This window comes from Taudactylus pleione, unplaced genomic scaffold (assembly GCF_031769625.1).
Source record: "Taudactylus pleione unplaced genomic scaffold, aTauple2 ptg000021l, whole genome shotgun sequence".
Lineage (NCBI taxonomy): Eukaryota > Metazoa > Chordata > Amphibia > Anura > Myobatrachidae > Taudactylus > Taudactylus pleione.
In genome coordinates, this window is record NW_028284423.1 from 6,027,589 (window position 1) to 6,099,677 (window position 72,089).

The 72,089-nt window shown below is 42.2% G+C and overlaps 1 protein-coding gene across 1 annotated transcript; it reads right to left on the bottom strand.

The window, feature by feature from the left end:
- Window positions 1-7,378: 7,378 nt before the first annotated feature.
- TMEM184C (transmembrane protein 184C) lies at window positions 7,379-48,998 on the bottom strand. The gene is made up of 10 exons (XM_088447927.1): window positions 48,407-48,998; window positions 44,235-44,365; window positions 44,105-44,141; window positions 43,519-43,724; window positions 41,242-41,316; window positions 40,236-40,329; window positions 31,525-31,637; window positions 23,674-23,773; window positions 11,734-11,905; window positions 7,379-8,457 (listed from the first exon to the last, which is right to left on the bottom strand). The coding sequence occupies exons 1-10, from the start codon at window positions 48,521-48,523 to the stop codon at window positions 8,159-8,161; spliced, it is 1,344 nt and encodes a 447-aa protein (XP_088304053.1). The 5' UTR covers window positions 48,524-48,998; the 3' UTR covers window positions 7,379-8,158.
- Between the last annotated feature and the right edge of the window lie 23,091 nt (window positions 48,999-72,089).

The window sequence follows — 72,089 nt, forward strand, 5'->3', positions numbered from 1 at the left end:
CCAGGTTTGCTCCTGTGTTGTATCCCTTTTACACCAGAGTTAAAACCTGGGTTATTGCAGGGTTAACCCATGTAGCTCCTTGGTGTAAAAGGGGACTGGGTTGGATTGCCGGGTCAAGTGACCCGGCAATCCAACCCAGGTAATTTGCAGGGCTTAAGACGGGAATAACCTGTGAAACCTTGCAGTGTAAACGGCGCTACCCGGGTCACGATGACCTGGATCGTGCCACATGCCTGCCGATTGGACGGCTTCAGTGGCGCTTGGAGATGACGTCAACTCCAAGCGTCCACTTCAACGCCGGAAAAGCCGGGTCTCTGCAGAGCCGGCTCCGTTGTGAACGGCGCTGACTCTGGAATATCCTGGGTCGGCGCCGTGGAAATTCTGTGTCTGATCCGGGTTGGAACCCTGTTTCAACCTCTGGGTCAGACCCGGAATATCGGTATAAAAGTGGTATTAGATGCAAAAAGCAAACCCCAGCATTTTTGTTAGAATCTAATTAGTGCACACATTTTAATTTCTTATAAGCTACATACTAATGAAGTAGAGGAGACATTTTTATTAAAATGTAAATGATAAAGCATAAGTGATTGCAACAAGCCAGCTAATTGTTTTGATCCCTTTATTGGAATTAGATTAATAAAGATAATACTGATTTGCCTGCACCACAGAGGTGTTAGTCAATCCAGGTTATTAAAGAAACAAACTAGGGATCACTGATCCCAATATAAAATGCAGACCCATTTACATAGACGACAGGTCAGGTCTTACCCCCAGGTCACCACAGTGCCCAACTTCTAAGGAAGTTGTGACCTTCATGAATCATGACATTGGCTGTTCTCCTTAGAGAGCTACTGTGTCGCACTATGCTCTCTGAAGGAACAGTGTACAGGGTAATAGGCAATCTCTGCTGAGACCCTGGCACCAACATCTAATTGATACCACAAAATGCAATGTGCAATGCTTGACATTCTGTAGCACAAATCTAAGATCACTATGGTTCAGCTCTGTAGTGGCATGGAAGTTAGGCATGATCCATTCCCCTCTCAGCAAATGCAGCAGAGCAGTGATGGAGGAATTATTAAGGATGGCAGATTACTAAATTATGATTGATGCAAGGGTTAATGATGAAGAATTGGGTATAATGATACAGGAAGGAATGGGTTAATGATGACTGGCTAACTACTATGAAGGAGAGAATAGATGGGCAGTGTAATAAGAAGAGAGACAGGATAGTGATTGTGATGAAAGGAGTCATGTTAATAGGGGGATTATGAAAGATGATGGAGAAGGGAATTGAGGGTGCAATTATCATGTGGATGGGGGCGGGGTAAATAATACAAGCAAGCCTGGATAACCTGCACCAGCTCTTCAGGTCCCAGCATACCCTGCTATCTATTACCTTTCAGCTATCTGTCAGAGTATGCTCGGGATTGTAGATTTAAAACTCCTGGTGAGCGGCAGGTATCCAGACCTGACTGAACTGACTCTCTCTTGCTTTAACTCACCTCCAATTGCCTCTCAAGAAACTTAGGGCCTGATTAAGTGTTGGGAATAGAGTAAGATAGAGCAAGTAATGCTGGCCATACACGGCACGATATACGAGCCGATCCGACGGCACGTATATCGTGACATCTGATCTGGGATGCGATGTACAATCCCATTCAGATGGAGGAGCCGGCGTATCGTGCGGTCAGCGGGGACTGCACGATTGCCAGCGGTGACCACATGTTCTGTCTGCCAACAGATCGGCAGTCGCCCTACATGGTGCACTAATTTTGTTCAAACTATGACAGGAGTGAATTTCATACACCCTTGTATGCGTTTGATATGTAAATGTTCATGTCCACTTCTGTTCTAAAATGCATGTAAATGTACCATACATACTGCCATTTTTACTTGCGTTGGGTTTGTTTTGTTTAACAATACTTTTTCATTTAGTAAATGTAAATGGCATCACAAAGGCTACACTGAGGGCTCATAGTTGTGGTACAAATCATCCCTATGTGATATAGAAGAACAGGGCTTACATCATCTGAATGCTGCTGCATGTATCTAGTCTCTAGTTACAAGGTGCTTCACAAGATCTGCCCAGCTCTGGAACTCGTCACACGGCAGAAATGCCGACTTCCCATGCAGCACATTGCTGGCAAACCACGTAGGCCAGAAATAGCTGTTGAGAAAATGTTAAGCCTCCGGTCCCTGAACAGATTAACTCCTTAAAGGCAACACTGCATCTTGCATGGTATATTTTCTAGTATTATTTATTATTACCAGTTATTTATATAGCACACACATATTTACAGAGCTATTTGGCCACTCACATCAGTCCCTGCCCCAGTGGAGCTTACAATCTATATTCACACACACAGGTTAATTTTGTTGGGAGCCAAATTAACCTATCAGTATATTTTTAGAGTGTGGGAGAAAACCGGAGTACCCGGAGGAAACCCACGCAAGCATAGGGAGAGAAACGCTAACCATTACACCGTCTGAGCTGCATAAATCATGATTAAACATTTATATTTAAAAGGCATATAAATTCCTTCAGATGACTTTAATAAACTGTACATATCCAAACTAATATAAAGAATAATTCTGAAAATATGGAAGGAATCTGGAAAGAAGCAATGCATTTAATAAAACTCTGCAGGAGGGCAGGTACAAGCCAATATTGTAGTAATAGTAAGGGTGCGACCTCTCTAGATTTCAGTAATAAACAAGACAGAGCCAAAAAGGGAGAAGTGTGGCTGGAAAAGGCCAGATTAGCAGCTCCACAAATGTACTGGTGAAAGTCAAACCTACTTAAGAATGGACGTAGCCATCATATCGACACAATGTTGACAGTCAAAAGGTCGGAACCATGTTGAATGTGATAATATTGACAGGATTAAAATGTCGAAACCTGCAAAACTTCAACAATAATAATTCATATGCAGCTGTGACCATATTACTGACAAAAGACATGGAGCATTACAATTACTACAAGTAATGACTAATTCCTCCCCGGTTTATAGAGCTAAATGACAGAAGTTTTACAAGCTGTAGGAGGGGTGGCAGGCTTGGGGTGCCTGGCAGAAGTATGATCTACAATAAGCAATTCCCTCATTCTGTGTTGACCCATCCCATTTATTCATTAAAGTCACGTTATATTTGAATCCATTCACGCCCTTTATTTACATTACACAACGGACATGTTACTTGGGAGTATTGGTTCTATCTCAAATGGGAATGTATTTTCCAACAGATGCTCATATTTAACTTAAATATAGTGTTGTAGATAAAATGAAGCGCTGTCTATGAACGTAAATAGTTAAATGCATGTCATTTAATAACATAAAAAAACCAAATCAACCTGGTGATGTCAGTGGAACCTAAAACACTTTTACTTATTGTGCTTTTATTTAAAAGTATAAGTGTACAGTCAAATCCACTGTTTCCTAAAAAATATGTGGGTATAACCCGGTAGTTTGAATCAAAGGAGGGTCAAGTACAATATTTTGTGCTTATTCTACCTACGGGGGAGGACGGATTGCAAGAGCATATTCCCACTAAATCTGACATTGGAGTCTATGTTTATGCTATCTTTTATGTTCCCAAATGATAATTTTGTTTCAGTAATGCTCGGCTGAACAACAGCGTCTGGATACATTTGTACTTGACACTACTTTGATTCAATCTACAGGGTTATACCCACATTATTTAGGAAACAGTGGATCTGACAGGTATACTTATTGTGCTTTTATTTAAAAGTATAAAGGTGCATACACACGTAACGATTTATTGAATGATTTGTCGTTAACGACATCGTTATCGTTCAAAAAATCATTCAGTTTCTGAGTTATAACGATGAATGATAATCGTTCAAGCGCGCTCCCATTTGTAGTTATCGTTCATTTCAGACTGTCCAACATACGATTTTCATTAAAGGAAGGAACATTTTTTTTGTTCATAGTTCGTTACACGTCAAAAAATCGTTCACTTTTTCAAGGGAAAATCTGACAGATATTCTGACAGAAAATAGTTTGTTACAAAATCGTTACGTGTGTACGTACCTTAAGTGTTTTAGGTTCCACTGGCATCACCAGGTTGATCTGGTTTTTAGTTTTTTATGTTATTAAATTACATGCATTTAACTATTTACGTTCATAGACATCGCTTCATTTTTTCTACAACACTATATTTGGGGCATTATTGGTAGGAAGGACAACTCCTATCCTAAGTTTGAATGCGGCAGTCTTACGTTTTAATACAGCAGTGCTTATATTTAGCGTCAGACTAATTTTTTCTTCAAATTTAACTTGTATTTACTAACATTTTATTCTTAAAATGCAGCTTTGACACTTATAAATAACAATCAAGTCCATAATCTATAGTGTGTATAAGACACTTCATTATATTATATTGTGAACAGCTAGTTAATTAGATCTCATATATATCAACTGTAAAGCTGCATTTCTACACCATCATGGGGTATAAGTATAGACACTTGTGACGCTGGACATACACTTTTCCCAATTGCTATTTTTTCTTCACTACGCACTTTCTGAGCTGCGCTCGACTTGAGACGCTCTATCTTTTGGGCTTGATAGACTGATCTGTAGCAAACTCCTCTTTAGTATCCAAAATTTTCCTTGGCTCTTAAATGTGACTACCACTTGTCCTCTAATCTATGACATTTTAGTGCTTTGCATATTTAATTATCTGCCATTTATCCTGGAGGCTGGTCACACATGATACAATATGGTTAGTGATATGTGGCCTAATTCAAGCCAGATAAAAATCTATAGTGTGTGTGTGTGGTATCATCATCTGACCGCACTAAGGGCCATATCCTATTAGCCCCAATAACACATTTTTCCCTGATAAGCTTTTATTTGTGAAATTAGCTGCGGTTTTCTCGGGTGCATAATCTGCATTGGAGTTATCGTAATTCTGTTTTCGGGACGCTGGAGCAGGTGATAAGTTGTGCAAAATCTCTATTTTTGGCTAAACATGTTGAAACTTGGTCAGTGGCGTCCTTCCCCACGGTGACACCCGGTGCGGAGAGGGATGCCATGCGCGCAGCACAGCCGCGTGACCTCAGGACGTTGTGTGGTATCAGGGAAAGGGGGCGTGGCCTCACGGTCCAAACCCCGGCCCGTGATTATTAATGGGGTGGTGAGGGGTGCCGGAGGTGCGGGCGGCAGTGCTGGCTCCCTCACTGTGACAGGGGCCAAATGCTGCACTTAATGCTACAGTGCATCACCCGGTTCCTGTCACTGAGGGGGAGCCTGCACCTTAGTGTCACCCACCGGCGGCCCACACCCCCCTTGTGACGCCACTGGACTTGCTGTAGAACCACGGGGACACCCTGCTTAATTACCAATTTAGTGAAAATTATTTTTAATTAGCTTATTTTGGCCAATAATGACATGTCTTTTTTGGGGTGTAACAGTAAAAAATTTTGGAAAATGGGTTTAAAGTAGTGGAACAGGTATGGATGGGGCAGGTGTTTTTAGGATTGCAGGTGCAAGTGACAAGTGTAAAATGCCCCATCATGACACAAAAATATACTTTCACCCATTTTAATGTACACCTAATTTAAACTACAGCATTCGTATGGCCATTAATATTTATTTCTATAATTTTTTCACTGTTTGAGTCAAACTGCTGTTATGAATTTTTTCTCTATTTAAGAGCCCCAAAACCTTTGATTACGGCCACTATCGATTCTTATAATGTTACCTATACCTTTTTTTGGGGTACAAGCTGATTTCCCCATTTTCACCTATACTTAAATCCTGTCATCCGTGCAAGTATTATCAGGCAAATGCGTTAACGTCAGTTTTGTAATAGGATTGCCCGATAAACGGTAGTGCGCATGCATGCGATAAGTGACACATTTGGCCGATCAGTACAATAAGTTTAAACCAGCAAACTTACAGTTATCGCGGCTAATAGAATATGGCCCTAAGACCTTAACATGTTTCACAACTGACCCAGCCACTCAGTCCATGAGCAAACAGGTCCAATCTTATTCAATGTGGCCAATTATGTGTGGTGTAAGCAAACCCGCCCAAAATGTATTATTTGTAATTATAAACAGTGCTACATAAATATATAATCCCCTTTGACATTGGATACATGTATTTAAAAAGATATACTGTACATTGAACATGAACTTTTCAACAGAATTACATTCAAATAGCACTGGGAAAAACAAAGACTATCTTAGAATTGAACTCCACCACTGTAGGTGATCTTTCTGACCAACAATACCTCAAAGCAGGTTATATGTACGTTATTATAACAGAAAGGGGATAAGTGGTTTTTACTTCACACAAAGCTGTTAGGAGCTCAGAGGAGATTCAGCCGCCCCAGGGAACACAGGTATGTACCCTTCAATAAACATGATTTCCACAAGAGAAGACATCTGCTGAGGTACCAATGCACCATAATCTCCATATATCTAAACTAGCTTATGTGACTTACAGTGTTGCCCATTATGCAGATGAGTTGGCTGTGTATGCCTCTATACTAGTTCTGTCTGCTCCGGTGTTATACAGACAATATATAGAATAAAGTTCTGTGGTATTAGGAGCATGGCAGGAGTTGATGGAAGATGAACAGGAGTAGTTTCTGGTAATGGAGTAAAAGATGTGCCATATAATTTTCCAGCAATGACTTTAACAAATGATTTGTTAAAACAGACCCATATCCTCAATGAAAGCAAAACTAAATGTAAACCGTAATTTATAGCTAAATGAGTGCATTTTTATTAATAAGATTCCCTTAAATAAATTTGATATTACACTAATAATTAATTTATGCCGCATACACACTACATGATATGTGTATGCGGCGATATCGTACTAGGCGTGGGTGCCGGCATCGGCGAGTGTGTACACACCTGCCAATGCCGACCAGCGACGGACTGTATTCAGCAGCATGGCATTGCTCACTATAACCCCAGATTGGGCTGCATGTACAGCCGACTGGGGTTATCGTAAACGACCAGCGGGAGCGCGCATGCCTGGTCGTTTTTAGCCTAACACTAGCGGATATACAGAATTGAATGATTGAACGATATCGTTATCGCTCAAAATATTGGCTAGTGTGTTCGCAGCATAAGTTTAAATGCTAGCCAGTTAGTTTGTTTTTTTATAAAATTATCTTTTGTTCCTTACTTGCACAATGCTGCAGACAGAAAGGCTTTATACATTACTGGTGTCTTTATTTAAAACCACCTTGTAGAAAAATCCTTTACGACTTTTGCTTCACTGCTGATCTCAGAAGTACTAAATAAATTCCTCGCAATCATATTTAACTTTAGTTCTATAATACAACTTGGCTATTAGGATTTGACCAATTTATTGTGTTGTATGTTTATATATATATATATATATATATATATATATATTTTACACATACACACACGAACACAAACACTTTAAAAGGCTAGGGGGAAAAGAAAAAAAAAAAAAAAAAGAGTGGCAGCTACCCTCCAGTTTATGCTTTACCACTGTGCACCATTTTTTTTTTGTGTCAAATTAAGTATTCAACCGTCAGACGATGTTGCTTTATCTTTCTGCATTTTTCACATCAGCCTTTATATCATCTAGGTAGAGTTACTTATTTTCATTTGTCTTGGATATTACACAAAAAGAAAAAAATCTGCTTTATTGATGAAATTTCACCCAATACACTGACAACAGGTTCACTAGATTATAAATAGGCATTCTATCTTAATGATATAAAGACTTTAGTGAGTCCCCACCCGAATACAAATATGTAAATAAATAAATAAATGGAAGCCAGAAAGATAAAGCAAGGTTTTTAATGAAAATGTCAAGACACCATGTAGAAACCAATAAAAGTCATCTGAAGGTATATAATTCCCTTTGAGATTGGTTTTACCTTCATGGTATTAGACATCAAATATATTACATGGGCCACCGATTATGAAACTCAGCTTGCTTTCCTTCTGTGGCAGTACACAACAAGAACCATTACACAAACCTTTACATACAAAATAAAAAAGTAAAAATCTGAAAATAGCGCCAAAGTGGGCGTCATCCAGATCTAAATTTCTCTCAGCAGCAGATGCCCTTGTCGGCATCCTAGAGGCGATTCAAGTCAAAAATTTGGCACGGTTTCCAGTGCCACAGAATTAGGAGTACTAGCGCTTGCTGATCTCGTGTGATACCTCCACCTCATCGAGTTCAGGTGCTGGCACATGTAGCTCTTGCTCAGGAGAGTCTGTGCTGTAGAGCTCCTCAGGAACGGTTGCAGATGTGGGAGTAGTTTGGGGTGTTATTGTCTGACCAAACCCTTGATAGTGTCCGGATGGAGATGGGGGCATAGAAGATACGGCAGATATAGGATCCTGAGTGGAGGAAGACAACAAACTCGTGTGTTCATTCTGCTCCGGGTCATCAGAGAAAAACATCTTTCTGGGCCGGCCCAATACGGTCCTTCCTGTAAAACAGAAAACATGCGCCATTCTTCAGATGAACTGAGACGTCACCATCCTCATTACTGCATTGAAAAAGAGGCCAATCTGAATAAGATTTACAAGGCAAATGTTTTGCGCAAGCAGATTATATTTAATACACCTATATACCATACTAGTAATGCTAAAAGTGGATTGTTTCTTACAATTTACAACTTACAAATATGGACCCTACAATTTGAGAAAATTTCCTCCACTCCTCATGTTTTAAGTAAGTAACCCCCCACACAAAGACCTGTATTGAAATAAGTCCATTTGCAACCTAAATATCAATGGTACTTTCAAACATATATGTCACAATGGGAAACCTTTGTACACACACATGAAATGGGCATGGAAACCGGTCTATATTAACTATTTTACATTGTCATTATTGATTCAACAACAACTAAGCCAACATGAATAAGCCACGTGTGAAAAGTAAATACAGGCTCAGTTTCCAAATCAATAAAGATGATAAATAAGGCTGATAATTTACTACACTATTGTATCATCAGGAAGTGCTGCTACCACCATCATATACTGTACAATCAGAACCTGTGAGATCTGTCTGGTGCATTCAGGTAAGAAATAACATTTCAAAGTCCAAATCTCAACCCCACTGAGATAAGATGGGTACACACTAAGTCGACCCACCATCCTATCTGATAACTGGTAAGTGTATACACACTTAATTTGTCTGCCCGATGTGCCAAGCAGCATGACAGCTCAAATGGGTGGACTTTTAAATCGCCCGACCAGTTGAGCTGTCAATCACCGACGGGTCCCACAGCATGTGTATGGGCGATCGGCTGGTTGCCCATACACACCAGCACAGCAGATCAGATATGTCTGTGAACGACATTTTTCACAGACATATCCACTGTACACACCCGGCGACGCACTATAAATATATCACCTGTTTAAACGAACAGGCAAATATATATATCAGTGTGTACCCGGCTATACTGTGGTGGGACCCTGAAAGAGCCATGCATAAACAAAAGTCCTCAAACATCAATGAGTGGGAGCAGTGTTATAAGGGGAGGCTAGCCAAATTAATCATATACTGAAAATTATGACTTCACACTATAGCTGCTATTGGTGGTTCTACAAGCTACAGAATGACAGACTGTAAATACATTACACTCATGGCTTCACTACGTTGGCTTATTTTTCAGTAAAATGTTTAGAAATAGATATACTATATATATCTATATATACACACACACACAAAGTAAAATAGGTTATTACTCAAATGTGCTTAGATTTTTAAATAGGGTATTTGAGAGAATAAGACCTTTGTTAGGTAAGTCCTTATATGTAAAAGATTTGAGAGTGGCTATTAATTTATAAATTTTTGCCAATGTACACTTCTCCTAAAAAATGCCCTAATAGTTACAACTATGGCTGGGCATGCTGGGATGTGTAGTACGGTTATATAATTTTGGTTGTGGATAATGTGATGTTGTTATTGGGTGATTTTCAGTAGTGTCTATTTTCATCATGAGGTGGTATGTAATGAGAAAGTAAGGGAAATATCATAAGTGTTTGGAGACTATAGATGTGTGTTATGCTGAAACTCCCTGGAATATTAAATTTCCAATGTGATTAAATAATTTTTATAAAAAGAGAGATTTATTTTTCAAGGAGAACACCTTTTACATAAAAGATAAAGTAATTACTTATTAATAAATGGATTTAAGAATGCAGTCAAATTTCTACGTTTCCATGGTGCAAATATAAATGTAGCAATGGAAACTGGTGCAACATACATTTACTTTTAATCCAAATTCTCACATTGCTTTATAACTTTTGGTCGCATTTTTTGATAAAATATTGCAACAAATTTGCATTAATTACCAAAAAGATTATAAGAACAAATATCTCAAAAGTAAATGACAATATCTATTATTAGCTAGGCCTATGGGTGGACGGGGGGGCAATTTCTCTACATTATAAAATTATTCAGATTCCCTTACATCATTCTAAAATTTCTACAGGGTTGTCTACTTTGTGCATTGCATTCCCCCATATTACCATTGAAAGTCTGTTACGCTCAATCAGTGCTCCCATCCAGCAAGTATAGAGAAATGTTCTATAACATATCAGAATGGGTATCTTTCCCCCCACCGCAGGTTCCTGATGGGATTGTCCGATACTAGTGTTTGTGCCAAGCGCTGGGTTTCTGATGCAACCTTTATACATTGTATGTGGGATTGCCCCCTTATCCGTAGATTTTGGTCATCGGTCAATAGATTTGCATCTAGGTATCTAGTTAATTATCTTCTGCTATCGGAGGAGTGGGCGACCGTCTGCCACCGTCTGTTTCAGATTTGGGAGATAGAAAAATTATTATTAGTTATATCAGCGGTGGCCCGTCCGTGTATACTACAGATGTGGACCCATGCAGATCCCCCATAGTTTCTTTATTCCGGGCTAAACTATTTTTTGCCTTCCAAATGGATTGGCTAGAGACCACTCTGCATAAGAGGACTTACGGGGCATACACACCAGACGATAAAAGTGAACGACATGAACGATAACAATATCGTTCAACGCTATAATGTTCATATCGTCCAGTGTGTATACACCAAACGACCAACGATGCGCGCTCCCACAGGTCGATAACAATATTTGCTGTTGTGCAAACTTGCAGGCCATCTGACAATATCGTCAGACAGTGCCTGTTCAGAGATGTGGCAGGAAGACTTCACTGAACGATATCGTTCAGTGTATGCACCCAATATCTTTCACATTATTGCTCATACAGCACATCGTCTAGTGTGTATGAGCTTTAAGACGGCTTCTTTCTTCCAGCTGTCGGAGGGTTTTATAGACTCATTTACGCTGGCCCTAAAACGCCAAATACATTTGTGTATCCTTAGTATTTCCTGGTATGAAACCCGGATTTTACTGGATGATCCGCCCATTTCTTTGTCTGTTACAGGCTGAGGTGAGATCCCTTTCCTTCCCCTATTTTATTGGTGAATTTTTGTTTAGGAGGGTGTGCCTGCCACGTTTAGACTGTTCTGGATACTCTGTGCCATTTTTTGTTTTTGCCTTTTGATGGTAATATTTTTCTGTTAATACACTATTATTTATATATCTATACCTTTAATGTTTTTTTGTTCTGTTTGTTATTTATTTTGTTTTATGATATATCATGTGTAATGTATTATTGCTCTGATGAATAAAAGAAATGTTAAAAAAAGTAAATTACAGTATCTTTACCTATTGCACACTAAGGAATTTGCACTTACCAACATTGCGTACTTGTTCGGATATATCTGCACGGATATCAGATATATCCCACATAGCAAGAAAAGAATCAAAACATGAGCCTTCCTCAGCCTCTTGCACATAGGGCTTGTAGGAAAAGCTAAAATGATGAGCGATGGCTGCCAGGAACATTTCTACACATATAATGAAATCCTGATGAAAAAGAAAAGCGAGAACTTAGCGTGACCACAAAGATGAACAAATATTACAAGCTTTAAAAGTCATTTATTGCAAAGAGCAAAAACAAAATTTCTAACAGTTAAATACACAAATGTTTTCATGTGAAAACGGAATGCATAAATTGAGAATGATAAATTTATGTGAGAGAAAGAAAAACAAATTATAGTGTTGTGTAAAAATTAAGAACATTTCTATTTCACAACATTCTTTAAAACGAAATTTATATATAAACATCACTTTTTTACTACATTTGCCACACTAATATTATTAATATAATTAATAATAATACAATTATTTAACTGTACTATGCTTATTGTGATCCAGTATAAAATAATGCTTTACTATAGTGAAATTGGGGATGAGGGCAAGAAAATGAGAGTTATGTTTATGGAAGAATAAGTGTGGTGCAGGTAATGGAGAAAACAAAAATAATATCTGAAAGGGCAAAACACGGTTTATGAAGGTAATAAAAACGTGTGTAAATATATATTATAAAGGGAACAGTTGTGTCCTTATATTAAGGCTGCATCTAAAAAAAAGGATTTCTCCATAGAGAATTCTGGAGGGGGGGGCAGGGTGTTCAAGGGGCTACACCTCAAAAGCTATTAGAGGTACGGATCTGAAACTTGGCATGGCCGGGTAGAACGGTCACTGGGTGCTGCATGCCAAATTTCAGGGCAAAAACATAAAAAAAAAATGAGGATTTGGGAGTAATCTAAAGCACCAACTGTCACTTTATTCTGACAATCTCAATTAGGAACCCTTTTCTGCTATAGTCTATGGGGGATTTTTGGGAAGGCATAACTCAGGGTAGGGGTGAAATTTAGACTTGGGGTTTGTTTTATTAGGTAGCTATTGTGCCAGGGTACGTGCTTTTGGGATTCAGGTAAATTAGAAAGTTACAGTTTTTAAACTATTACCTCAAGAATGCGCCATTATAAAGATAGGACTTTTCAACTTGTTGCGTAGCCTCAGTAGGAGCCTCCAGCAGGTGTACTCACTGTGGCTTCACTTAGGTGCACAAAGATAGGCGTCGTTTGCGGGCGATAACGGCGCTGGAAAACACCAATGGTAGCAGTGGCGGGAACACGGAGGTGGCGGTGGGGACATCAGTGGCTGCGGTGGCACAGGTGTGTCGGCGGTGGCGCGGGTGTCGGCGGCGCGGGTGTCAGCGGGACCCAGCGGCGGCAGAGGTGCGGGCGTTGGCTGCGGGCCTGGATCCGATAGGATCCAGTCCCCGCCAGCCATTCTGCCGAGTACGGCAGTGGCGCACATTTAAAAAATGGCACCTCAGTGCCAATTTTGAAATTCAAAGATGGCCGCCACGAGCCAATCACAGCGGCCATCTTTGAATTTCAAAAATGGCGCTTAGGTGCCATTTCTGAAATGGGCGCTGCTGCCGTACACGGCAGAATGGCTGGCAGGGATTGGATTCTCTCGGATCCAGGCACTCCGCCGACACCCGAACAGGCACCGGTCCCGCAGCTGCTGAGTGCCGCCGATGACGTCGCGACCAGTGATTGGCTCGCGGCGGCCATCTTTGATTTTCAAAGACGGCCGCCGCAAGCCAATCACGACTCGCGACGTCATTGGAGGCGGCGGCACCTGAAGAGGACCGCAGAAGCCCTGGGGAGGTGGCAGCCACCTCCCAGGTGAAGACGCCAGAAACCCTGGCGGGTGGGTGGCCGCTAGGCGAAGATGCCGAAGCCCTGGCGGATTGGCGCCCGCCAGGGGAAGCTGCCGAAGCCCTCGCGGGTTGGTGCCCGCCAGGTGAAAACACCAGAAGCCCTAGTGGGCGATGGCCACATAAAAGAGCCAACACAGGCTGCCGCCCACTAGGCAAAGATGCTGAAGGCCTGACGGGCTTGGCGCTCCCCTGGCGAAGATGCCAGAAGTCCTAGTGGGAGGCAGCCACAAAAAAGAGCTGACACAGGCCGCCGCCCGCTAGGCGAAGACGTCAAAGCCCTGGCGGGTTGGCGCCTGCCAGGTGAAGACGCTGATGCCCTGGCGGGTGGGCGTCCGCCCGGTGAAGACACTAGAAGCCCTAGTGGGAGGCAGCCACGAAAAAGAGCTAACACAGGCTGCCTCCCACTAGGTGGGGACACCGAAGCCCTGCCGGGTTGGTGCCTGCCAGGCGAAGACGTCGGAAGTCCTAGTGGGAGCAGCCACGAAAAAGAACTGACACAGGGTGCCGCCCACTAGGTGAAGACGTCAAAGCCCTGGCAGGACACCGAAGCCCAGGCGGGTTGGCACTCGCCAGGCGAACATGCCGAAGCCCGGGTGGGTTGGCGCCCGCCAGGCAAAGATGCTATAAGTCTTAGTGGGCAGCAGCCATGAAAAAGAGCTGACACAGGCTGTCACCCACTAGGCGAAGACACCGAAGCGCTGGCGGGTTGGCACCCACCAGGCGAAGACACCAGAAGCCCTAGTGGGAGGCAGCCACGAAAAAGAGCTGACACAGGCTGCCGCCCACTAGGTGAAGACATCGAAGCCCTGGCGGGTTAGCGCCCACCAGGCACTACTCCCCCCACCCGCACTACTCTGTCTTCCTCAATCCCTACTGTTGTGTGTTCTCCTATTTGTGCTAGTCTGTATTCCCTTATCCGCACCAATCTGTCTTTACCCATCTGCACTGCTCGGTCTTCCCATGTCCATGCCACTCTCTTCCCCATCCACGTTGCTGTCCCCCCCAAACTGTGCCACTATGTTTCCCCCCATCCGCATTACATTGGCTACCCCCCCTCTGTACTGCATAACCTTCCCTCCTCTACCCACCTTTGTGTCTCACCTATCCATGCTGCTGTCTCCTCCACCCATTCACACCACTTTTATCCCATCTGCACAGCTCTATTTTCGGCTCTGACCTCAGTTGCATAGACTGCGTGTGTGTATTCCAATGAGCACACAATTCTGTGAATTAGCAGCTCCACCATTTTGTGAGTGATAGCAATCTCATTCTGTGAGAGTGCTGAATCTGCAGTTAACCACAGGTTGTGATGGCATACCATATCTGTATTGTGCAAGGAACATGTCCATTAAGGAGTCAGCCTTAATGATCTTAATTTCATTGCTTTTTGAAGTTTGAGTGGCAGAAAATCAATAGGTTTTGTAAATTTTAAGATCATGTCTAAGCAGCCGTAATGGGACATGTGAAACCATAAGGTTTTTTGTCTATATAATATATATATATCTGAGGAAGGTGTCTTTGGGTGAAACGTGTATGGTGGATTCTGCAGCATTTTATACATCATCTGTGAAAAAAGGACTTGGCGATCCCACTCTCTGAGGGTAGTCTGTGATGCGGTTACCATAGTTTTCCTTGTATTAGTGAGGTGATAGGCACACTTCTTTTATTATGTACAGAGCTATTTAATTTCAGTGACTTGGACATCTGTTGATTACTTTCAACCCACTGACGTTGAAGGATAACAGATAAGCCGGAGTGTCTTTAGTCATGTATGCATATATTGTAGAATTTTGAATCGTCTTTTGAATCATTTGGTGCGAGTTGCCGTGGCGTTAAAACGCTGGCAGTAGCACCTCATCTCTCTGAGCCACAATTTGCCCAATTTTGCTCAGAGCCCTATGGGGGCAAGTACTTTTATACCTTTTTACCTCTGAGGAAACAGCCGGTTCCATTAGGCTGAGAAACTAGTCAGGAAGTCACCTTTCACTTTGATGTAAGAGACTCTATACAGCAGAGCCTGTTGTTATCACGCAGACTTAGTGTCTTACAGCTGACTTTTCTGTACACTGAACTGTCCGTACTTCACTGCGACGCCACTCGTGCACAACCAACGGCATTTGTCAGACTCACAGATCCCATCGGAGGTAAACGAAGGAGAGGCCTCTCCACTTTCAGTGCTGGTTTAGAACAATCACGACAGGATTGTGTTGCATTTTCTCACAAGAGACTTCTGAGAAACGGACACACTTGGGAGATCACAGGTACCAATTAATAATCCACCTATGTGGATTATTAATTGTGTTACCTACTAATTGTTCCCCGCTTGCAGGATATTTACTATACATTAATTTGTCATACTAAAAATGTATGCTAATTAAGTTACAAGTACTACAATCTGTATCCATCCCTGCACTGCTGGATCATTACTCCAATTGGATTTTACCTGTGCTCCTTATTACGTGACTTTTGCTGTTGTACTAAAGGAGCTATATTCTCAGTCCTCAACAGTTCTGTGTGGGCTATTTTTCATATATATTTTTTAATTTTTATTTTTTTATGGTTATTTTTATGTGGCCACATTGTTGCTTACTTATTTAGTTATTCCAGTGCCATCAGCTACTCATGTTCACCTAGGTCCATTAGGTCAGACATTTGCTGTTATTATATTGTACCTATAGGATTTGTTTTTCATTTCTGTGCTCACATTGATATTTTATATTTTGTATTGTAGTCATTAAATACATTCATACTGGTACCACAGCACTCCCAATATTTGTTTTCTTTGTTCACTTTTATACGAGTTCAGGTTGCCGTAAAGTGTGGCTGCTGCTGCGATGACTCGCACCCGCAAATTTATTGCGGCTAATTGGATCGACCCCTATGAGTGTCTTCTTGCTTTATTTTTCTTTATTACTATTCCAGGTCCACAACTGGCAAAGACCTCACAGGAGGAGCTGCTATCCAAATTGTATATTTAGTTCAATTTATTTTAACGCATCAAGGATTGATTACACTGGCGAACAATCAATTTGTCAGGGATTTAAGAGTCAATTTCCATTAATTTTGTGCTCCTGATCATGAATATGCCATGTTTTTTTTTCAATTGGCTCTAGTTTTTGAGATATGCACAGGTCTTTAATATTTATGAAAAATTAAACAAGTTAAAAAGATTTGGTTTTTATTCTGATTACATTTGATTCATAAAAATGTTATAAAAAGACACAGGAGAATTACATACATAAGTGTTAGGAAGCTATGAGAACCGTTTTTTGTAGGATTTTCTTTTGTATTCTTGTTGCGTGCAGTCCCTCTGCAGACTCCAACAGTAATCGGCCATCATGTGATGATCCCACCTTCCTTGATATCTTTCTTCCATTACCTGAATATCCCGGTGAAACCGTTCACCCTGTTCTTCGCTTAAATCTCCTAGATTGGATGGGAAGTGATTTAAATGGCTGTACAAAAAATGTACTTTAATACTCATGTTGGCACCTACTTTCTTGAAACATTTTAGCATGTTGTGGACTACTTCATGATAGTTGTCTGCCTTATGATTGCCTAAATAATTTTGAATGACAGACACATAACTCAGCCATGCTTCAGATTCGGTTTCAGTCATAGATGTGGTAAAATTTGGATCCTTCACCAGTTTCCGTATCTGTGGGTCATCAAAAATTCCTGCCTTTAATTTTTCAATACTAAGAGATGGAAATGTTCAACAAAATATACGAGAAACAATTGCCTGATTGTCCAATGCTTTTACAAATTGTTTTATTAAACCCAGTTTGATATGGAGAGGCGGTAGTATGATTTTTTTTCCTGTCAATTAAGGGCTCATGAATGATGTTGGCTTCTCCTAGTTATAACTTCTCTTGGAGGCCATACGGTTTGCTGTCAGTGCTTTCATTTTGTACGACTATCCCATAAGCATACGTGACGAGGATACTTAGTATATCCACTTTGCTGCCCAAGAGGAAAGTGTACCATTTTTAAATCGACACAAACAGACCACGGATGCTGAGAATAAGCAATTTTTTCTAAGACTAACTTGATATTTTCATACTGTTCTTTAAGTTTTGTTGAATGACAGATAGGAATCGACGCAAATTTATTCCCATTGTGCATTAATACGTATTTTAAGAACTATCCTTTTAGAACTATCCAAAGAGAGCCTCTAGTCTTCTGCTCGATATTCTGGTAAACCCATCATCTGGAGAAGTTCCGGAATATTGTTGCAATACACAAGATTGTTATCTTGGCTAAAGAACGGCAATATGGCTTGCGCTCTATTTCGATACGACTTTATAGTAACATCTGGCTGTAGACAGTGCTTTTCTTGAAGTCTGGATGCTGAAAGCTCAGCTCCTTTTTTCGATAAATTCAAGTCACAAATTAAATCATTTAGTTTTGGAGTAGAGGAACTTTCTTCAAACTCACTTTCATCTGTGTTGTCACTTGCACTGGATGAAATTAACATTTCCACATCATCACATTCAACTTCACACAAAGAACTGAATGATGGTACAGGTAAATCTTCGCTATGTGTTATCGGTTGTTTTGCCGAATTCATACTTGGGTATTCCCATTTGCGTTTTTTTAATTGATTCATACCCTTCACATTTACAGCACAAAAATAGCAGTCACTCAAGTGATCTTTTGGCTCACACCACATCTTATGGGGGGCATCCACTAGACGATTTTATCCCTGTCCAACCTCAACGATTTTCCCTTGAAGTTTCCCTTGAAATATGATCTTCCACTCTGAACAATTCGCAAAGGATTTGCAAAAGATGTTTTAATCTGTGATTGAGAGCTTTCAGCTATAGTGGGCAGACAGTGGTTCATCGTTTGATCGTTCAGCGTGAACGATGTGTAAACGATGTGTAAACGATCAAGTGAAACTGACCTGCATGTTCAGTCGATGGAGGAGACGATCAAACGACCAGCGGGAGCGCGCATCGTACATCGTTAGAAACAATTACTGCACGATTTGCAAACGATGATCGAACGATTTTATCATTATCGTTCAACTTTATCGTCTAGTGGATACCCCCCTATAGGTATGCTGAAATTAAGTCCTTTTCGATAACCTTTAGTCCAATTGCGGAGTGATTCCACGTAGGTTCTACAAACTTTGTGAGGCACCAGATCTTGTCTTGCTAGCTTATGTGACGTCCAAAATAAGCCCGATACGCTTGTTTTACGAATACAGTTAGATTTTTTCTCTCTTTTGTAACACTATATTTGCCACAAATATAACAAAAAACATCAGGGTTGTTAGTACACCGTCTCTGAGAAGAACTAATTTTTACTGGAAAAAACGTTTTGTTTCACACATTCAGAGCTAACTCCCAACAAAAGCCGAGAATGTACTGAACAAAACAAGCCCAACCGGCGGGAAATTGGCTGTGGTGGGACAGAGAGAGGGCTGAACAAAGGAACAGGAGGTGTGCTAACTGCGTCACTCAGTTCTCTCTATTGCTCCTCTCTGTATGCTGGGAGGAGGCGTGGCTATGGTCTGAGGATGTCCCAGCAGGCTCAGCAGTGCACTGCCACGCCTCCTCCCAGCGTTAGTGAGGAGATATGAATGTGTTATGTGTTGCTCCTCTCTGTATGCTGGGAGGAGGCGTGGCTGTGGTGTGAGGATGTCCCAGCAGGCTCAGCAGTGCACTGCCACGCCTCCTCCCAGCGTTAGTGAGGAGATATGAATGTGTTATGTGTTACTCCTCTCTGTATGCTGGAGGAGGCGTGGCTGTGGTCTGAGGATGTCCCAGCAGTGCATGGCCACGCCTCCTCCCAGCGTTAGTAAGGTGATATGAATGTGTTATGTGTAGCTCCTCTCTGTATGCTGGGGAGGAGGCGTGGCTATGGTCTGAGGATGTCCCAGCAGGCTCAGCAGTGCACTGCCACGCCTCCTCCCAGCGTTAGTGAGGAGATATGAATGTGTTATGTGTCTCAAACGTGACTACCAGCTACGTCATCACAAATGAAACAAAATTCTTGTTATTGTTGAAAGGGAGTAGTTGTTACAAAAAAGGAAAACTAAGTCGATTCTGTTAAGTAAATCAGGCCTAGACTAGTAAGGTACTTTAAAATGGAGAAAATAATTGAATTTTATAAATTTTAATTAATTTGAAAACTGGAGCCAATTCAGCTATAGCAAAGATCTAATGCAAAAATAGGACCTGCGAGTACTCTCAAACCGATCTTAAATCCTTGGCAAGAAAATTTTTTTATTCCCCAGTGTTATATATACACAGATATACTGTACACACACACGTAGTACCGTTGTTGAGTATTAAACTAGCCACAAATGGAAAGCAGAGAAATTATGTGCTCTGTGCCTAGGAAGCATTTTCTTCCAGCTGTCTCTTCTGCTACTTTCTAGTTTCAGTCCTGAACGTAACAAGTCATCAATATAAAAAGTAGATTATCTATTATTTTTTATTTTCCAGTGATAGGAGCATACACATTTTGATAAATCTTGGGTGTAACGTCTCTCTGTGAGGTTACTAAAACAGAGGAACTCTGAGTGAAGTCGGGTCTCTATTTGTATGTGCTATGTGGAATGAAGATGATAGTAGGGATTGCTAAACTGCCTATTTCCACTACGGCCACTACAGTGCAATGTGATTAACTTTGTTGTTACTGGACAGTTTTTCGCAGACAATTTTATATATACTTGATGTACCCATTTCAAAAGGAAATTACTTTTATTTCTTAATCAATGCACCTAAGTTTTAGATTGGTTTCCTATTTTCATGCATTAAAATAATGTCATGTTATTTGAAGGTGGAAAGAACTTTAAAAGCTAGAAAAAGCTAAAGTCTAAACTATAGCCATGCTTATGGCGCTAAAACATTGTAAGATTAGAAGGAAGGAAAATAGTTAAAACAAAGATTAAGGGCTCTATTTATTAACATTATTTTTACTAAAATAAAGTGAAAAAGGGCGTTTTCACACCCGTTTCATATTATTTTAGTTTCACCTGTAGTTATTACAGGGCAATTGGAGTAGAATTAGTAAAATTCTACTCCAACCCCTAAGTATCACTTATTTTTAGTAAAGCAGATCGCATTTCCCATAATTGTAATGGGAAATGTGATCCGACCAGAGTTACTAAAAATAAATTGTAAAAAAAACACCGGGGGAAGCCCTGTGATAATAACGCCACCTGGAGGTGGCGTTATCCAGGGTCTCCCCCGGTTACCGGGCTCCCACTCTGCTCTAACGGGGAGAGCAGAGGCGGGAGCCGGTACCAGTAATCAGCTATGTGTTCTAAACAGACCGCAAGCTGATTGCTGTAAAAAGAAGAAAAAAAAAAATTGAAACCTTTTTTTTTTTTTTTTTACTTACCTGAATCCAGGGACCGGTGATCAGGCCTCCGGTGATGGCTCCTCTCCGGTCAGCTGGTCTCCCATAGTGCCCTGCTGCCCGGTCATCAGGTGATCGGGCCCCAGTGCAGTATGGGAGATCACCTGATCGGGAATCCTGAAAAGATCACCGGAGGCCAGGAGGATGCAGGTAAGTGTAATGAAGGAAGGAAGGGATGGAGGGAGAGGCGGTGTACGCGGGGTGGGGGGATGGGGGGGGGGGGTCGCGGGGGTCCGGGCTTAGCGTCGGTGGGGGGTAGCAGCGGCGGCCGGTCGGCGCATGCGCGGGCTCTTATGCGAATTGTAGTAAATAGAGCCCTAAGACATAAGAGTATAAGGAAGAAAAGTATAAAGAATGAGAGAATTCCCGCTCTGATTAAATGGCTAAAAAATTTATGTATTTATTCTACAGCAAAGTATTAATAAAATTGTTTCACAAATAACAATAAAAACCAGGTACCTGGAGAAGTATAAACAACAATTTATAATAAAAAGCACAATTGCAATCAGTTATAAAAATAGTATATAGTGTGTCTGTGTGTATATATTCACACAACACACAAGGTGCATCTGCTTGTGATGCAAAGAATTAAGCCTAACCAGCTTAATGTCCAGGGACCTGTAATCCTTTTAAAACAGAAAATAGCATATATAAAATCTTCTGTCTCCTGCTACAATGTTAACCATTAGCCAAATGGCTGAAGTATGTTCCATCAATAATAGGATTGGTTATTCCATTTAAACGTGATGTTGGTCCATCTCCTGTAATATGGAGTGAGGTGGAAAGACCTTAACACTGACTGGCGTTACCTGGTCTTTTCTTTTTCTAGCGGAGGTCAGATTCCCCGTTTCTTCGTCGCCACCTGTGCTCTGGTGTGTAACACCTCGGCGTCCTTATGCTGCACTCTCTGCACCTGGTGTCTCCGCACTCTCCCGACTGCTTAGATATCCGTGGAGCAAATAGAGGCAGCTTCTGGTCTGGCTTGTGCAGCCAATTTAAATGCAGGGGTTCTCTGCTTTCTCCTTAGTGAGCATACAGTATCACAGTATCCAACCGCTTTCACCCATCTGGGCTTCGTCAGGGATCCTCATGTGCTTAAATGTAGCCCTTATGTAGGCTTGTCCATAACCTTAATTGATTTCTTAAACAGTTTCCTTGCAGTGAAGGAGGAATGGTATTGCATATATATTCCTTCACATGCAGAGATAATTAGTCTCCAACTGTATGTATGTATGTATGTATATATATATATATATATATATATATATATATATATATATATATATATATATATACACACACACACACATACATACAGTTGGAGACTAATTATCTCTGCATGTGAAGGATTATATATGCAATACCATACTGTATGTATGTAATTTATATATATACACATACATACACACATACAGTTGGAGACTAATTATCTCTGCATGTGAAGGATTATATATGCAATACCATACTGTATGTATGTAATTTATATATATACACATACATACATACATACAGTTGGAGACTAATTATCTCTGCATGTGAAGGAATATATATGCAATACCATTCCTCCTTCACTGCAAGGAAACTGTTTAAGAAATCAATTAATCAATTAAGGTTATGGACAAGCCTACATAAGGGCTACATTTAAGCACATGAGGATCCCTGATGAAGCCCAGATGGGTGAAAGCGGTTGGATACTGTGATACTGTATGCTCACTAAGGAGAAAGCAGAGAACCCCTGCATTTAAATTGGCTGCAATAGCCAGACCAGAAGCTGCCTCTATTTGCTCCACGGATATCTAAGCAGTCGGGAGAGTGCGGAGACACCAGGTGCAGAGAGTGCAGCATAAGGACGCCGAGGTGTTACACACCAGAGCACAGGTGGCGACGAAGAAACGGGGAATCTGACCTCCGCTAGAAAAAGAAAAGACCAGGTAACGCCAGTCAGTGTTAAGGTCTTTCCACCTCACTCCATATTACAGGAGATGGACCAACATCACGTTTAAATGGAATAACCAATCCTATTATTGATGGAACATACTTCAGCCATTTGGCTAATGGGTAACATTGTAGCAGGAGACAGAAGATTTTATATATGCTATTTTCTGTTTTAAAAGGATTACAGGTCCCTGGACATTATCTAAGCTGGTTAGGCTTAATTCTTTGCATCACAAGCAGATGCACCTTGTGTGTTGTGTGAATATATACACACACACACTATATACTATTTTTATAACTGATTGCAATTGTGCTTTTTATTATAAATTGTTGTTTATACTTCTCCAGGTACCTGGTTTTTATTGTTATTTGTGAAACAATTTTATTAATACTTTGCTGTAGAATAAATACATACATTTTTTTAGCCATTTAATCAGAGCGGGAATTCTCTCATTCTTTATACTTTTCTTCCTTATACTCTTATGTCTTAATCTTTGTTTTAACTATCTTCCTTCCTTCTAATCTTAAAATGTTTTAGCACCATAAGCATGGCTATAGTTTAGACTTTAGCTTTTTCTAGCTTTTATCCTGTTAACTGGGAAGGGACCCAGGTTGCTTAAACGGCTGTTGAACATTTAACTGCTTACCCCAAAAGGTCTTGCGCAGATATTCTCATTTGTATTGTATGGAAAGAACTTTAAGTATACTATAGAGAGAAAATTGTGATTACAAACATAACAGTTACCTGCAGTCCTGTAGCAACATCTTTGACACTTTTCCAATCCCACACATGACTTTCAGAAATTATACCAACTTTCACCATCAGCGCGATCAGTACCGCTTGCCTGCAAGAGAGACAGATGACACTTACATAATATGTTCAATATAAATAATACAAAATTAAATTAGCATGGAGTATAAAAACAGCAAGTTACAAGTATATATCAAAGTGGTAATGACTAGAGGTGGCGTGGATGGATGCCCCAACCCATCCCTTGCAAAGCTCTGTCACACAGGCCTTAGACCTCTGTGCCCAAAAATGTTGCCATTGCTTGAGTTGAGTGTGCTCTGTAACTTTATGCCAACCTTTTTTGTATGCCTGTATGATTACTTCTCTAATCCATTTGGAAATGGCTTGTTTAGGAGTTTGACCCTTTTGTGGTCCTGCCAGAGTCATGAACAGATGTTCTGTATTCCTAATATATATTCAGTAGTGGATAAGTATGCAGCCCTCACTAGATCCAGTGAACGCAGTTTCCTCTCTCTCCCACCCACGGGCTATAGGCAATAATGGCAACACAACCTCACGGATAATATGAAATGTAGATACAACTTTTTTTTCTTGTACAATAGTGCCTATAATGCCAACTTGTCTGATAGATGTAATTGCTACCTTAAGTGTTATAATATAAATGTCATGTGTATTGGTTCAAATGGGCTATCCATCAGAGCCTTAGGAAACAGAGATCCCACTGAGCAAAAAGGATCTAATAGAGGGGCAAATTCTCTTCAGCGTGTGGGAAAAAATGAACAATGAAAGCTTCTAAAGCTGGGTACACACGTAAATATTTTCTGTCCAACCATCCAGCTAGTTGATTGGTTGGAATGAAATTCAGGTAACGTATGGGAGTAAATGATGATCAGCAATTTGCTCCTAAATGCCAGAAAACAGATGAAAATAATCGTCAGACAAGTTTGTTAAATGTTTGATCTAAACAATTTGTTCGAACAACAGTTTTTGTCCATTTTCCGGCATTTGGGAGCAAATTGCTGATTGTCATTTGCTTTCATACCTTACCAGATTTTCATTCCAACCAATCAACTAGTTGGATGGTTGGACAGAAAATCTTTGCGTGTATGCACCATTAAAGGCTATTGTGATCAACAAATACTCAGCATTTGAGCCACATGAGCCTTTTTCGGGGGCTGACTCAGGGTTGGAGCAAAGCAGAAGAAAAAAATAAAAAGAGTAACTTTGCACCGTAGTTTCAAAGTTACGCTTTTTTTTTTTCTTTATTCGTTGCTCCTAACTCTGAATCAGCACCTAAAGGTTCATGTTGCACTGCAGGGGGAGCAGATTTAAAATGTGTAGAGAGATTTAGAAGGTGTGTGTTCTAGTTAAAATCTAAATTGCACTGTAAAAATAAAGCTGTCCAGCATTTGTGGGTTACATGCAAAAGCCACCAGTATTACTTTGCATGGAGAAAAAAAATAAATGCAGTGCAACGTGGTTTGTCCAGCTGCACAGTTACTTGCTTTATTTTGCTCTTCTCCCAGCTCAGAATCAGCACATTAGTGAGAACATGGCAAGACCTTTACTTCTTTAGTCCAGGGATAGACAACATGTCGCACTACACAATCCAGCATTCCCTGCCACACATTTGCTGTTAGATCATACCAAAACTGTGACAGGGCATGCTAGGATGTGTAGTTCCACAGCAGCTGGAGGGTCACAGATTGCCCACCCCTGACTAAGTCCATCCTGAAAATGTGTGAAATGGTTGCTTTAGTTGGAGATCAATTAGATTTGCACCATATAATAAAGATCTTCGAAACTCTAATACACTTCTTTGTTTGTAAGATTGTATTGATTACTGATTCTGATATTCCTTTATCTCTGAACAATTCCTGGAAAATGTACATTTTATTAAACTTGCTGTATATTTGGGTGACACACTGGTGCCTGAAGCAGAATATCTGATGAAGAGGTAGAGGCCATGTTTCCTCCTGAACAATCTCCCAGGCTAACGAGAATCATTGACGCTTTGGCAAAATGGGAGGATTACTTTCTCCCCTTTTTTATTTTACTTTTCCTTAGCACGTGGAGGATGAGAGTTCAAACTTCTATTAGATTGATAATGTGTCCACTCTTCTTGGCCCTGGAAGTTTGTACTGAGAGAAGAATCTTAGTAATTTGGGATTCAGTAAATAATGGATACTTCCCCAATGGCACTGTACACAAAGTAAATATATAATGAATGCAAAAGTAAATGGTCATGTTCCTTGTAATGTAAAACAGAATGAATCAAGGTCCTCCTCCTTCCAATATACCGAGGACTCCTCCACAATAATCTCCAACATGAATATTTGCATAAAGATATTCTCCTCCTTCTCACTACTTCCAGGCTTGCAATCTTATTAGGCAGCTCATTACACTGCATACATATGACCTCAAAAAAAGCAAGGAGATATAATATAGTGTAATACTTTTTAATAAGGAGTTTCATGAACATTAAATACACTCAGATGAAAAATGAATCCACTCAGTAGCAGAAGTGGAACAATTACAGGTTAGACTTTTAGGACAGACAATGGGCAGTCCTAATGAGCAGTGCTGGAGTAATGGAGAATCGCCTCTTTGGATTCCTACCGACCGGCGGCTGTTTGTTCTTTGTGGGCATTAGGGTTGCCAATGATTGTTTATATTCCACTTTAGGATTCTGGTTTGTTGCTATAATATCCATCTGAGGATGACCAAATCTTTCCATCAGAAGTCAAAAGACTTTTGATGTACAGACCATTTCCCCAGAACAACATGCCTCTGGCTGATACCCAGCTAATTCTCATTGCCTGCGACATGGATCAGTGAAAGTTACTAAGTTTCTTTCTACCAAAAAAATAACAGATATGATAAGAACTGAACCTTGTTATCTCTATTTCTATGACGTCCATAGGGACCACAGTTAACCTTGGGGTATAGGTGATGCAGAGTCACCTGGGCACCACGCAGTTAAATTCTTCTCCCAGGATGCACCGGGGCCTTCCCCTATACCCCACCCTCAGGCCGGGAGCTCCTCAGTTACGTAACAAGCCATAGGCTAGATGAGGAGAGAGAGGGAAGGAAGTTTGGAACACTCAAGAATTACATTCTCACACAGGAGATGGAAAAACCGGTGACCAGAGCGAAGTCCATGTGAAGCACGGGTGTGTCAGGGTGGGCGCCCCTGTGAACCCTATGGACCTCGTAGAAATAGAGATAACGAGGGTAAGTTCTTACCATATCTCTTATTTTCTACTTCGGGTTCCATAGGAGGTCCACAGGTAACCTTGGGGATTTCCCAAAGCAGTTATCCACAGGGGTGGGGGACACTCCTGTACATAAAAGGAGAATCCGCCAGTTCTCTGGCTGCGGCTGCTGTGCTTCAGAAGCCGCAGACAAAGCTGGATAACACATTTCTTGCAGAGCAGTCTATTAGGAAGTCTAATCGATATATCGCTCTCACTACTATAGTGAAGAGGATTACCACTCAGTAGCTGTGATTGAAAAAAGGGCCACACCCTTGTGATTTAACCACACCCGCACAACACCAGTGCTTATGGCTCAAAATAAGATAAAGTACAGAGATAGCAGAAAAATCACTGACAGTTGAAAGGAGAAATTTCAGACAGACAGTGCTAGCATACAGTCACAGGCAAATGCAGAATACATAATAGCTGCATTTAAATGGCACTTACTGGTCAACTATAAAGACTTTTTTATGCGTCTAATAGGACAAAAGTGCTACATACATTAACCACCCGCAGGAGGAGAGGTATGTAGGGGGACCCATGCTCCACACTGCCCTCTGAGATCTGCAACACGAGGAGAAGCACTCGTTGTGGGTGGAGCCGGAAGGAGGAAGCTGTCACAGTTTTAGGCAGACCACAATGGAAAGACTTTCTATACAGCGGGGAGGAGCAGGGAAAGCAACCTTCTCTGGCCAGCGTTTAACCTCCAGGATGCTGGAGTATAACCGCAAACTCCAGCCCGCTGTCCTAGGTGGCTTAGTATGGACGCAGGACTCAGTACCTGGCCACACTTACTGTCAACCCCAGGGAGTCCCCAGCCCTGGAGGATAAAGACTGCGCATCGGCACGCACCACTGCAGTGCGTGTCACTTACCTGCATCCCCGTTGTCCAGCCGCAGTCTAGGGAACCTCCGAGGTCTCTGCCAGCTAAAATCTCAGAGCCCTGCTGCGAAGCACGGATCAGTACCGGCGACCCAGCACCAACGGGGTGAAGACGCAGTAGTGCGAACTTCCACTGGACTGTCTGGACTACTGCATATAAAGAAGAACTTCAGGGCTGTTTGTGTTCAGTGACCGACTCTGGCCGAGCACCTAACGAAACTGAGGAGCTCCCGGCCTGAGGGCGGGGTATAGGGGAAGACCCCGGTGCATCCTGGGAGAAGAATTTAACTGTGTGGTGCCCAGATGACCCTGCATCACCGGTATACAATCGGGAAACCGCTGCCTTAATACCGGCACCCGGCTTCCCGACTGTCATATCCCGGCGAGGGTGAAATGCCGGGCGTCTAGAAGTAGACGCCTGTCATTTCCCCGACGCCGGGAGACTGGCGCCCAGCATCCCGATCGAAGGGATGCCGGGCGCTGCGAGCGGACAGCTGCGGGGGTGGAGGGGGGGTGGGTTAGGTTTAGGGTACCCAGGGGGGACTTAGGGTTAGGAAACCCCCCGGGAGGGTTAGGCACCCCTGGGGGGGGGATTTAGGGTTAGGCACCCCCCCAAGGGACTTAGGTTTAGGTAGCGGGGAAGGGGGGGGTTAGGGTTAGGCACTTAGAGGGGGGGAGGGATTAGGGTTAGGCACCCCTAAGGAGGGTTAGGGGGTTAGGTTAGTTTATACTTACCTTACCGACGATCGGGATTTCCAGCGCTGTCGGGCTTCTGCTGCCGGGAACTCTGTTTTTGTCGGCCAGGCGGTGCAGGGAATCGAACCGATGAACGATATATCGTTCAGTTTATCTTTCATGGATAGGCCCTGAACGATGACAGATACGCACTCCTGCAGCCGACAAATTGTGTCTTTCGTCTCTCCAACATGTTGGTCAATTATCGCTGACAGATATTAGAAATATCTGTCAGTTTATAAGCGGTGAACAACGAACGATATTTTTAATGAAAATTAATAGAAACAAAAAAAAATAAAAAAATCCACTCCCTGAATGATGTCATGCAATATCAATCGTCCTTTGCAAAAATCTGTCATGTACATGACAGATATCTGTCACCGCAGCCCCAGGAATTTTACCTGCCCTAGATGAACTATATCACTACTTAAGAGACAAGGCGGTATAGTTGCTAAGTGGCAGTTTTGGCCATAGGATTTAAGTTGGCAATATTATTAAATGCAAGATACACCTGGTTTTGCATTTAAGGTTATTGTTTAAAATTCTTTTGGCAAAACCACAGCTTAGTAAATATACAATAAAGTATTTTTCCTTTTTTCAGTTTTTACTACCACCAGTTAAACAGTACTCAAATTATTTCTTCTATTTTCCTATTTGAGTTTAGTTGGGAGCAGAGACCATCTATATCCTGTTCCTGATTGTTGTTTTCATTTCTACTGGTTATTGGATGTTGCCTATATACCGGCATTGGGCGAATTTGAACAGAGATGCTGCAAGAAATAGAATTTCCTTTATCATACATAAGGGCAGGATGGGCATAATGTATCAGGGTTGGTTAAATTTAACTAGAACTGCAGATGTACCCTTATCATACTTCACATTTAATTCATGTTCGCGCTGTGGAGCCCTGGATTTAATATAAAGAAAAGATCACAACATGTCCATACTGGATGCACGCCACGCAACATTTACTGAGGCATCTTGTTTAGCAAATGAGTCTAGAGACTACAACCAATGTAAAGCTGAGTGCACACTGTACAATCTATCGCCCAATATATGTTCTGATCAGCGTCAGAATGATGTATTGTACACATCGTATAGTGTATATGCCCAATCAGTTGTTCATCACATCGCCCCATCTCCTGTGCTGCAGGTCAGATGGGACGTTGTGATGTACGATGTGGTGCACATAGTGTAGGGTGTAAGCACGACCGCACATAGGGTCTGATTCACTACGGATCGCGGCTGCAATTATGCACGCAGTCTAGCTGCGAAGATATTCTAATCTATTGTGATCGCTATACTGTCGCAGCACTACACAGGAACGCCCACCTTACCTTACACACATCTGTAAGGTTTTCCAAGACTGCAAAGAAATCGATAACATCGCAGCCTCACGCACACTTGCACAAGCTCTGACCTTACTCAGGAATTGCTAACCTCATTGTACGCACGGAGCACTTGATTTGCATATGGCATCACAGTGGATAATTTATGCAAGCCCCTGTAATGTCGTTCAAACGCACTGGCACGCCTGCATTTCGCCGACCCCCCCCCCCGTCACCACCCCCAATGGGCACTTCCTGTCAATCACTGTGCGATGGGGTCTGTGTAGTCTCTGCGATCGCAGTCCTGGTCGCAGTGACTGGTTCGAGCACGCGTACTGCGATGTATGCGCAAAATGAAACAATTAGCCGATTACGTGCGTAATCGCAGTTGCGATCCGTAATGAATCAGGCCCATAGCGTAGAGGAGAAAGTATTAATTGGATATAAATCCCGACACAATATATTGTGCCGTCATTTGGAAGATCGCATAGCGTGTATGCTCAATATCATGTTTTCTGGGAACTAGTGAAATTTGGATGACCGTCGCATTGTGTGTTACATTTTATAGTGTGTACTCAGCTTAAGAGACAGTGTTTGAATTAAGGCCCTCATTCAGAGCCGCTCGCTATTTGCGGTCGTTCGTTTTCTAAAAAGGGGTGGCTATTCAAATGAACCGTTCGCACTTTGCGGTCTGTTCACGCCTCTAAGTCTGAACGAGCGAGCAAAAAATACGCCCCCTGGCCGCTCGCACCATACGTCATGTCCGCTATTTATTAGATTAATCGAGTACATCGACCAGCGTATGAACTGCTCGCTATTTTTGTGGTTGGTTTTTTCAACCACTATTTTGCGAGCAGTTCTGAGTTAAAAAAAAAACAAGTGACGTGGTCAATGACGCTGCTGGATTAATTATGCACACCCATAAAACGCCCGTTTTGACCTTTAAGCACGCCTGCGATCGGATTTCCACTCCCCGTTTACAAGCACCTTCCCCTGTTTCCACCCATAAACGCCTCATTCTGTCACTCAAATTATCAGGCATTCGCTATTTTGCGAGCACATGAATTTCGACCGCACTGACTGGTTCGCGCATGCGTATAACGATCCGTACGCATGCGCAGTTGGGCAAACATCGCTCGGAGCGAACGAGCTGCCGCTTACGAGTGGCTCTGAATCAGGCCCTAAGTTTTAAAGCTCTAGTTTTAGACATTTAAGCTGACCAAATCACACTTAGGAAAAATATTTTAGTAAAGAAACTTCTAAAATAAAACAGCTAGCTTTTATAAAATAAACATGAATGTAAAACTGTCCTAATTCACATTGCAGGCTGCTAGTGTTCATTCTAGCACCCTGCACCTGTCACAACCCGCGCAGTTCCCCTGCCTGGGGTGTCGCTCTCTGCTCTGATGCTTCTAGCACACTCAGCTGATGCAACAATCTGATGAGATACAGATCAAAGTGTGCTAGAAGCATCAGAACAGAGAGCGACACCTCAGGCAGGGAAGTGGAACTGCACGGGTTGTGACAGGTGCAGGGTATTAGAATGAACACTAGGCTGCCACGTACTTGACAGAAGAACACACAGAACAGGAAAGCTGTCCGCTAAATGGAGCAGTTTTAGACTGTTTTCTAAAAGTACCTACCAGAATGAAACAAAGACAACCATCTTCACACAGAGAAACTTCCCAACTGGCTGAATAGGGTTCAGTTCGTCCTTCAGTACTTTATAAAACAAGATAAGGCAATACATGGCAAACTAGGAGATAAAAAGGGGGACAAAAACAACAGAGCAAATCATTATGCATTACAATTTCATTGTACATTATAATCTTGTACTTGATTATAAGATCATTTGGTTAAAGCAATCTGTACTTTCCATGTCACTGTATGTGAATTGTATTATGATCCTCTTACACAATATGTTGCTGCTTTATAAAAGGATAACAATAATAATAATTACAAAATGTAAATATCTTTCCTACCTATAATTTTATATTAATATAACCAATTGCATTTATTTTTTAAATAGTATTACTATAAATATGTCGGGATTAACAGGGTGTGACAAGTAAATAGCCCTTCTAGTCGCACCATGCTGTGGCATGACTCGGTAGCACTGAGCGTCTTTTCGTGAGACATATTTTCCTTCAAATTAGTCTTATTCACAAAGTGAATAGAATATGAAATACAAGCAGCTTCTGCTGATTAAAATGATATGCTACATGCCTATATTCTGTGTGCAACTACAGGCATGTCTGCATGCAAACTGCTATGGTACAGTATCACAGCTGCTGACTTTGTAACGTAGTATTTTGCATGCAGATACACCAGCAGTCGCACAAAGAATGTAGGCATGCTGGATATCATTTCAATCAGCAGAAGCTGCTTGTATGTCCTATTTGAATCACTTTGCAAATAAGACAACTGTAAGGTAAAAAGTTGCAAGAAAAGACTCTCGGTACTCACGCGTTATATATAAGGCAACTTGTAGCACACGGAGGTAAGATGTATGTGGACACATCTGTATAGACAATAGAAAGGACCGACGTGCGCTGTCAATGTAGCAGCTGTCAAAGAGGTTGTCAAACCCCGAGCCTGAACAATCAATCAGGTGAAAGAGGTATAAATATAAACAGCGCTAAAATACCAATGATAACACAAATTAACTATTAGTCGGCTGAAGTAGAAAGAACACACATTAATTCATAAAATCCTGCAAGGAAAATGTCACATGCTATCAAAAAGAATCCATATAGAGTGCATGATGATGAAATTGCTATTGATGTATAAAATAGTATACAATTCCTTCTCCTATTGAATCTCTGTTCATAATAATATACTGTAGTTGGTCTGAAAATGAGCAATAATCAGATTTCAATAAATAGCATAGAGGATGTTACCAGGTACATATGTGTCCTCGTACATCTAGCCTCAATACGCCACGCAGCAATACTTGCCTGGCGTAAGTGAGCCGCCAGGTCCTGTGCTACCCTGCTAGCGTCAGGCGTCTTTGTCGCAATGCAATGTGACTAGGACGCACCAGCAGACTGTGCTGATTAATTTGATATGTGACACTTGTGTATCTGTGTGCACCTGAGTCTGTATATAAAGCACAATGGAACTTGGAATGAAAAGTGCTGCGGCCACTAAATTGCAGCACTTCCTATAGAGATTCAGTCGCACACAGATATACAAGTGTCACATCAAATTAATCAGCAGTGTCTCCTGGTGCACCCTAGTTGCATCACATTGCGACCTTAAGACACATTTTAAGAAAAAGAAAAAAAAAAAAAAAGGACGCAATGAATACTTCAAGCGCTATCAGAGTCTCGCAGGACCTGGCGCGTCGAGATGGGCTTTTTAGAGCGACTGCAGCAAATATGTATAAGGACACATCTGTAGGTGGAATGATGAATCCGTGCAAGTAGCTTGCAGAAGTACAGGGCTGTTGGGGATATCCACAAGGTAACCAAAGCGCTGCAGGGTTCTGGCTCAAAGTGGAAACAGGAGGAGTCCGGGAGGTAAGTGACAATGGGATTGACACTTATACCCAGCATATGCTCCTGAGGAAGCTGGCTGATACGTAGCCAGCGAAATGCGTCAACATTGTCACTTACCTCCATGACTCCTCCTGTTTCAACTTTGGACCAAAATACTGCAACTCTTTGGTTACCCTGTGGATAACCCCAACAGTCCTGTACCATCTGCAAGCTACTTACTAAGGACAGCACAGAGTCATCATTTCACCTACCTGCTAGCATTCTTTCTGCCAATTACTGGACTCTGATCGTTACTCAATTCAGACTGGACCATATTTAAAGAAAGTCCAATACTATTAGCAACGGAGATACAGTAGGAGCCGGGACTGTATACTATTCTATACATCAACAGCAATTTCATCATCATTGCAATTTATATTGATTCTTATTGATAGCATGTGACATTTTCACTGCAGGAATTTATATATAAATGTGTGTTTATTTTTTAGCAGTCTAAATATCTTTTTTATCATCATCGTTGGAATTTTTGGCGCTGTCTTTATAGTTATACAAAAAGCAGATGTACTTACCTGGGGTGTGCCATTCAACCTATCTGGGGTCCATGAAATAGTCAGTCAAGTGCAGCCCTACTGTACACTAATAGGATAATAATATTGTAATAATACAGCTGGTCTATTTCAAAAGATGCAGCTAATAGAATTTGTAAACTCCTTTGTAAAGCTCCAATATGAATGACTGTGAAGTTCACAGTAAAGAAGCAATTGGTGTACAGAAGACTGGACTGGACCGTCGAAACAGCTGAAGGGTTCTTAAACTATTGCAGACCAGGGGGTACAGTGCACATTAGGTAAGAAAATCTGGATCTTAACTAAAATTGGTATAGTTTTTACGTTTTTAGTGGAGTTCTGCTTTAACAACTTGTAGTTTAATATGCTGGCACTCTATAAATAAATAAATCGGGTATGGGTCCACATTTTAAAGGCAGCAAATGGCCATCACTGGACCCACGTGGCGATATCCCCAGCGCCACTCACTGTATTTAACTGCATCCAGTCTTCTAAAACTATAGACACACCTATATGCTAAATAGTGATACTGTTGTTACCTACTGTTATACAGCAAGTTTACAAACAGACTAGGCGACAACTAAGGAAATAACTTCTGAAAAAGAATAAATGATATTACAAGAACATAATAAGTGCAGCTGGGATATAATGCTGATGAAATTGTTAAATAAAACAAGCAATCTTCTTTCAAATACTCCAGCATTTTAAAATGTTCTTATTTTAAATATATGTTCTTACTTTATTTTAGGTGTCCTCCTGCCCTTTAAATTGGTTATATATTCAGTCACTGCAGTGCAGCACCATCAACAGTTGAGTACGGTCATAGGGTTTGACACAAACGAGTACGGTGTGCAGCTGGAACGTCTACACATCACGAGAATTGAATCTCCCCCATAGTTTCTGAGGACAACCCACATTTAATGCAGGAATTGAGAGAGCATAAAAACTTTCTCTCATCACTGTAGTAGGTTTAGATATATGAACAATGAGAATAAGGCATTAATGACCAAATTGTTATGAACATGTACCAAATAATCATATAACCATTTTAGTGAAAGTTATAAATGATGTTTAATCCAATGATCCACTTTAATTTTTTCACAATTGTACTAGTTATAGTAGGGGTGGGCAATTAGTGGCCCCCCAGCTGTTGTAGACAGGGGTGTAGAGAGCCACGCGGGGGCCCCAGTAAATAGGGGGTGTGGCCTAATTTCAGAAGGCGTGGCCACGCCCCCTTGAAGAAAAAAAAGTTTTGCAGTGAAGCGGCGCTGCGCGGCGGGGAGGGGGCGCTGTGAGGCCCTCAGCCCAGCGCAAAGCCAGTGGGGGGCGCGATCAGTGTGATCGCTCCCCCCTTCAGGCATAGGAGATTGCTGTGACTGCTACTTATCAGCCGCAAGCAATCTCCCGCTGCAGCCCAGCACACTCTGTGTGCTGGGCTGCTGCAGAGGGAGGGAGGGAGGAAGTGAGGGGGGGGGGGCGGCGCCAGACCCGGGCCCCTCTGGAAGCCCGGGCCCGGGTAAACTGTACCCGCTCCCCCCCCCTCTCGGCGCCCCTGGTTGTAGAACTACACATCCCAGCATGCCCTGCCACAGTTTTGCTATTTGGCCATGCTAAAACTGTTGCAAGGCATGCTGGGACGTGTAGTTCAGCAACAGCTGGAGGGCCGCTTATTGCCCACCCCCTGATTTATAGAGTTAATACCCAGTGCCATTTATCTGTACTTTTTTTTTTTTTTTTTTAAAAAGGGCCTGAATTCACAATTCCGCAATACAAATCATTTGTACAACAAGTACACTACAATGAAAAACACGTTTAAAATAAACAAACTAATAACTAAATAGTATTCTGAATGGTCTAAGGATGCATATAATCAACTGTGCATTTCTCCGGCAGCCTCTAATATATGGGAATACATTTTACATAGCTTTTTCATTTAATTTTGATTTTTAATTCATGGACTAAAATGGGGATAATTTAGCATACAATGGACGGGATAACGAAAAAGACTTCAGCAGAATACAGGTATGGCATTCCCTTATTTGGAAGCCCCTTATCAAGGAAGTTCTGAAATCCAGAAAGTAAATAGAAAATAACAAGTGCTGGTTTTCAGTAATATTGTCATAGGTAAAGATATGATCACCAATCATTTCCTTCTATAATCAAGATGAGAAATACTGCTAACCAGTGGCGGATTTTACCTAGGGGCTGCCGATGCCCCTCTCCATTTGAAAAGAGCCGCCACTCCTGCTAACCAGTTAAATACAAAGGTGAAATCATGGGCATTGCAGGAAAGACAGTGGAATTTTTTCTTTTTTAAAAAGACATAGATAACTTTTACAAAAAAATGTGATCCGTTTACATCAACCGGCTGAGCTTGCTAAAGGCTTTTGCCAACTCCTCTCGGAATACGAGTTGTATGACGTACGGAGAGCTAAACATTCAAATGGAAAGGGATTACTCTTTTTCCTCGCATGTTCATAATTCTTATTCTAGAATAGATTTAGTCTTATCCGATAAGTACATTCTATCGTCCATAAGTAGAATTAACATTCTGCCCAAGTCGTGGTCGGACCACTCCGATATTTCTTTAACATGGAAAATTGCAAATAGACATGTCCCTCCTGGCCCATGGAGACTTGGTTGATATAGGTTTCCTCAGCAGCATATTCAGTAGTCCATGTTCGGGTTTATTGTGATTTAAAAAACCTAAGAGACTTCGGTGTTTAATTTCTGGTGCTCTCTGAAGGCGGTGGTACGTGGCTCAGCCATACAGGTAGCTGCTAGACTCAAACACGCATATAGATTACGGTGGGCAGAATTAGAGGATGCTGCCAATAAATTTGAAGCAGACCATAAATCTGATCCGAATAATAAAGCTTTAATTAAAGATTTCAGCTCGCGAGAGGGTGAATGTATTCGCTCTGCAGAAAGTTCATCGCAATTTAGCCCGTCTTAATCAAAACTTTTAGGTTTATGGGAATCATGCTTCCAGATTACTAGCCTGCAAACTGAGGGGGAAGAGAGCGGGTACAACATTTGTAGAATACCAAAGGGATTAAAACCACGGAGCCCTATGACATAGCAAATACTTTTGCGGATTATTATTCAAGATTGTACAATCTGGAGGCAGATCCACAAACCTCTCAACTTACTGATGAGGGCATTTAATTTTATTCTGAAGGATAACAATTTACCTTCTTCTTGATTCTGCTGCATGTTTGGCACTGGGGGCTCCATGGTCTGTTGGGAAAAGCTATAGATTCTATGCTTATTGCTAAGGCTTCTGGACCTGACTGTTATCCAAACCTTTACAAAATTATTTAAAGCCGATCTGGCACCAGTCTTGGCGCCTGTTTAACGAAGCTACTGAGAAGAGGTTATTTCCTAAGGAGATGTTGGAAGCGCAGATTATTGCCCTTCCCAAACCGTGCAAATCCCCTACTGAGGTCCAAAATTATCGGCCCATTGCTTTGTTGAAACAGACATCAAGCTTTTTGCCAAACTGGTTGCTCTAAAGCTTGGCCCATTGTTGCCTTCTTTAATTAATTCAGATCAGGTAGGGTTTGCCATGGGTCATCAGGCGCCAGATAATACTTGTTGGATTATTAACATTATGGAACAATGTGATCACACTAAGGAACCTCTGTTAATACTCTCCATAGATGTGGCAAAGGCCTTCGACAGGCTACACTTGGGCTACCTTCAGGCTGTTCTTAGGCGACTTGGGTTTGGCGGTAGGATTCTAGATTCCATCTCAGCCTTTTACTCTGTTCAGTCTGCTAGGATATTTGTCAATGGATGGCTCTTCCTGTTTTAGTATTACTAATGGCACCCGACAAGGGTGTCCACTTTCCCCCTTAATTATTATATTGGCTGTTGAGCCTCTAGCTGAGAAGATTAGGGTTGCGGAGTCTAATCAGGGTCCTAAAATGGGCAATGCTACCCATAAGATATGTTGGCTTGCTGATTACATTTTGCTCTCTTTGCTTCACCCGCAGGATTCTGTTCTCGCACTACATTGTATTTTGGAGGCCTATTCTAGGGTTTCTTTCTATAAACTTAATACCAATAAAACTGAAGCCCTCCCTTTAAACATCCCTAATGATACATTAGTCACTTAAAACATCATATAAGTATGCTTGGCAATCCTGATTGCTTAAATATTTGGGTATCCATTTGGCCAGATATAGAGATCTTATTAAGAGTAATTACATTCCCCTCCTTAAAGTGTTTGATAACTTCACAAAAGACTGGATGTCTCATGAAGTCTCTTGGTTGGGCTGGATAGCGGCTTTTAAAATGGTATTACTTCCAAAACTATTGTACTTATTTCGTATGATCCCTAGGATCCTCCCTAAATCCTTGTGCAATAAATGTAATAAGGTTATTGTTAATTATGCGTGGAATGGGGACAAACCAAGGATTGTGAAAGATATGCTTTCCTTACCTAAATTAAAAGGCGGTGTAGCTCTTCCTGATTTAGAAAAATATCAATATGCTTGTCTACTAAATCAAGCAAGAGACTGGTTTGAGGGGGATGCACCTAAACCATTGGTCTTATGGGAGACAGATGGTGTGATACCTTTTGCTCTTTCTGATTTACTGTGGCTTCCTGTTTCTGTTCAACCTTTAGGTAACAAGATTATTAATGCGGCCCAATCCACTATTACAGCGTGGCATAAGTTCGTGTCAGCTGGTAAGGAAGTCACATTGCCAGCACCAGCTCTATCGCTAACTTGCATAACCAATTTACAATTGCATTCTTGGGTTAGAAGTGGGATAAGATCTCTAGGGGATATTATGTCTGATAATGGGATTGTTCCATTCTCTGATCTTCAGTGAAAGTATAATGTTCCCAAGCAGGACTTTTATAAATATTTACAGTTGCACCACTGGATTTGAAGTTTCCTCCCTTCCTCAGCAAAACATTTGGCACTGCCTGAATATGGTTTAAAGCACTTTCAGTCTTCTAATCATAAGTGGGGGAACCACGTTGTGGTACCAGTCCCAAATAACGGAAGGCAAGTCAAGTAAATTAGTGTGTCAAAGGAAATAGGAGGAGGATCTTTCCAGGACACTTGATGACTGGGATGTTATTTTCTGTTCGTGTTTTAAAATGTCCTGATGTATTAATCGGGAATGTTAATTCACCGAATATATTTCACCCCTGGAAGACAACACAAAATATGTCTCTCTATCTCTAAAAATTGTTGGAGGAAATGTGGGGGTGTGGGAGGTATTTTTCAAATTTTCTGGTCATGCCCCTTTTTACAATCAGTATGGTCTGAAGTCTTTGTCATGAATGGTAAAGTCATGGTGGTGAATATAACGTTGGACCCTTTGGTTGCCTTGTTCCATTTTTACCTTGGTAGTATGATGCTGGGAGATAGGACATGACCATAATATATCTAATTGCCATGAAGGCTGCTATTCCAAAACTTTGGAGATCCGCCACAGTACCTAGTCTGACTTGTATTGAAGACCAGGTCCAAAAGCACTGTGATTTCAAGACTGCGAAGTGTAAATATTCCAAATCTGCTTCGTCTCCTCACATGCAGTGGTGCCAGTGGAATGAGTATAGGGAAGAGCAGGGACGTTCCACCTTACAGAGCAAAACTATTGATCTTAGTATCCTTCGATCCCTTACTTCTGATGCTTAGACTGTATCCACTTAGCCGTGAAAAAAATGGGTTTTTCTACCGATTTTTGGGCCTTTCGCTGATTGATTTTCGCGCTATCCAATTAAACCCCGAGTTTTTTTACGTCCGAAAACTGCAAAAAGTTGCGGACCTATGTATTTTCACTGCCGCGATCGGTAGAAAAACAGCCTCTTATCACGGATCTGGTTTCACCTGTCTGAGGCAGGCAAAACAGAATCCGTGATAAGTGCCAGAATCAAGGGTAATTGGATATCCCCGGCCGAGGTAATTAGCTGCGCCAATTTACCACGGCTAATTGGATACCGGCCTTAGCCTTACTTAACTACTAGTGTAGGTCTAGTTTTATGCTGTTAGTCTGTAATTATGACTCTATTGTGTAGTTTGATATAGGACCTTTGTCCTAAATATTTGTACACCCTTTTTATCCCTTTTTTGTGTTCCTTCTCTCTCTTTTCAGTACCCTTTGATATTAAGATTCAAAAATTTAATGGGGAAAAAAAAAAATGTGATGCCTGTTTTATTTTTTTGTTAGTCTTCTGTCTTGCAAAACTTCAAACAAAATATACCTGGAACTTTGTCTTTTTTTATTGTTTACAAAAATGAAATAATAATTTTATGTATTACATACCAGCTGTGAGGCGTTATTGATTATAACCAAGTACGTCCATGCATTCTTTAGGCTAAACTCTCCTTCGCCATAGATGCCAGTCAGCTGACAAATTCTGAAACATAACAGGAGTGTAAGTAACTGCATGCCATATGTACTCCTCTATGCTGGTCATCATTATAGCACATAAAAGGCTTATTAGGTATGATTTGTATTGAATATACTACTTTCATCTCTTGCTATGTTTCCTACCATTGGGTATCTATATTACAGGCACTTGATGCTCAAAATAAACTGATTTTCTGTTTCAATTCCTAACCACCACCACTTTATTCATTTCAACTTTTCCATTTTTCACCTAAAGGACTATTAATTTTAGCTTCACGTGGCTCAAATGAATCATGAGAATGATGGCCACTGGTACGGTGTTTAATAATCATGTCACATGTATTTAAAGGTTTATTACAATGATTGAATGGTGCCTGGAATAGAACTACAGCAGATGTGCCACTGGAAGGAGTAACACACATCCGGTTTAAATGCATCTGCAGCACCTGCTAGGTGTTGGAAAAATAAAGTCCTTTTTCCTGGCGGGAAAAGCTGTGCGCCATCTTGCAAAGCAGTGGACACCCCTGTAAATTTACCCGCTCCATCCCTGCATTTAAATAATATTGTCGCACAATCTTACTTTTGCATGAATGTGCACTCTTGTATCATCCATGCGCTAAAACGACCGGGCTCAGTCAGCCCAACTCCTCCATAGATCAAACTTTCTTACTCCTGCAGATGCCATCTTTACACATAAATAAATGCAATGTATTTCTAGAAGTGTGTACTGGCGTCAAATTAGGCATGTGGTGTTGCAAGAGCATTTGTGCTGCAGTTCTGCTTGTTTGCGGATGACCCCAGGTAAAGCACAGTGTGATTTACAGATCTTAAAACAGTAAAATAACTACATAAGACTGAAAACTAATCAAAAAAGTAATGAAACACATCAGTGATATTTCATTGCATATTATATACTTACAAAGCAATTATGGTAGTAACTGGTCGAACCACTGTATACTGCAACACACCCAACTTGCATCGAAACAACAACACACTGCAAGATAGCATAAAACATTTTACAAACAAAATGTTTCACACATCTGAGTTAATACTGTATGTCTTTTTTAATAATAGATACCTACACTATGCTGTTTGAGGACCAAGTTCCTTCCACTATCTAACTCTCCGTCTGTGGCTTCCTATTTACCTCAATTCCCCTTCTCACATTACACTGCCCCTGACTAAAGCTGGGTACACACCTCTACAATCATCGGGCCGTTCATCCAATATCGCGAGAACGGCCGTTGGATTGTGTAGGTTATGTACGCTGTCCCAATGCAGGAGCGTTAGCCGATAAATGTCTTTTAACACTCGTGCAACGGTCGGGATCGGGAGGTCGCATCTTATGTACTGTTTAATATTTATCAGTTCGACCTCCCGATCCCATAGAAGCCCGTACACACTGTGCTATGTCTGCACCGTGTATACGCGGCTGACAGGGGGTCACACTGGGGACAGACTGCACGGCTGATCGGGACAGTTTTACCCAATCAGCCTGCAATCAAGAAAGTGTGTACCCAGCTTTAGCAGCATCACGTATATAATTGTCTGAGTGGACAGGTCATTGCCTCCCACAAGATCAGTGCATGCATACCCTAAAACAGTCTCTCTCTCTAGTGTCCTTTTTGGGAGATCTTCAACTCTTCTCATTTGTGGGAGGGAGGCCTGTGTGCCTTTTCTCCTTTCTCCTATATGGTTATTGATTTTAGTTATGGATAATGTTGTGATGTTGTTATTGGTTGATTTTCAGCAGGGTCTGCGTTTTCATCATGAGGTGGTATGTGATGAGTAAGTAAGGGAAATAGCAGAAGTATTTGGAGACTGTAGATGTTTGTTATGCTGGAACTGTCTTTAAGTAACATCCTGACAATGGTGGGAGGGGGTCAGAGTTCTACCAACTGTCATTAAATTAGGGAGGACATCATTTTTTTTTTTTCTACTCTTCAGCTGTATACTGTATATCTCTCTATATATAGGACCATACTGTTTTTGTATCAAAATAGTTAAATGTCACACAACTTTTCTGTGTAAATAACTCTAAATGGTTACAGAACATACAAGGCCAGTGGTTGGAAGATTAGATACAAACTTTTAAGTCTACATGGGAGGTACACATCATAAAATGTTGAGAAGGAAGATGATGCAAATTAAAAACAACTATAATATATTTCTGAACAAACGCAATTATACATATGAAAGGTCTTCACTTAGCATTAAACAAATTATATTATAAAGCCACAGCCATGATAGTTTTCTTACTATTTTCAAAGACTACAGAGGGACATGTAGAGCAGGAGAACAAGATGTATCTGAAAGACGGTGGTTTATTACTGATACTCAGCAGTGTCATTCAGCTTCCAATTGGTCCCCCACAGCGTCACATAGCTGCAGCTTTTGTCCGGGCTGTAATACAAATCATGCACCACCAGGGCTTTGCTGAATAGCAACGTCGGTAGTGTGAATTTTGAACCCAGGGCCTGATTCAGTAAGGAACGCAACTGCGATTACACATGCAATTGGCCTATTGTTGCGTACTGCGCATGGATCGCAGTAAGCGTGCGCGAACACTCCACTGAGATTGCAGTGACTACACAGACCTATCGCAGAGCGATTGACAGGAAGAACCATTTGGGGGTGGCGACTTCAGTGAAACGCAGGTGTGCCAGTGCGTTTGAACGCCATTGCAGGGGCGTTCATAAATTATCCACTGTGATGCCATACGCAGCTTGGGCTTTCACTGCGTGCAATGAGGTTAGCAATTCCTGAGTAAGGTCAGACCTGTTACCGATGGTTTCACAGTCATGCTAAGTATTACATATGGCATTGCGATTGCAATCATTAGCATATCCTCGCAGTGGGGTTGCATGCATAATCAATATTGCGATCCTTGCTGAATCAGGCCCCCTAATTGCAAGTGTTGCTTTACAAGCCATCTATAGTTTCTGTGGACATTTTTATTTTTTTTCCGCTTTACATGCGAGGGTTGCACAAGGGTTAACATCCCTTTAAAATGCGCATTTGCAGGTTTTCCCAATAAGGCTTGGCTTCTTCTTTCTACCAGCCATAACCTCTGCTTGCAAACCTCCACCCCCCCCAAAGAAAATGCACATTAAAAAAAAAAAAAAAAGAACATTGTTTTGTATAGCTCCTAAAAGGTCTTCATAATATAGTATAAAAAGATGGTGTCATCACTCACTCTCCCATAGGCCATGGTGGACAGCAGCACAGTGGAGGTAGATGCCTCTGCTGATCTTTAGCCTCAAGAACCAAGGCTAAATTTGGACAGCGATTTGTTAAATAGTTCAAGAGGAAAATCATAAAGTTGTAGATGACATAAGCTTCATAGCACTCTCTACAGGTATCCACATATATGGCAATGTCTGGATACTTCAAGGCAATCCACTGTTGCATCAAAGGAAAGCAGAGAATAAATAACATGGCTTAATGTTACATAGGTGAAACACAATCTTATTCCATGATAAAAAAAAAATACATTTACCAACTATATCTTGGAAGACATACAATAATTATACAAGGTTGCAAATTTACCTATGACACTACCTTCTTAATGAATTCCCAAATTAATGCATCTAAAAAGCCAGATCATCATAGAAGGGGACAACATGCTGTGTCAACTCAGAACTTTAGGTATGCTTAAAGCACTCTATTTATACTGTACCTAATATATTATTTATAGACAAATATGTACAGTGTTGACAGAAATAAAAATGCCTGGAATCTGCTGATGCTACAATGTAGCCAAAGCCTTGAACAATACTTACACTGTCTAAGCTGTAAATGGGCACCATCCACAGAATTCTGTTATAGAAAGACAAGGAAATGAATGAGACAATACGGTATCAATCACAGGCAAAACAGATTTTTTAACAGAAAAAAAAATGACTACGGTACCTGATTATTGGTTTCTGTAATTCAGGCTGTGTGTAATGAACCAAATGCTGTAAAATTCCCCAAAGGGAGATTGGTATTGTCATAAGCACAAATATCCCAGCAATAAACCATGCCTTGGTGTGTACTCCAACCTGAGGCAGAACAAAACAAATGTTTCAGTGGTTATAGCCAAATACAAACCTACATGGTCAATAAGATGGTTGCTGCTCAACTGTTAATTGTATACTATGTGGAAGTTTAGAGATGGGTTATTTACGATGCTCTAATAAACTCTCTATATGCATTTGACTGACAGTAAACCAGGTCTGCCAAATACTAAGTATCGCACCTCCCTCTCATGTGCTCCTCTCTGTACTAGAAGGGGTGAGTGTAACAACTAGAGATATGCGGGTTCGGTTTCACTCGGATATGTTCGGATCTCAAAAACTGCATTTTATTGGTTATCACGTGTTTTGGATAGCCAATAAAATAAATCCGAACTTGCGATAGTCTTGGCGAAAAGAGCAGAGTAAAACCGAACCCGCACATCACTAGTAACAACCGCCTCTCCAGTGTATTTGTTGGTAAGCTGGTTCCTGGCAATTACAGCTCACATGCTCACAATTAGAATACACAATGTCCTTACTATCCACAGTCATGCATTGGAAACTTGATTAGAGCAAGGTTTCTTTACAGTGCCGCTCTGAAAACAGTGTGTTATAAAGGCTGTGCATGTGACCTGTAATTGCACAGAAAGGAAAATACACTGGAGAAAGAGTCACGCAATAATACAGGGAGTTTAATTACGCTCCTCAGGCAGCCCCAACATTTCATGATTTCTATCTATGGCAATGGGGGAAATCGTTACTGACACAGCAAAATAGATGGAGCTCACTTGTGGAGGATCAAAGAAATCCAGAAACATTATTTGTTGGGGTAGTTGAGGATAGGAGCCCATGCAACAAAACATACAGAGGAAATGTATGAAGGAAGGTTTAGGGGTATGAAACATAAACGTATGACAAAAGAGCACGGAGCAGTGACTATTTTAATAAAGTAAGTCAATGAAAAAAAACGATGGACTTTATTTCATACCATGTAGGGATTAATACATATCTGGTTTCTCCAGAAAAACTGATGTAAGCCCTGTTTACTGATATAGAATTTAAGTTTTTCCCTTTTTAGACCGTTCAATTCCTGGTAAGAGTCTGCTTTAGCATGACAATAAATAAAGCACAGGGACAGACACTTTACGTGGCTGGAGTTGACCTAAGTGGAGACTGTTTTTCTCATAGACAACTTTATGTAGCCCTTTTGTGTCTCAAAACTAAGGGCCTGATTTAGACCCGCTCGCGAGTGTACAGCGCTCGCAAGAGGATCGATGTTCCCCCACTGCGCATGCGCAGCCTTCGGCGTGCGCATTCGCGAGCCCCAGCTCTGGTGATCACTACAAGATGGGCGGCTGTCGATGTTGATTGACAGCTCGACCTGTTTTGTAGGCGGGATGGGGGGTGGCTGCACAAACGCAGGTGTTCCCTTAGGTACGCCTGCCGTTTGTGGGCGGCCCTACTGACATCACTCTTGATGTCAGTAGTGGACTTCCTACTCTATTAGAGCAGGAAGTCCACTCGGTCTTGTGGGAGCCGAGAACCTACCGAAGGTCTCACCACAAGCCCGATGGTCGCGATAATCACGACCATCGCCAGGCCGCTTGCACAAGCTGTGGGTGGTCACCCACAGCTGTGCGAGCAGCCTGAAAAAAAAAAAAAAAAAAAAGAATGCCCTGATTCAGAGCGAGCGCCTCTGAATCAGGCCCTAAATATTTTTGTGTTGACGTCAGGAGGAAAAACGACTAATGTCGTCTACAAGGCAATTTTATAAAAAAAACCGACTACCATACAAATTGCTTCCGTGCAAAGCCGGGGCGGGACACTAGTATAATATATATATATATATATATATATAAAAAAATCAGCTGCATGCTTTGAGAACTTGTTTTCTAGTGCATGCGTTATCATTAATATTCCCATTGTTTTGATGGGCCGCATACAGAAAATTTGCCCAAGCTGCCCATCACACAGAAGCTCTATGCCTGGGGCCAACCAGCTAATCAGATTGAGTAAAATCTGATCTGTATAATTAGATAACCTGGTCCTCTGAAGGTTGCAATCAGCATTTGTGTGGTCGTTGGACATACTTTAACAACATGTGATCTTGCCTGAGTGCAAATGTGAAACTAGACAAATCAGGCCATTTAGAAATCAGCCTAAAGACGAATTATGTACTAGAACACATAAATCTTCACTTCCATACCTTAACCATACCAAAGGGTCAATTCAATTAGCCATGAGTCAGCTAATATGCTGCAATTGCAGTGGCCCCAGACTCACTCATTATTGTGAGCAGCTGCGAGTGTGGGGTGAAATGGGAGCGAGATGAGGAGATGTTGCGCCGAGACTTCGTCCATAATTGAATCTACCCCTAGTGTTCACTTTGGAGAATATTTCACCATTTTGAGCAACAAGTGACAGGTAGATAAGTTTGTCATAATTAAAACGGAATTGGGGTATAAGCCGGATCTATATTGATCTGGCTTTTTCAGTATATTTATTAAGCAAGATGCGGGTGTGTGTAAATTTATTGCGGACCCGGCTTTTCTGGGTGTGTGTGTGTGTGTGTGTAAATTTAGTATTTATCCAGCTTTTCCTACATATTTAGTATGGTTCCAGATTTTCTGGGAGTGTGTGAATTTAGCATGGATCCGACTTTTTCGATAAGTCGATTCAATTAGACCACAGGTTCTCAAACTCGGTCCTCAGGACCCCAAACAGTGCATGTTTTCCAGGTCTCACAGAATCACAAGTGAAATAATTAGCTCCACTTGTGGATCTTTTAAAATGTGTCAGTGATACCCCTTTTACACCAGAGCTAAAACCTTATTGCAGGGTTAACCCGGGAAGCTTCTTGGTGTTAAAGGGGACAGGGTTGGATTCCCGAGTGGAGTGACCAAGGTAACTTGCAGGGTTTAACACGGGAATAACCCATGGAACCCTGCACTATAAACGGCGCGATCCAGGTCACGATGACCTGGATCGTGCCGCATGCCTGCCGATTGGCCAGCTTTAGTGGCGCTTGGAGATGATGTCATCTCCAAGCGTCCATTTCAACGCCAAGTCACTGCAGACCCGGCTCTGGTGTGAACCGCGCCAGCTCAGGAATATCTTGGGTCGGCGCCGGGGAAATTCTGGGTCTGATCGGGATCGGAACCCTGTTCCAACCTCCCGGTCAGACTCGGAATTTAGGTATAAAAGCAGTATGAGTAATGAATGCACCTGTCAGGTGACCTGGAAAACATGACCTATGTGGGGTCCTGAGGACAGAGTTTGAGAACCACTGAATTACACTCTTCTAACGGCTGTTGAAATACCGGCTAATGGCACCGTAACTCGACCAATCAAGGCAGCCTGATCACATCTCGGACTCATGGATTTTTGATCGGAGCCTTATGGGTTTACGAAGAAAAATCTGTGAGTCCGGATGTACTGTAAGTGCGGCATATAGCAACACTTACAGCTGCAAGTAATTTACTGCTAATTGAATTGACCCCTTAGTATGGATCTGACTTTTTCCATATACTTAGTATGGATCTAGCTTTTCAAAATACTTAGTGGAGAGATGTTTTACACCTTCTAAAGAGTGGAAAGGTGGAGTACCAATCAGTTTCTATCTAGAATTTATCACATTCTACAAAATGATAGGTAGAAGCTGATTGGTTGCTATAGGCAACTTCTCCACTCTGATACCTCTCCCCCCTAATACCTCATTTACACGTGTACATAAAAACAATTGTACTTCCTAACCTGTTCCTGGCTGAGTTAGGCAATTGTTGGCCACACTTTTACAACCCTGACAGCTAGGAATGATGTGCTCTGGGAAGTCATCCTAATTTGAGAGCACACCTCATTTTTACACTTACACACACACACACACACACACACACACACACATTATGATTGCTCATTATAACATTTAACATAACAAATCAAATACCCTCATGAAAGAATGAAATGTCAAATAGGATTCAAAAATCCTGTTTCAATCATACTCTATATGAAATGTCTTCCATGTAATGTGACTCAGCTTTACATAGACCTTAAAATGAAAACAAGCACCAAGCCATAAAGAATGCTTACCTCCATTTTCTGCAGCTGCCAAATACACACAGGAATCCCCACCACAAGTCCAATAATGTACAACAGGACAACCAGTGGACGGATCCATCTTCTCCAGTTCCCACAAGTACAAGGCATTGCCAATGATTAGACAGACTTACCCTAAGCAATATACATACACTAGCACTGTACCTCTAGCTTCCTTCACAGAGAGTGCATGTTATGCCAGCTGCAGCTACAAGCAGTGTGTAATGCACTAACACACAGGCACACCATGTAACATGCATATACCACACGATCTGTATGCCCGTGCTATGGGCAGATAGCTAGTAAGTCATCCTATAGCCCAGCACACGCCTGTACACTGCAGCACATTGCACCACAGCTGTGTACACTGCCTGCCCCTGGCATCACACCCAGCATACACACTGCACGCACGGGCACCAGTACATATATGTCGCTTTACCACCGGCTATCCATACGTGACATGCCCCAACTACACAGATACCTGCTGCCTATATGACAGATACATGACAGGATGACTGCAGCCCAACAGCACAACATACACAGCGCACTTCCGCCTTCTGCCGGACTGCCTACCCACGTGACCTCGCAGCTGACGGTGTTTTTTGTGCGATTGGCTGAGTCTTGCGTCAATCACCTGAATCCGCCCAATGCATAGAAATGATAGGCTGAAGGGGGAGGGGCGGTATTTAGCGTTGGTGTAATTAATGAACACGGGATAGCGTCACAGGGTCGTGTACAGGAACAACAAATGACGTTGCAGTGACCGTGTTCATGAAGAATGTGGGGTTGTCCCAGCCTTATATATATTACCTCACCTGTCACATGAGACTGGAGGCAAATGAGGGCTTAGGGAAAAGTTTGAATTCATGTTTTATAAACCTTGGTCATGTGACTATATTTTTTATATATGATATTAGTTTAGTCATTGTATGTATCATGGCTAGGATAATGGGTTAGGTCTAGACTGTACAGGGCTAATGGCCCTGTGACGTCACACCCACGTGACTCGGCCAGAAAGGGGGAGGGGCGGGGATGGTAACAGGGGACCAAAAGTCGCTTCGGGCACGGTGGCTCGCTGCGCTCGCCACAAATATATATTCCCCCTCTATGCCCTAGTGGATGGTAACGCAGGAGCTGTCCAGCCTCCTGCAGCGGTCACGTGGTGTCTACGTCACAGAGGTCCTTTCTCCAACTTGGAAATAGCAGCAACCTAGGATAATGGAGATGTATCAAACCTTGACAAATGGAGAAGGTGCACATAACAACCAATCAGCTTCTGTCTATCATTTATCTAGTACATTCTATAAAACTGTTAGCTAGAAGCTTATTGGTTGCTATGTACAACAACTTCTCCACTTGTCCTCTTGTGTCACTGAATTCCAGATCATTTAAGACAAAAGGGTTCACAAAAAATTACTTACTTGGACACTCTCCCAGACATGATCCGACAAGATCTAACATGCTTAAAATTGGAACACAGATTATTTTTTTTTAATTTAGAGTTACAAAACTTACACCCAACATCAAATTAAAGATATAAAGCAACTGAATTGAGGCAGATGTGGACAACAAATATACGGTGAGCAGAAGCATATAGTTATGCATATAAGAGTATAATATGATACATAAATAGCAGGATACAGGTCCCCATTTATTAATTATCGCAATTGCAATGCGATCTGGGCATGACATTAGAGCCCATGATTGCATTGCAAGATTAGATCAAAGCGCCTGGATGTATCATCACCCGACACAAGCAAGGACAGGGACTCCGAAAGGAGCCTGTCCCTGCGGAGTGCTCAGAGTGCTGCCGGGAAGGCTGCGCATGTGCAGTCCCGCTGACTGCACATGTGTGGCCGTCATTGCCGGGGAGGGTTCCACAGAGTACATTAACAATAAATCCTGGAGACTCCCGACCATCCAAGGACACACAAAATAGCAAATTATTGAATGAATCCTGTATCTGCAAAACTAGCTGTACTGATCTTCAAAGGAGTCACACCCATACAGGGGCGTTTCTAAAGAGGAGGGAGCCCGTGTGCAGTCTCCGTCACGGGCCCTCTCCTCTTAGTCCAGCGGCCGGCAGCGCACTGATAGACTTTTGGCACTAGAGTGTTCCCAGAGTCTATAGCGTATGCGCAAGTCACTGGGAAAATGGCCACGGCGACCATTTTCCAGGCGTTTGTACAGTGCTGACACATAAGAAGCCACTCAGTAGAGGTGTTAATAGCCCAGAGAAGTTGTAACAGAGAGGTAGCCATCTTTACTATTTTTCAGCAGGAATATTAGTATGGAGTGTGACATAAAAGCTGCCAAACTTCAGAGTGTCAGAGGTCCAGCACAGCAGGGCCAGTGAAATATCAAGCAGGAAGGTGACCAACGACAAGATGGCAGGGGTTAGCACACCACCAGAGCTCACCCACAGATAAATAGGCTATAGCAGACAGCAGATGTAGAGAAGAAGCACCATACAAGATGACCGCTGACTCAGGAGACGAAGGAGCAGAATAGCCTCAGAGCCAGTGATGGCAAGCAAACAAGGAGAATCTACTCCACTGGACCAGGAGCACCAGAGCAGCAGGAGTATCTATACAGCAGCTGAGGAGAACTTTGACAGCAAAATGGCGACAGACCGCGACCAACACTCCCCAAATTCCACAGCAGACAGACGGAAGTCGATGAGGAGGTTTACGGCAGGAATCAGCAATAGGGTCCCAAATGGTGCAGCCAGGAAGCAGGAAGAAGTCTTCAGGTAAGTGCAGGACATGATACAGCCCCTGGAGCCGGAGACAAGGACGCCACACACCGCAAGGAGAGGAACCTTGCTGAGAACACCGGGTATATATCACAAGAGGCACCCAACAGGAGTCCATCTTTGAGCCCCTGATGTGCAGGAGAAAGTACCCCACAGTAATTAGCAGCTTTTGGGAAAAACAAACCATTAATTAGCAAGGTAATCAAAGGATATTAGCAGGAGAGCTGGTCAAATGCTCCATTCTACTAGCTAGGCCACGCCTCTACATTAGTATTGATATTGTGCTATCTACTGCTTATGGCATTCTTTATGCTTGTCGAATACTCGGAATTTTCATGAAGCTTGTTCCTTCATTCTAGAAAGGCTCCACCCCACCCAACCCCTATTTCAATTCTATCTCAATCTCTTGTACACACACCAGGGACAAATGCAGGATTTGCTGATCTATCTCATGCAGTCCTGACGACAGGGCATAGGAGTCCTGAAACGTTGACGTTGACAACAATATACCCGGTCATACAGTATTTATGCCAGAGTTGTACCCAGTAATTATTTACTGATAAGCTGTATATGACAATAGAATATATGTCAGTTTGATACTAAACCCAGTGATGCAGCCTACTGTTTCTTATGAACTAATTGCTCTCATCTATCTATCGATAAAGACAGATGCCACGTTGTCCTCTCTAACGCCATCTTGTGTGTATGTGTGTTCAGTAATGCCTTGTGTTTATTGAACACACATACACACAAGGCATTACTCAAACAAAGGCATTACTCAAAGAAAGATGTCAGCTGGGAACTTGTCCTTGTAAATAAATATGCAAAAGAGATAAGTTGTATGGGGGTGAACATACAGCCATGGCCAAAAGTTTTGAGAATGACACAATTATTGGTTTTCACAAAGTTTGCTGCTTCAGTGTTTTTAGACCTTTTTGTCAGATGTTACCATGGAATACTGAAGTAAAATTTACAAGCATTTCATAAGTGTCAAAGGCTTTTATTGACAATTACATTAAGTTTATGCAGAGAGTCAATATTTGCAGTGTAGACCCTTCATTTTCAAGACCTCTGCAATTCGCCCTGGCATGCTGTCAATCAACTTCTGGGCCACATACTGACTGATGGCCGCCCATTCTTGCCTAATCAATGCTTGGAGTTTGTCAGAATTGGTGGGTTTTTGTTTGTCCACTCGCCTGACCACAAATTCTCAATGGGATTAAGGTCTGGGGAGTTTCCTGGCCATGGACCCAAAATTTCGAGTTTTGTTCCCCAAGCCTAGTTATCACTTTTGCCTTATGGCAAGGTGCTCCATCATGCTGGAAAAGGCATTGTTCGTCACCAAACTGTTCTTGGATGGTTGGGAGAAGTTGCTCTTGGAGGATTGTTTCCAGTGAAAATGGAAGGTTTCAGACAGCAACAGAGTGATATAAGTGACACAATTGTTAAATTTGTAAATACCTTTTTAATACATTCCTGCCTATAAACCTCTAAGATTCACCTGCCTAGAACCTCTAAGACAAAACCTGCCTGTACCTTCTAAAACCACAAGATGTCGATATTTTGATTATACCATTAATGAAATACCAAGACAGTTGAATAGCGGTCCGAAGCGCTAAAGATTATTATTCAGGTAAAAGTACAGATGTTACAACGCTATGATCTAATAATGAGCGCAAATAAATTGTACAAACATTAGGTCATAAGGTACAGTTAAAATACATGAAACGGTTATTAAAGATCAAAATACAATGAGCAATATCAGACTGAGAGAGAGAGAGAGAGACACATTAAAATACAATGAGAGATATATCAATGTCTGCTGAGAGCACATGTTCAAGATGGCTGGTGATGGAGTGTGTGTGTGTTTGTTTGTGTGTGAGGGGGGGTTGGGAATGCTTCCTGCCCTATTGTCCAAACCGCATGGTCTACAAACAAACTCCATTATGAAGCTACCTCATTGAAATCTCCCATAATGCCATAGTTAATTAAATATGCAAGCTGAATATCATATGCCAACACATCAGGCAAACACTGCACCATTTAATATTCCAACATGTACCACACAAGCTGATTCCAATATACAACAATACCATCCTACTACAGACCTCATCCAGTAGTCACTAAACCGTGGGGAGGGGGAAGGGCCGAAGCACATGTTTTTCCTTTGTTTGCAAGCCTCATAATCCCTAGGCAAACTTCACCCTGCACCAAGCTGCAACTCCGCAAATCATCCATCAATGACCACAACCACAACAAAGACAATATACCTATCTGACCCACACAACACCACAACTGGGCAGAATCACAATTTCCCTTGTTCACCCCACATGGAGGCAAGCCATCTCCAACAAACCGCAGACAACATACCCATCTGACTCACACAACACCACACGGCAACCACCCACGACCATTCAAAGCTGCCATCAATTCAACCTCCACGATACAACACTGACACCACCCTATGATCACATTCATGAGTATACAGCACACACAAAGCTCATCTCTCCCAAGCAGAGATACCGTTCAAGCACATGGCAAGGCCCCAGCACAGAACACATGGCAAGGCCCCAACACAGAACACATGGCAAGGCCCCAACACAGAACACATGGCAAGGCCCCAACACAGAACACATGGCAAGGCCCCAACACAGAACACATGGCAAGGCCCTAACACAGAACACACCAGAGGATCTCAATCAACCAGCATCAATCATTCACAAATATCACAACAATTCCACAATCAATCCCTTTCCTGCATGCTAACAACAGACCACTGTACCCTACAGTGCAGATAAAAAGCACAGACCAGACAACACATCATCCACTGCATGCCAACACAGACCCATGAATATCCTTAGAAAACTACAAACCACACACCATGCTAAGCTAATAACAGATTAACACCAAACATAGCTACAGACACCCAAATAGGCTAAATATTGCACATTTTATACTCAGCTATAACCCAGAGGAACTGAGACCCATTCTTCCGTTGTGTGGTCAGGGAGTGTACCTCTCTCTTCCTTCTAAAATCTGCCAGTGTGTCTGCTAAACTGTGTTTTCTCAGGATGTGCATGCTATGTTCCCGCCCCCTTTTACCTGTGAGGTCATCAGAAAGGGAGTATCCTTTTGGGTTACCTGAGACTACTGTTAATTAGATTCTACTCTCAGCTAGCTCTATTGATTAGACTGGAATAACCAGTCCTTTGGAGAAATCTGTTACAGGGCATTTATTGGACAATTCCAAATGGATACAAAAGGTCTCCAACCTCCTTTTGTATCCCCCAACATGCAAATCTAAGCTGCTATGGAAAACAACATTTCAAATAGATATTCTCTCTAACATTCATATTTCATAGCCACATGTTCTGATCTTCATATTGATGTCACCGGAATGCTGTGGAAACAGAGTCGATCAGTACGGTTCCACACACAGTTCAATTGTCATTTACTAAGCCATAGTTACAGAAAACATTCATTTCTTAATTATCCTTTTTGCGTTACGGGACCATTGCTTTTAAATGTATGTATGCGGGGAAAACACCACTGAATTGCGTTGTGCGTCTGAGGGTCGGTGGGGCACTCAGCGAGCAGCACTAAGCTGGAAGGGCATCTATGTATGTGTGTGGCCATGCCAGTATGATTTTGGGAAGGATCACTAAAAAACTGACTGTATTCTGTTTAACATTGTGTGTATGAGTTGCAGGGAATTTTGCTACTTTTCAAATATAAGTCTGTGTGATATTATAAAGTCCACGCATGATGGGCCACATGTACACATACACATATATATATATACATATACACAAACACAAGCACACATGTATTTTTCTGATGTTCTTAAACTGCAAATTGCAAAATGTTTATACAGTGAATTTAATTCTCATACAGGAAGGAGGCTTCCAGCTGTGCTGTCGGAGCCTCCCTGTTTAGTCTGCCTGTGTTTGAGGAAGGCTGACTATGTACCTTTTGTTTACAAAATAGTGCTGTGAGATTTTATTTCTAAGATGGAGTCTTGGCCCTTTACAAGACAGCATTGCACAGATTCCAATTGCAAACAGATTCTGTCTTCGCCAATTATCCGGTTTTGACAGTCCACCCTTTGATAGCCAATCAAGCGCTATCACAATCTGTTCTGAATCTGTTTAGCCATGCATGAGAATATACCGTTCAATGTTATTATGGTATGACACAGTATGGTCATTTGAACCATTCAGATAATGCGTCTCCGGGAGGGACATGAAACTGTCCTTATACGCACACCGCGGATCCTTAAGGGATCATGGGAAAGATGTTGGGATGCACCTGTCCTATAAGGAGAGCCTTGGAAGGGGTTGGGACTGCATTACCTAAGATGACTTAAAACAACATAAACGTTATATCCATGCATGACCACTCAAACTCAGGCTACATTATTATACACTACATATTGGACCGGCACTCCCCTGGTTTGGTATAGCACTCCTCCTTTCGACTCCTCTGCATCAATGCCGACATCAGCTCCCATTGTCTGTATCAGTACCCCATCACCGAAACCAGGAATCCCCGAGCAACCCAGGATGGTGAAAACTCTGAAAAAGAATACAAAAAATGAACACAGCGGACTGGTCCATTGCTGCAACACTGATCTGCAATTTCTTTAGCTCAGATAGCTCACAGTCACCTTTTAATCTTCCCAGCACAAGCTCGCGATCGACAGGTCCATGCTATCGGCCTCGTCTCCGCCTTGTATCTCCTCCGGTAGATTAATCCTCCCTGTATTTGGTGGAATGGACTCTGGTATCTTAGTCGGCCACCCTTTGAGGATGTAGAATTTTGTTAACACGTCGGATATGGTTCTATCCCCCGATCAATCAGGCAATCTGAACACAAGAAATTATTAGATCAAATTAATTTTTTTCCAGGTTTAACATCATTACAGTTTGCTTCAGGCATGTTAGTAAATAACACTTCAATTCCTGTTGTTCTTACACATTGTCATGAGAACCTGCACAGTAACCTCATAATATTTTCACATGAGGCTACCTGGCAAACAGTATCTCAACGGGAGACAGACAGGTGGTCTGGGATGATCTTGATACTAGTACCTATCACCTTACACATGTTGTAAAAGATATTACTTGTGAAATGAGTATTCCTTCCATCACTAATTCTAAGGATACTGTATTGATACAAAATTCCTGCAATAAAAATTCTGTTATAAATGTCTACGGTTCTATTGTTTCCTTGTCCCCTGAGTAGGGCAGTACTTCAAATATTTAACCTTAGCCGGGTATGGCTGTCGTATGTCTTTGGCAGCCTTGCGTCCTGTATATGAGAGATAAAGCACAACAGTTTAATATCATTTAAACATACGGGCTGAAAAGATTTTAAACAGTTCTATAAAGCTTTGGCAAACAATACTGGGTTAGTCCCTGGGACCCTGAGGCTTTCGTGTCTATGTGCAGTGTACCTCTCCCTTATATGGAAGCAAGAGGGCACTGGTAGTTGGGGTATGGGAGGGAGAAAATAAACAATAGTTAAGCTACCTTACTCTGGATCTCTTACATTTTTATGGGTTTTCACATTGACTGTACCTACACCCCCATCCGCATATGACGGTGGTGGTGCGCGTGAACCATCTGTACTACCTTCCACAACGCTACTGTGCCGCATGTGAGCGCTATTTCGCAGCTCGCACGCATTGCAATTCAGCGCTGCGAGTTTTATTCTATGGTAATGTGCTCACGACGCTAGTTTGCGTCGTTTGCACATTGTTAAGCCACGCATCCCCTTCATGCTGCCATATTTTTTCTAAACATTCAAAATACTTAATCTTTTTTCTCTCGGGATCGCACCATACTGATGTGATCCTGGACATTATCTAACACATTTTTATCAAAACTACCAAGTCTGGGGAACGGACTAACACTCATTCTCGTCATATTAAACCATATATATAGTATGCATAATACGACGGGCTGATCCACCTCCATTAGCAGCACATCATTGCCTAACATTTCTACTGTTTGCGTGGCTCCCATTTTGAGATAACTCCTTCGCTTTTCAATAAAGATTTAAGCCGGTGAAAGACAATCAAGATACTTTCACTTACCTACGGACGAAATTTCTACATGCGCCACGCTCACCTACGGACGATATTTCTAGATGCGCCACGCTCACCTACGGACGGTATTTCTAGATGCGCCAGCTCACCTACGAAAGTTATTTCTAGATGCTTTCACTCACCTATGAAAGTTATTTCTAGATGCTTTCACTCACCTGTTCTCTCTCAGCTCACAATCACACCTAGTGCGGCTCAACTATAATGCTCAAATATTATTGAACATTGCAGTCACACTGAGAGCCGGTCCCTAACAAAAATAACAAACCATACACCTGCTCTGTGTACTGAACGGTAAGCTGCTTACCGAGCGGCTAGGCTAACCCTTGCACCTAGCCCTTAAGGATCATATGATACCCTTAACTGTCCAACACATACTCACTGTTACACACTTTTTTCTCTGCGCAGAAAATAAACGTTTAACCCAGATATTGGTAGATAGAAAAAAAATGTAAACCTCAATGGCTTTGTTCAAACATGTGGCAGCAGAACCGGAAGTGCGTATACGCTATTGTGCAAACGGCCGCATACACAATTATGCGACTACCACACAACCGTATAATGACTTTTTAACTGTGTACGCAAAAATGCATTTTAGCCGCGTACGCAATACTGCGGTACCCCTCTAAACGTAAGGTTCTATCAACAAAGGAAAAATAAACTTTTTCCTTTCTTGTCCCTGGATTCTGATCAGCGCTTCCTCTACACAATAACCGGCAGTACGCTCTCAGCAACACTGTGGTAATGAGAGACTAATGCGTCTCTCAAAAGGCGCCTCCACCCTTTTGCTGAGAGAGGACTGACCGATTGTTATCGTGTATCAGATAGTGTGATAAACCGATGCGAGCCCCCACTGTTAAATTTGTAAATACCTTTTTAATACATTCCTGCCTATAAACCTCTAAGATTCACCTGCTTAGAACCTCTAAGACAAAACCTGCCTGTACCTTCTAAAACCACAAGATGTCGCTATTTTGATTATACCATTAATGAAATACCAAGACAGTTGAATAGCGGTCCAAAGCGCTAAAGATTATTATTCAGTTAAAAGTACAGATGTTACAACGCTATGATCTAATAATGAGCGCAAATAAATTGTACAAACATTAGGTCATAAGGTACAGTTAAAATACATGAAACGGTTATTAAAGATCAAAATACAATGAGCAATATCAGACTGAGAGAGAGAGAGACACACACACATTAAAATACAATGAGAGATATATCAATGTCTGCTGAGAGCACATGTTCAAGATGGCTGGTGATGGAGTGTGTGTGTTTGTTTGTGTGTGAGGGGGGGTTGGGAATGCTTCCTGCCCTATTGTCCAAACCGCATGGTCTACAAACAAACTCCATTATGAAGCTACCTCATTGAAATCTCCCATAATGCCATAGTTAATTAAATATGCAAGCTGAATATCATATTCCAACACATCAGGCAAACACTGCACCATTTAATATTCCAACATGTACCACACAAGCTGATTCCAATATACAACAATACCATCCTACTACAGACCTCATCCAGTAGTCACTAGACCGTGGGGAGGGGGAAGGGCCGAAGCACATGTTTTTCCTTTGTTTGCAAGCCTCATGATCCCTAGACAAACTTCACCCTGCACCAAGCTGCAACTCCGCAAATCATCCATTAATGACCACAACCACAACAAAGACAATATACCTATCTGACCCACACAACACCACAACTGGGCAGAATCACAATTTCCCTTGTTCACCCCACATGGAGGCAAGCCATCTCCAACAAATCGCAGACAACATACCCATCTGACTCACACAACACCACACGGAAACCACCCACGACCATTCAAAGCTGCCATCAATTCAACCTCCACGATACAACACTGACACCACCCTATGATCACATTCATGAGTATACAGCACACACAAAGCTCATCTCTCCCAAGCAGAGATACCGTTCAAGCACATGGCAAGGCCCCAGCACAGAACACATGGCAAGGCCCCAACACAGAACACATGGCAAGGCCCCAACACAGAACACATGGCAAGGCCCCAACACAGAACACATGGCAAGGCCCCAACACAGAACACATGGCAAGGCCCCAACACAGAACACATGGCAAGGCCCCAACACAGAACACATGGCAAGGCCCCAACACAGAACACATGGCAAGGCCCCAACACAGAACACACCAGAGGATCTCAATCAACCAGCATCAATCATTCACAAATATCACAACAATTCCACAATCAATCCCTTTCCTGCATGCTAACAACAGACCACTGTACCCTACAGTGCAGATAAAAAGCACAGACCAGACAACACATCATCCACTGCATGCCAACACAGACCCATGAATATCCTTAGAAAACTACAAACCACACACCATGCTAAGCTAATAACAGATTAACACCAAACATAGCTACAGACACCCAAATAGGCTAAATATTGCACATTTTATACTCAGCTATAACCCAGAGGAACTGAGACCCATTCTTCCGTTGTGTGGTCAGGGAGTGTACCTCTCTCTTCCTTCTAAAATCTGCCAGTGTGTCTACTAAACTGTGTTTTCTCAGGATGTGCATGCTATGTTCCCGCCCCCTTTTACCTGTGAGGTCATCAGAAAGGGAGTATCCTTTTGGGTTACCTGAGACTACTGTTAATTAGATTCTACTCTCAGCTAGCTCTATTGATTAGACTGGAATAACCAGTCCTTTGGAGAAATCTGTTACAGGGCATTTATTGGACAATTCCAAATGGATACAAAAGGTCTCCAACCTCCTTTTGTATCCCCCAACATGCAAATCTAAGCTGCTATGGAAAACAACATTTCAAATAGATATTCTCTCTAACATTCATATTTCATAGCCACATGTTCTGATCTTCATATTGATGTCACCGGAATGCTGTGGAAACAGAGTCGATCAGTACGGTTCCACACACAGTTCAATTGTCATTTACTAAGCCATAGTTACAGAAAACATTCATTTCTTAATTATCCTTTTTGCGTTACGGGACCATTGCTTTTAAATGTATGTATGCGGGGAAAACACCACTGAATTGCGTTGTGCGTCTGAGGGTCGGTGGGGCACTCAGCGAGCAGCACTAAGCTGGAAGGGCATCTATGTATGTGTGTGGCCATGCCAGTATGATTTTGGGAAGGATCACTAAAAAACTGACTGTATTCTGTTTAACATTGTGTGTATGAGTTGCAGGGAATTTTGCTACTTTTCAAATATAAGTCTGTGTGATATTATAAAGTCCACGCATGATGGGCCACATGTACACATACACATATATATATATACATATATACAAACACAAGCACACATGTATTTTTCTGATGTTCTTAAACTGCAAATTGCAAAATGTTTATACAGTGAATTTAATTCTCATACAGGAAGGAGGCTTCCAGCTGTGCTGTCGGAGCCTCCCTGTTTAGTCTGCCTGTGTTTGAGGAAGGCTGACTATGTACCTTTTGTTTACAAAATAGTGCTGTGAGATTTTATTTCTAAGATGGAGTCTTGGCCCTTTACAAGACAGCATTGCACAGATTCCAATTGCAAACAGATTCTGTCTTCGCCAATTATCCGGTTTTGACAGTCCACCCTTTGATAGCCAATCAAGCGCTATCACAATCTGTTCTGAATCTGTTTAGCCATGCATGAGAATATACCGTTCAATGTTATTATGGTATGACACAGTATGGTCATTTGAACCATTCAGATAATGCGTCTCCGGGAGGGACATGAAACTGTCCTTATACGCACACCGCGGATCCTTAAGGGATCATGGGAAAGATGTTGGGATGCACCTGTCCTATAAGGAGAGCCTTGGAAGGGGTTGGGACTGCATTACCTAAGATGACTTAAAACAACATAAACGTTATATCCATGCATGACCACTCAAACTCAGGCTACATTATTATACACTACATATTGGACCGGCACTCCCCTGGTTTGGTATAGCACTCCTCCTTTCGACTCCTCTGCATCAATGCCGACATCAGCTCCCATTGTCTGTATCAGTACCCCATCACCGAAACCAGGAATCCCCGAGCAACCCAGGATGGTGAAAACTCTGAAAAAGAATACAAAAAATGAACACAGCGGACTGGTCCATTGCTGCAACACTGATCTGCAATTTCTTTAGCTCAGATAGCTCACAGTCACCTTTTAATCTTCCCAGCACAAGCTCGCGATCGACAGGTCCATGCTATCGGCCTCGTCTCCGCCTTGTATCTCCTCCGGTAGATTAATCCTCCCTGTATTTGGTGGAATGGACTCTGGTATCTTAGTCGGCCACCCTTTGAGGATGTAGAATTTTGTTAACACGTCGGATATGGTTCTATCCCCCGATCAATCAGGCAATCTGAACACAAGAAATTATTAGATCAAATTAATTTTTTTCCAGGTTTAACATCATTACAGTTTGCTTCAGGCATGTTAGTAAATAACACTTCAATTCCTGTTGTTCTTACACATTGTCATGAGAACCTGCACAGTAACCTCATAATATTTTCACATGAGGCTACCTGGCAAACAGTATCTCAACGGGAGACAGACAGGTGGTCTGGGATGATCTTGATACTAGTACCTATCACCTTACACATGTTGTAAAAGATATTACTTGTGAAATGAGTATTCCTTCCATCACTAATTCTAAGGATACTGTATTGATACAAAATTCCTGCAATAAAAATTCTGTTATAAATGTCTACGGTTCTATTGTTTCCTTGTCCCCTGAGTAGGGCAGTACTTCAAATATTTAACCTTAGCCGGGTATGGCTGTCGTATGTCTTTGGCAGCCTTGCGTCCTGTATATGAGAGATAAAGCACAACAGTTTAATATCATTTAAACATACGGGCTGAAAAGATTTTAAACAGTTCTATAAAGCTTTGGCAAACAATACTGGGTTAGTCCCTGGGACCCTGAGGCTTTCGTGTCTATGTGCAGTGTACCTCTCCCTTATATGGAAGCAAGAGGGCACTGGTAGTTGGGGTATGGGAGGGAGAAAATAAACAATAGTTAAGCTACCTTACTCTGGATCTCTTACATTTTTATGGGTTTTCACATTGACTGTACCTACACCCCCATCCGCATATGACGGTGGTGGTGCGCGTGAACCATCTGTACTACCTTCCACAACGCTACTGTGCCGCATGTGAGCGCTATTTCGCAGCTCGCATGCATTGCAATTCAGCGCTGCGAGTTTTATTCTATGGTAATGTGCTCACGACGCTAGTTTGCGTCGTTTGCACATTGTTAAGCCACGCATCCCCTTCATGCTGCCATATTTTTTCTAAACATTCAAAATACTTAATCTTTTTTCTCTCGGGATCGCACCATACTGATGTGATCCTGGACATTATCTAACACATTTTTATCAAAACTACCAAGTCTGGGGAACGGACTAACACTCATTCTCGTCATATTAAACCATATATATAGTATGCATAATACGACGGGCTGATCCACCTCCATTAGCAGCACATCATTGCCTAACATTTCTACTGTTTGCGTGGCTCCCATTTTGAGATAACTCCTTCGCTTTTCAATAAAGATTTAAGCCGGTGAAAGACAATCAAGATACTTTCACTTACCTACGGACGAAATTTCTACATGCGCCACGCTCACCTACGGACGATATTTCTAGATGCGCCACGCTCACCTACGGACGGTATTTCTAGATGCGCCAGCTCACCTACGAAAGTTATTTCTAGATGCTTTCACTCACCTATGAAAGTTATTTCTAGATGCTTTCACTCACCTGTTCTCTCTCAGCTCACAATCACACCTAGTGCGGCTCAACTATAATGCTCAAATATTATTGAACATTGCAGTCACACTGAGAGCCGGTCCCTAACAAAAATAACAAACCATACACCTGCTCTGTGTACTGAACGGTAAGCTGCTTACCGAGCGGCTAGGCTAACCCTTGCACCTAGCCCTTAAGGATCATATGATACCCTTAACTGTCCAACACATACTCACTGTTACACACTTTTTTCTCTGCGCAGAAAATAAACGTTTAACCCAGATATTGGTAGATAGAAAAAAAATGTAAACCTCAATGGCTTTGTTCAAACATGTGGCAGCAGAACCGGAAGTGCGTATACGCTATTGTGCAAACGGCCGCATACACAATTATGCGACTACCACACAACCGTATAATGACTTTTTAACTGTGTACGCAAAAATGCATTTTAGCCGCGTACACAATACTGCGGTACCCCTCTAAACGTAAGGTTCTATCAACAAAGGAAAAATAAACTTTTTCCTTTCTTGTCCCTGGATTCTGATCAGCGCTTCCTCTACACAATAACCGGCAGTACGCTCTCAGCAACACTGTGGTAATGAGAGACTAATGCGTCTCTCAAAAGGCGCCTCCACCCTTTTGCTGAGAGAGGACTGACCGATTGTTATCGTGTATCAGATAGTGTGATAAACCGATGCGAGCCCCCACTGTTAAATTTGTAAATACCTTTTTAATACATTCCTGCCTATAAACCTCTAAGATTCACCTGCCTAGAACCTCTAAGACAAAACCTGCCTGTACCTTCTAAAACCACAAGATGTCGCTATTTTGATTATACCATTAATGAAATACCAAGACAGTTGAATAGCGGTCCGAAGCGCTAAAGATTATTATTCAGGTAAAAGTACAGATGTTACAACGCTATGATCTAATAATGAGCGCAAATAAATTGTACAAACATTAGGTCATAAGGTACAGTTAAAATACATGAAACGGTTATTAAAGATCAAAATACAATGAGCAATATCAGACTGAGAGAGAGAGAGACACAAACACATTAAAATACAATGAGAGATATATCAATGTCTGCTGAGAGCACATGTTCAAGATGGCTGGTGATGGAGTGTGTGTGTTTGTTTGTGTGTGAGGGGGGGTTGGGAATGCTTCCTGCCCTATTGTCCAAACCGCATGGTCTACAAACAAACTCCATTATGAAGCTACCTCATTGAAATCTCCCATAATGCCATAGTTAATTAAATATGCAAGCTGAATATCATATGCCAACACATCAGGCAAACACTGCACCATTTAATATTCCAACATGTACCACACAAGCTGATTCCAATATACAACAATACCATCCTACTACAGACCTCATCCAGTAGTCACTAGACCGTGGGGAGGGGGAAGGGCCGAAGCACATGTTTTTCCTTTGTTTGCAAGCCTCATGATCCCGAGACAAACTTCACCCTGCACCAAGCTGCAACTCCGCAAATCATCCATTAATGACCACAACCACAACAAAGACAATATACCTATCTGACCCACACAACACCACAACTGGGCAGAATCACAATTTCCCTTGTTCACCCCACATGGAGGCAAGCCATCTCCAACAAATCGCAGACAACATACCCATCTGACTCACACAACACCACACGGCAACCACCCACGACCATTCAAAGCTGCCATCAATTCAACCTCCACGATACAACACTGACACCACCCTATGATCACATTCATGAGTATACAGCACACACAAAGCTCATCTCTCCCAAGCAGAGATACCGTTCAAGCACATGGCAAGGCCCCAGCATAGAACACATGGCAAGGCCCCAACACAGAACACATGGCAAGGCCCCAACACAGAACACATGGCAAGGCCCCAACACAGAACACATGGCAAGGCCCCAACACAGAACACATGGCAAGGCCCCAACACAGAACACATGGCAAGGCCCCAACACAGAACACATGGCAAGGCCCCAACACAGAACACATGGCAAGGCCCTAACACAGAACACACCAGAGGATCTCAATCAACCAGCATCAATCATTCACAAATATCACAACAATTCCACAATCAATCCCTTTCCTGCATGCTAACAACAGACCACTGTACCCTACAGTGCAGATGAAAAGCACAGACTAGACAACACATCATCCACTGCATGCCAACACAGACCCATGAATATCCTTAGAAAACTACAAACCACACACCATGCTAAGCTAATAACAGATTAACACCAAACATAGCTACAGACACCCAAATAGGCTAAATATTGCACATTTTATACTCAGCTATAACCCAGAGGAACTGAGACCCATTCTTCCGTTGTGTGGTCAGGGAGTGTACCTCTCTCTTCCTTCTAAAATCTGCCAGTGTGTCTGCTAAACTGTGTTTTCTCAGGATGTGCATGCTATGTTCCCGCCCCCTTTTACCTGTGAGGTCATCAGAAAGGGAGTATCCTTTTGGGTTACCTGAGACTACTGTTAATTAGATTCTACTCTCAGCTAGCTAGCTCTATTGATTAGACTGGAATAACCAGTCCTTTGGAGAAATCTGTTACAGGGCATTTATTGGACAATTCCAAATGGATACAAAAGGTCTCCAACCTCCTTTAGTATCCCCCAACATGCACATCTAAGCTGCTATGGAAAACAACATTTCAAATAGATATTCTCTCTAACATTCATATTTCATAGCCGCATGTTCTGATCTTCATATTGATGTCACCGGAATGCTGTGGAAACAGAGTCGATCAGTACGGTTCCACACACAGTTCAATTGTCATTTACTAAGCCATAGTTACAGAAAACATTCATTTCTTAATTATCCTTTTTGCATTACGGGACCATTGCTTTTAAATGTATGTATGCGGGGAAAACACCACTGAATTGCGTTGTGCGTCTGAGGGTCGGTGGGGCACTCAGCGAGCAGCACTTAGCTGGAAGGGCATCTATGTATGTGTGTGGCCATGCCAGTATGATTTTGGGAAGGATCACTAAAAAACTGACTGTATTCTGTGTAACATTGTGTGTATGAGTTGCAGGGAATTTTGCTACTTTTCAAATATAAGTCTGTGTGATATTATAAAGTCCACGCATGATGGGCCACATGTACACATACACATATATATATATACATATACACACACACAAGCACACATGTATTTTTCTGATGTTCTTAAACTGCAAATTGCAAAATGTGTTTATACAGTGAATTTAATTCTCATACAGGAAGGAGGCTTCCAGCTGTGCTGTCGGAGCCTCCCTGTTTAGTCTGCCTGTGTTTGAGGAAGGCTGACTATGTACCTTTTGTTTACAAAATAGTGCTGTGAGATTTTATTTCTAAGATGGAGTCTTGGCCCTTTACAAGACAGCATTGCACAGATTCCAATTGCAAACAGATTCTGTCTTCGCCAATTATCCGGTTTTGACACAATACACACACAGTTTAATTTAAATAATTATTTAAAATGATTTAATGGTACTTCAATTTCTAATTAATTTCCGATAATTAATTCCGATAATGGCCCAATACAGCACAAATCACCGCCAGGAGCCTCGCCCTATCACATTAAGTCTAATGGGTACACCGGACCCAGCACTTTCTTTTTTTAAATCCAATACATTTTTATTGATTTTTTATACATAATAAAGAAACAACATATAAAATAAAACAATACCTGTAGTTAAAACCAGTGGCGGGCTGGGCCGGGAGGCAGGGTGCCATGTGCCCCCCGGGCCGCAGCTTCATGCGGGCCGCGGGCAGCCTGTGTCACTGTGACACAGACTGCACCGCATGTGTAGCGCTGACCGGACGGAGTTCGGTCAGTGCTACACAGCACAAGCACACAGCCGCCAGAGCCGGCAGCTGTGTGTTTGCTGTAATCAGCAGCCGCTGAGAGTCTGTCAGACTCTCATCGGCTGCCGCTGCTCCCACTGCGGGAGCCATCTTCCGGCTCCCGCAGTGGGTAATGGGAGAGCCGTCGTCATGACGACGTCTCTCCCATAATGCAAAGCGGCCAGAGGAGCCGGTGGAAGCGTCGGGACCAGGAGCGGGAGTTTCAGGTAAGTGTTTTTTTTATTTTTTATTAAGTCTCTCTCTACTGGGGGGGGGGGCTACTGGGGGCACTACCAGGGGGGGATTACTATGGGGGCACTACCAGGGGGGGATTTCTATGGGGGCACTACCAGGGGGGGATTACTACTGGGGGCACTACCAGGGGGGACTACTACTACTGGGCGCACTACAAGGGGGGGACTACTACTACTGGGGGAACTACAAGTGGGGACTATTACTACTGGGGGCATTACAAGGGGGGGCTACTACTGGGGGCACTACAAGGGGAGGGGACTACTACTAGGGGCACTGCATAGGAGGGAGGGGGGACTACTACTAGGGGCACTACATAGGGGGAGGGGACTACCACTGGGGGCACTGCGAGGGACCACTGCTGGGGGCTCTATATAAAGGGAAATACTGGGGGTACTGCATAGGGGGGAGACTACAACTGGGGACACTATTTAAGGGACATTGCATAAGGGTTACCACTATTGGGGGCACTGCATGGGGGGGTGGACTGCTACTGGGGGCACTGCAAAGGGGGTACCACTATTGGGGGCACTATATAAGGGGCTTACTACTGGGGGCACAAGGGGCACTGAACAGGGGGGACACTACTGGGGGCACTATATAAGGGGCTTACTACTGGGGGCACAAGGGGCACTGCATAGGGGGGATCACTACTGGGGGCACTACTGGAGGCCTGCATAAGGGTGTTATCTCCTGTTGCACACGGGGGCACTGCACATGGGCACTACGACAGGGGGCCGCCCCTAATCTTTATTTTTACCTTAAATTAATCCTATATGGACCCGCCTCCTCCCTGAAACACTTGAGGGGGGGCAGCGCCGTAGCACGCACGTTCTTTGGTCACACTGGCTACACGCTACTCCTCTGCCAGGGCCGCCTGCATGCATTTGCCCCCCAGGCTAAAAGTTGCCAGCCAGCCCCTGGTTAAAACGCTTGTACAGTATTACATACAATGGTGTATAATAAAGAGAAATACAAAAATATTGATACATGTGTGGTCTCAATTCTTACCAAATTTAGCAACACAGAAAAAAAAGATACTAAAAAAATGATTTCAATAGACACAACAATCAATTTAAGCACTTGGTTGCCACATAGTACATTAATAATATAAAAAGATTCAGCATTATATGAGGGCTTCCAGCCAAGAAAAGATGTTCAAGGTGAAATAGATACAAAACTTGTTGCAAATATAGAGAAACACAAGTATCCATCATATTACAGCAGAAACAGGTATAAGAAATCTCGACAGGTCTGCCCTTGTACGGTTATATGGAGAGTCTAGCCATCTAGCCCAAACATCATAATACTTCTGCACTGTATTTCTAGCAGTATAAACATATTTTTCATGTGCGGCAACCGCACTAATCAAGAAAAGCCAAGTCTCCAGGTTCGGCCTACTAGTCGCCATCCATTCCCTTGCTATGCATACCTTAGCAAGCGAGCAGAGATTGGTGGTTTAACATATAGCATGTTTATCAATTGTGTCTTCATCTATTACAGCCAAAGTACATGAAATAGGAGTAAGAATATCTTGAGGTATACCCATAGAAACAATAACACATATTACACCTTGCCAAAAGGAATTAACTACAGGATACAGCCATAAAAGATGCCAAAAAATTTCCCTCAGATGAATTACACTTGGGGCATTTTGAAGCAGTCCTTCCCCCTATTCTAAATAAATGGACGGGTGTCATGTATACCCTATGAATTATAAAAAATTGTATCTGTTGATACCTTACAGACAGTGGCTAGTCAAGGATTAGCAAGAGCTGCTTTCCAAACATCCTCTGCAAGTGCCCCAATATCAATTTCCCATTTCTGTTTAAGAAATAATAAATCAGAATTATGATGGTTATTCAACAAAGTAGAATAAATCACAGATATTAAACGACTAGAACTAGCAGATTGCAATAAAGTTTTAATAGGAGACTCCTGTAAAGACAGAGGAGCCTCAGAAAATTGGGCATTAATATCATGTCTGAGCTGAAGATAATGAAAAAAAAAAATGTTCGGGCACTCAAATTCTATTTGTAATTGATGGTAGGACTTCAGAAATCCTGCGTGAAATAATTGTCCAAGAGATACTACCTCCCATCTACCCCAAGACTCTCTGACCTGTAGAGCAGAAAGTTCCCTGAGACCACTGGCATGAGAAGGGGAGTATCTGGATCCATGCCCACTGCCTGCACAACACTCGAGACAAGTCTCCAAATAATAATGGCTTGCCTAACTAATGGCATGTTAACTACGTGTACATTGTCACTTAAGAGTAACTGTAACGGCATCAAACCTGAGTTGGACTGAGCCAGAACGAGGGCAGGTAAAGAATCAGCAGCTTTATCATTAATCCATTCCCATATATGTGCTAATTGTGCAGCATAATAGTAGAATTTGAAAAATGGTAATGTCAGACCACCAGAATCACGAGGTCTTGTCAAAGTATCTAACTTATTTCTAACCCTCTTGTTGACCCAAAGTAATGACGACAGTAATCCATCAATTTGTCTAAAAATCTTCTGAGGAATATATATAAATGGCTGGTCATGCCTGTGTGGCCCTCTGCCATTGCATTGCCCTGGTGGGCCCTTCATGTTCCAGTCCGACACTGCAGGGAAATGGCACTGATTATACAATTTGAATGTATATATCTCCAATTTCTATTTTTTCCAAGTATATATCAGCTATATAATGGGGTAAGGGAGATTGCTAGACTTTTCAATCGGGATACATTGAGTATCCCGTGTCAGGATGCGGCCTGGGATCGGCCACTACAAATCTCTGCGCTTGTGTCCTTGGGCTTAGGTGTCCAGGCGCTGGGAGTGGTGGTGAGTGGTGACTGAGTATTCTCCCTGGGGTCCGCTAGGGCTTCCGTTTGTGCGTCCTGGTTTCCGGGGTGCCAGGCATGGGCGCAGCCATGTTGCTTCATATCACCTGACTAGTCTCTGCCAATGGTAGTCCTGTGGTCACTCAGCTGATCCTCTGATCCAATGATCAGCTAACCACGGGTATTTAAGTCTGTAAACAGTATCTCAACGGGAGACAGACAGGTGGTCTGGGATGATCTTGATACTAGTACCTATCACCTTACACATGTTGTAAAAGATATTACTTGTGAAATGAGTATTCCTTCCATCACTAATTCTAAGGATACTGTATTGATACAAAATTCCTGCAATAAAAATTCTGTTATAAATGTCTACGGTTCTATTGTTTCCTTGTCCCCTGAGTAGGGCAGTACTTAAAATATTTAACCTTAGCCGGGTATGGCTGTCGTATGTCTTTGGCAGCCTTGCGTCCTGTATATGAGAGATAAAGCACAACAGTTTAATATCATTTAAACATACGGGCTGAAAAGATTTTAAACAGTTCTATAAAGCTTTGGCAAACAATACTGGGTTAGTCCCTGGGACCCTGAGGCTTTCGTGTCTATGTGCAGTGTACCTCTCCCTTATATGGAAGCAAGAGGGCACTGGTAGTTGGGGTATGGGAGGGAGAAAATAAACAATAGTTAAGCTACCTTACTCTGGATCTCTTACATTTTTATGGGTTTTCACATTGACTGTACCTACACCCCCATCCGCATATGACGGTGGTGGTGCGCGTGAACCATCTGTACTACCTTCCACAACGCTACTGTGCCGCATGTGAGCGCTATTTCGCAGCTCGCACGCATTGCAATTCAGCGCTGCGAGTTTTATTCTATGGTAATGTGCTCACGACGCTAGTTTGCGTCGTTTGCACATTGTTAAGCCACGCATCCCCTTCATGCTGCCATATTTTTTCTAAACATTCAAAATACTTAATCTTTTTTCTCTCGGGATCGCACCATACTGATGTGATCCTGGACATTATCTAACACATTTTTATCAAAACTACCAAGTCTGGGGAACGGACTAACACTCATTCTCGTCATATTAAACCATATATATAGTATGCATAATACGACGGGCTGATCCACCTCCATTAGCAGCACATCATTGCCTAACATTTCTACTGTTTGCGTGGCTCCCATTTTGAGATAACTCCTTCGCTTTTCAATAAAGATTTAAGCCGGTGAAAGACAATCAAGATACTTTCACTTACCTACGGACGAAATTTCTACATGCGCCACGCTCACCTACGGACGATATTTCTAGATGCGCCACGCTCACCTACGGACGATATTTCTAGATGCGCCACGCTCACCTACGGACGGTATTTCTAGATGCGCCAGCTCACCTACGAAAGTTATTTCTAGATGCTTTCACTCACCTATGAAAGTTATTTCTAGATGCTTTCACTCACCTGTTCTCTCTCAGCTCACAATCACACCTAGTGCGGCTCAACTATAATGCTCAAATATTATTGAACATTGCAGTCACACTGAGAGCCGGTCCCTAACAAAAATAACAAACCATACACCTGCTCTGTGTACTGAACGGTAAGCTGCTTACCGAGCGGCTAGGCTAACCCTTGCACCTAGCCCTTAAGGATCATATGATACCCTTAACTGTCCAACACATACTCACTGTTACACACTTTTTTCTCTGCGCAGAAAATAAACGTTTAACCCAGATATTGGTAGATAGAAAAAAAATGTAAACCTCAATGGCTTTGTTCAAACATGTGGCAGCAGAACCGGAAGTGCGTATACGCTATTGTGCAAACGGCCGCATACACAATTATGCGACTACCACACAACCGTATAATGACTTTTTAACTGTGTACGCAAAAATGCATTTTAGCCGCGTACGCAATACTGCGGTACCCCTCTAAACGTAAGGTTCTATCAACAAAGGAAAAATAAACTTTTTCCTTTCTTGTCCCTGGATTCTGATCAGCGCTTCCTCTACACAATAACCGGCAGTACGCTCTCAGCAACACTGTGGTAATGAGAGACTAATGCGTCTCTCAAAAGGCGCCTCCACCCTTTTGCTGAGAGAGGACTGACCGATTGTTATCGTGTATCAGATAGTGTGATAAACCGATGCGAG

What these genes read in the sequence shown, in the direction of transcription:
- TMEM184C (XM_088447927.1), bottom strand. Translation starts at nt 48,523, where the DNA reads ATGCCTTGTACTTGTGGGAACTGGAGAAGATGGATCCGTCCACTGGTT. An exon ending in GTTGTCTTTGTTTCATTCTG is followed by an intron (nt 23,774 to 31,524) that starts GTAGGTACTTTT and finishes TCTCTCTTGCAG; the next exon opens with GCAAGCGGTACTGATCGCGC. An exon ending in ATGTTGCTACAGGACTGCAG is followed by an intron (nt 11,906 to 23,673) that starts GTAACTGTTATG and finishes CTTTTTCATCAG; the next exon opens with GATTTCATTATATGTGTAGA.